Genomic DNA, 72,089 nt, shown 5'->3' with positions numbered 1-72,089 from the left:
CGACATCTTCTTTGACGAGAAGGTTCTCCCTCAGTTTGCCCAGTCCCTGAGCAAGTTACAATCCCTCCGGCGTCTTATCATTGGAGACATGGGCTATGAGTACATGCTCGGCTCATTTCTCGACCAACTGGACCCGCCACCAAGGTTCCTCCGCTTCCTGATGATCGCCGGTGGCATCAACCACTTGCCTCCCTGGATTGGCAAACTCACATACCTTGTTAAGATTAACATATCGTGGGCAAGACTCGACGGGGACATTCTGTTCGACGAACTGTGCAAGTGCTCCAGCATCAAGATCATCACCATTCTTCATAAGTGCTACGCTGGCCGTGAGCTGGTTGCACGCACTAGGCACAAGTTCCCAGCGCTCGCCAACCTCAGAGTGTCATCTGACACTAAGCAGCCTGATATTATTCGGTTTGAGGAAGGGTCCATGGAAAATCTCCAGATGCTTCTCGTTAACATGACTGACAACGAGGACATGACACTACCGGACAGAGCATCTTTGCCGAGGGCCTGTCCCTTTGCCGAGGGCAAATAATCGAGCACTCGGCAAAGAGTCTTTGCCGAGGGCCTGACCCTCGGCAAAGAACAGCCCTTGGCAAAGACTTTTTGCCGAGGGCCAGACCCTCGGCAAAGACAAGCACACGGCAACAATAATTATTTGCAAGGGCCGGCCCTCGGTAACACCGCCTGACACGATGTCCATCTTCTACCGTCAATCTTTGCCGAGGGCATCACCGTTTGGCCCTCGGCAAAGACTTTTTAACCGTTTTTGCAATTTTTTTTAAAAAATTCTTTGCCGAGCGCCCTGTGACCTGGCGCTCGGCAAAGACAGTCTTTGCCGAGTGTCAAGGTTGGCACTCGGCAAATTAATTTTTTTTTTGTTTTTTTCTCCCCATTTTTTCCTGGGCCTTGCTACAGTAATTGAAACCCCATTTCAAAATTTGGGACAATTTTGAGTTTTTTTTACTATATTTCCTTAATTATTTTTGTTTCGTTGAATTTTTTCGACTATTTCAAATTTGAACTGCATGTACATGAAATAATGGAATTTGGTCATTCAAAAATGGTATTCATGATGTTTGGCGTATGTTGAGGCCGTATCCAGGAACTCGCATGAAATTACGAGCATCTTGTTGTCGTAACATGGCGATGTACTTGCGGTAAAAGTGTATTTAAATTATATAAAATCCAAACGAAGTCCAAAAATCACAAAACTTATCGAGGTGTCTTGTTATCGCATGTGGAGGCCGTGATAAAAAATTGAGAAAGTTTAAAGCAAGTTGTGACGTCGGATGCCTAAAAGCCAAACATCTTAAGCAACTGCTAACGATAGCCAATGGCATCCATGTGGAGATGTTTGGCTTTTAGGCATCCGACGTCACAACTTGCTTCAAACTTTCTCAATTTTTTACCACGGCCTCCACATGCGATAACAAGACACCTCGACAAGTTTCGTGATTTTCGGACTTCGTTTGGATTTTATATAATTTAAATACACTTTTACTGCAAGTACATCGCCATGTTACGACAACAAGATGCTCGTAATTTCATGCGAGTTCCTGGGTACGGCCTCAACATACGCCAAACATCATGAATACCATTTTTTGAATGACCAAATTCCATTATTTCATGTACATGTAGTTCAAATTTGAAATAGTCGAAAAAATTCAATGAAACAAAAATAATTAAGGAAATATAGTAAAAAAAACTCAAAATTGTCCCAAATTTTGAAATGGAGTTTCAATTACTGTAGCAAGGCCCAGGAAAAAATGGGGAGAAAAAAACAATTTTTTTTAATTTGCCGAGTGCCAACCTTGACACTCGGCAAAGACTGTCTTTGCCGAGCGCCAGGTCACAGGGCGCTCGGCAAAGGATTTTTAAAAAAATTGTAAAAACTTTGCCGAGTGCCGCTAGGCCCGGCACTCGGCAAAGCTTCTAACCTAAAGGCCCACAACGGGCCAGCCCAATCGACCCCCTCCTCTCTCCCACCCGCGCCCCCGCGTCCCTGCCGCGCCGCCGCCGCCCCCGGCCGCCCGCGCCGCCCCCGCCGTCGTCCCCCTTCGGCCGGCGAGCTCCTACCGGGCCCGCCCCGGTGCCCCCGTCTAGCCCCGGTGGCCCCGCGCCCGCGCCCCAAGCTCGCCGGCCCTCAGCCGGCGCTCTCGCCCGGCCCCGGCGTCCCAGCGGCCCCGCGTCCGCGCCCCAGCGGCCGGCCAGCAGAGGGAGAAGGAGAGGAGCAAGAGGAAGAAAGAGAAGAGGAGGAGGAAGAAAGAGAAGGGGGAGGAGGAAGAGGAAGAAAGAGAAAGGGGAGGAGGAAGAAGAGGAAGGTGCCGACCCGACCGCCCGTCGATCCTCGCTTCGTTCCGACCGCACGTTGATCCTCGCGCTGCTGCGGTCATCCCCGCTGTCGTCATCGGCCCTCGCTCTTGTCGTTCTTGCCACCAAGGTAAGCCCTACCCTTGTAGGTTTAGTAGTAGTAATTAGTAGTTAGTAGTAGTTAGTTGTAGTGTTAGTAGTAGTAGTTAGTAGTGTTAGTTGTAGGGTTAGTAGTAGTAGTTAGTAAATAGTAGTAGTTAGTAAGTAGTAGTGGTTAGTAGTATTAGTTAGTAGTGTTAGTTGTAGGGTTAGTAGTAGTAGTAGTTAGTAAATAGTAGTAGTTAGTAAGTAGTAGTGGTTAGTAGTAGTAGTTGTTAATAGTTAAGTAGTTCTTAATATTAGTACTGTTAGTAGTTAAGTAGTTGTTAGTAGTAGTTTTAGTAGTAGTTGTAGGGTTAGTAGTAATTGTTGTTGCACTACTTCAATACTTTCATCTGAATGGAAAGAGAACTAAAATACATGGCTCCTCTTGATATATTGGTGGTTGTTGGCCTTCGTGCCCATGTTTGGTATATATGTGGTTGTTGGCCTTTGTGCCATGTTTTTTTGTAGGTTTTGGGAACCTCCCCGTGCAGGGGATGTGCTGCCAAAATTTTGAGTCGACACTAACCATTTTTGCCCTTTTTTGCAGGAGGACCCGTGGGAGGGACTCGGTGACCCCGATCGTCTTCGTCGGTGCTGCGGGTCTTCCTACACCGCGTCGACTCGCCACTGCACCGACTCTCCACCGCCCCGCTACCCTGACCTCACTGGCACCCTAGGTATAACCCCTCTATCCGTATGTGGTCTTTGGTCGCGTAACCTAGTTAGGTGTCTCCCGTCCGAAAGAGATACGGTTGGAGGTATACAGATCTTTGTATATCTACCACCGTATCTGTTTCGAATTGTCCACATTTTTTGGACAGCTCGTGGATGCGTAGATAAGTTAGTTTCCATGGTCCGCTCCGGTCCGAGATGGTGTTTCGGCATCACCCCTGTTGTTCTCCAGATACACACTCTCCCTTGCAAGACGTGCATCGGGAGAACAGCGGGGAGGTGCTGCTGAAATTCTGTCTCGGATAGGGAGCGGAGCATGGAAACTAACCTTATCTACGCATCCGCAGGTGGGATTAGGACCTATCCTCACCTATTAGAGAGTAGGAGCACCACATAGATGCAATTGATGGTTACATTACTATGTTCTGTATATGTGGAAGGATGGAAGACCGTCAGTGGATGTACATGGGCCGGAGAAGCAGGAGTGACTTTGACATTGAGTGGGTGAATGGGACAGATGCTTTCTTGGAACATGCATGGAGCTCGGGTGTAGCTAAAGGACATTCTAAACTTTGGTGTCCCTGTAGCAAATGTGACAACAACAAAAGGGTAGACAAGGTGACCATGGGTAAACATCTTGTGTACAATGGTTATACGGCTGGCTACCACCAGTGGATCCACCATGGTGAAGCAGATTGTATAAGAGCGGAGGTGGTGAGACCACGCCTCGAGGCTTTTGATGATGATGCCAGAGTAGCAGACATGCTAGATGACACTCACCAAGCTCGCTTCGCAGAAGGACGTGAGAAGGAGGAGATGGAGGAAGCCGCTAAGGCCTTCTACGAAATGTTGGACTCGGCACAGAAACCCCTTCATGAGAGTACAACAGTTTCTCAGCTGGATGCCATTGGACATGTTATGGGGTTGAAGGCCGAGTTAAATCTGAGTCACGAAGGCTTTGATAAGATGTTGGCCGTGTTTGGCAGCATGCTACCGGAGAAGCACATTCTGCCGAAGAATTTGCACGAGTCACAGAAACTACTTCGTATGCTTAAGATGCCATATGACAAGATACATGTTTGTCCGAAGGGGTGCGTCTTATTTAGGAAAGATCACAAGGATGCAAAGTACTATCCAAAGTGTAAATCCTCAAGGTACCTGGAGCTAGACTCTGGAGATGGCCAGAAGAGGCAGCTTACGATCCCCGCGAAAGTCCTACGGCACCTTCCGTTTGTGCCGAGGATCCAACGGCTTTTCATGACCAAGGAATCCACGAAACAGATGACATGGCATAAAGAAGGTGTACGGTACAAGCCATGGACGATGGTGCATCCGTCTGATGCCGAAGCATGGACGTACTTTAATGACAAACATCCTGACAAAGCTGTTGAGGCTCGTAATGTACGTGTCGCGCTAGCAACAGATGGGTTCAATCCTTATGGACAGTTGTCTGCCCCATACACATGTTGGCCCGTGTTTGTTATCCCCCTGAATCTCCCCTCGGCATCTCCTTTCAACGGCATAATGTCTTCTTGTCGTTGATAATTCCTGGACACCCGGGGAGTAATATGGGTGTGTACATGGAGCCTATGATTGATGAATTGATTGATGCTTGGGAGAAGTGGGTATGGACATACGACCGAGCTACAAAATCATCCTTCAAGATGCATGTTTGGTACCACTACTCCCTGCATGACTTCCTGGCGTATGGGATATTCGCCGCCTGGTGTGTCCACGGGAAATTCCCGTGCCCAATATGCAAGGAAGCTGTGAGGTTCATTTGGTTGAAGAAGGGTGGCAAGTATTCATCGTTCGACAGGCATCGTCAATTTCTCCCTTCTAACCATCCATTCAGACAAGACATCAAGAACTTTACAAAAGGTGTTGCAGTGATAGACCCTAAACCGTGCATGAAGAGTGGTGCTGAGGTGCGTGCTCAGATAGATGCTCTCGTGCCCAATGAAGGAGGTGGTTTTGTGGGATATGGTGAGGAACATATGTGGACTCATAAGTCCGGCTTGACGAGGCTCCCCTATTTCGATGACCTTCTTCTGCCACATAACATTGATGTAATGCACACCGAAAAGAATATCGCCGAGGCACTTTGGGGAACTCTCATGAACACTGCCAAGTCTAAGGACAATGTTAAGGCTAGAGTGGACCTAGCGACGTTGTGTGATAGACCAAAGCAAGAGATGCGGCCTCCTAGTGGCCGAAACAAACAATGGAAAAGACCTAAGGTTGATTTCGTCTTGGAACCCGATCAAAGGAGGGAAGTACTAAAATGGATCAAGACGTTAATGTTCCCAGATGGATATGCAGCGAATCTGAGCAGGGGAATGAACTTAGGCACTTTACGAGTGAACGGGATGAAGAGTCATGACTACCACATATGGATTGAGCGGCTTCTTCTGGCGATGGTCTGAGGCTATGTCCCTGACCATGTCTGGCAAGTGCTGGCAGAGTTGAGCTTTTTCTTCCGTTAGCTTTGTGCCAAGGAGATATCTTGGACCGTCACTCAGGACTTGGAAAAAGCGGCACCTTTGTTGCTCTGTAAGCTAGAGAAGATCTTTCCACCCGGCTTCTTCTTGCCCATGCAGCATCTGATTGTGCACCTCCCGTCCGAGGCACGTTTGGGGGGGCCCGTGCAAGCCCAGTGGTGCTATCCAATCGATAGATGTCTAAAGACTCTTCACAAGAAATGTACAAATAAAGCTAGAATTGAGGCTTTCATTGCAGAGGCAAGTCTAAGGGAGGAGGTGGCAAACTTCACAACACTATACTACAAGCCAAAACTTCCTAGCAATCATAATCCACTCCCTCATTACAATGTTGGCGAAAATGAATGGACCCACAGCCTATTCCAAGGCCAACTCGGCAGCGCAAGTGGATCGACCAATAAGATATTGGGAAATGAAGAGTGGCGAAGTGTCATGCTATATGTGTTGACCAACCTTCCCGAGGTGCAGCCGTTCGTCGAGTAAGTTCTCAACGAACTTGTTTCAATATGCCCTGAATATTCTTCATGCAACCCCACTGATTCTCGTTCGGACAGGGAATTTGTTCGTGAGTCCTGGCATCAATCAAGGGATCCTACCTCACAGAAACATGACACCCTTCTTTCTCGGGGTGCAGGTGCGGGGAGGCCTGATTTCATTTCTTGGTTCAAACAAAAGGTAATATCCAATTTAGCTCCCACGTTCCATATTCCAAGTTTCTCGTTCGTTCGATTAATATAACGACCTATCATGCTTGAGCTTGCAGGCCCAGACTGACTCGTCCATGAGTGAGGAGTTGAGACAGGTTGCATGCGACTATGACGTTAGGGTGCAATCATTTACCGGTTATGACGTGAACGGATATCGCTTCCACACAACAAATAGCAGAGTTTGCACGCCCGGCACTGATGGCCTCGACTATCATGGTAGAGTTGAGGAAATATATGAACTCTCATTTCATGGTCACAAACATAAACCTGTCATGTTCAAATGCCACTAGTTTAATCCTCGAGAAACGAGACGGACCCCTCATCTTGGGCTAGTCGAGATTCGAGAAGATTATGTCTATCCAGGAAAAGATGTCTACATTATGGCTCAACAGGCCATGCAGGTGTATTATACGCGATATGCCAACCAAGACAAAGCGGATCTTAAGGGTTGGGCTATTATGCACCAGGTGTCTCCACACGGTAAACTACCTGCCCCAAACGATGACGATTATAACTTCAACGCAAACACATATGATGGACAGTTCTTTCAAGAAGATGGGCTACCAGGCACGTTTGAGATAGTCTTACCCGAAGCGATCGAAATGGAAGTAGACAACAAAATGGAGGATGACGAGGTTGATGGAGATGTGGTGCAAAATGCCAAGGACATAGAAATGCTTGACCGATTAAGGCTAGGCAATGACAACAAAGACAGCATAGAACCTTCAGATAGTGTTGCCCATTTGGACAATTTTGACAGTGATGACGACACCTATGATCCTAATCATGAAGATTATTCCTAATACATGTAATACTACGTTTGTTTTAGTTTGTGTTTTCTTTATTTATTTTGAATCTATTTCTAATATATATACTGTCGACGAAATATGGTCGGCAGTCTACCTAGGGGTATGCCCAAGGTAGTAGATTATCGGCAGACAGATGCGCAAGCCCCAAACAAGACGGTGACGCAAGACAGACACGAGGTTTTATCCAGGTTCGGCCGCCAAGAAGGCGTAATACCTACGTCCTGCGTCTGATTTGGATTGCTGTATGTCAATGAGAGATGTTTCTTAGAGGGGTCCCCTGCCCGCCTTATATAGTCCGGGGGGCAGGGTTACAGATCTGGAAACTAATCCTAGTCAGTTACAATTGCCATATGTGGCCGGATAAGGATTCCTATTCTAACCGACCAGGATCCTGCTTGGTCGCCAAATCCATTTTGATTCCTTGTGCGGGACTCCGATCAGGTTAACTGGGCCGCACGTCGCCTTTCGGGTGGACTGAACCCATCGATCCGGGCCAGCCCAAGCTTAGCCGTAAGGGTATAGGGGTTAATACCCCCACAGCTAGTCCCCAAGCATCATGTATTATGCTGCGACACGCCATTTTAACCTTCTCCGACAAACGAGGCTTGAATCCTTGATGCCTTCGACCACCGTCATCACCGGAGAAGTAGGTTGTCCGAAGAATGTATGGTGCTCTTTAGGAAAAAAGAAAAAGATTTCTATCCTGAGAAGTGTGCCCACTTGTATTTCTGATAAGAAATGTAAGTGGTCTTGAAGCATAACGTCCTTGAACATCAGAAGCGTAGGGGTCGAAAAACAAACACATTCACCGCAAGGTGAAGTGTGCCCACTTAGTCCCTGAGCCTGGTAGTAGGTGACTTAGGCACATGGTGCCAGGGTCTAAAAAGAATTCCCAGTTAAATTGAGAACCCAATCGTCGTACAGGCGATACGAAATGCACCGACAGGTGCATCGTACCGATGTAGTCCCCGAGCTTGCTGGAAGGCGAGGTATGAGCCTTGTAGCAAGGTCTAAAGAAATGTCTCTTAACTGTATGTGAGTATAAATCACATGTAGCCAAGGAGAACCATTATTCAAGCAGTGGTCGGGGCAGTCCCCGAGCATATTAATAATCCTTATAACAATTCAGAGCACAGGGGTCGATTTAAACAAACACATTCACCGCAAGGTGAAGTGTGCCCACTTAGTCCCTGAGCTTACTGGAAGGCGAAGTATAAGCCTTGTAGCAAGGTCTAAATAAATATCTCTCAACTGTATGTGAGTACAAATCACATGTAGCTGAGGAGAGCAAAACTATAAGAAGTGGTCGGGAGAGTCCCCGAGCACGGCGGTGGTCATAGTAGTTCCTGGGCACGGCCATGGTCGGAGCAGTCCCCGAGCACAAAAGTGGTCTGGGAAGTATCCAAGCATAGTAGTGGTCTGGGCAAATCCACGATCACTTGCGCTGCTTGTACTATTATTTGGTGTACTTATTTTTCTATTCTTTGCCAAGTCCAGTCTGACATGTTTGGTCAAAAAAGTAAATAGGTATAGTATGTCATTCTGTCTTTTTTTTTGCAAACAGTCGGTTGACACCTGTATTGAGGTGTGTCAGTGTGGGCCCTCTTACACCATCAACGAAGAGGCGCGTACACTGTTAACGAAGGAGCGCGTTTATTGGCGCAGATTTCAAGGTTGTGTGAACAACCGTCTGCGGCGCGTGTGCACGACTCCCAATATTCTCAGGCGAACGAAACGATGGTGCTCTTTGTTTTATATAATGTAGATCTGGTAAGTTACTCACTCCGTTCCCCATTGCCATCCGCCGCCACAACCTTCTTCTTCCTCCTGCCGAAACCCTATTCCCCCAAAAATCATCGCCAATCCCCTCGGTCTCCCGCATCCACCCACCTAGTAAGGACGAACTAATGGCGAAGAGAGATGCCCAGAAGAAAGGCGGGGTCATGGCGAAGGAATGGTGGAAGTCGCGGAGCAACGAGCAGACCATCGAGGACCTCGTCGCCATGGGAGTGCTCCACAACAAGGCACTTGTGGGATGGCGTGCGCCGGAAGGAGAAAGCTTCCCCGATCCACAACCAGGTGAGATTGTGGTCTTTGAAGACTTCTTCAAACGGGGTATTGGGATTCCAGTGCACCCTTTCCTTCAGGGTCTCTGCTTGTACTACGAGATTGGGATTTGCAATCTGCATCCCAACTCGATTCTTCTTGTCTCTACCTTCATCCATCTCTGCGAGGCTTATGGTGGCTTCCAGCCCCATTTCGACCTCTTTCGCCACCTGTTCTGTCTTCGAAAGAAAGGAAGCGGTGGCTCGAAGATCGCCGGAGGCGTCTACCTGAACCTGCGTGACGGCATGAAGGCTCAATACCTGCACTGCCCCTAGAACACCTCATTGGATGAGTGGTACAAGAAATGGTTCTACATCCGTGAAGAGCCGAACACCATCACTCTGTGCGATGTGGGGCTGATTCTAGAGAAGAAAAGTAGCTGGTCGGAGAAGCCCAAAAACTTGGAGCAGATCGCCGAACTGCTCGGGATGATCCCGTGGGGAAGGCTTGATGGCCCGAGCGTGGTCGGCAACTTCATCAGCCGAAGAATTCAACCCTGCCAGAAAAGGATTCATCCTGGCTTTGAGTACCAAGGAGGCGCTGATCCAACGAGGACCAGGAAGGAGCCGCTCGACAAGATGGAGATCAAGGCCAGGATTGGAGAGCTGTTCAACCTGGCCGATCCCAATTATGTTGCACTGAACGCCATCGAGCACGCCTTCAAGCTAGCTCGTCCTCCCCCAAAGGTAAATGACACCTCCTTTTAACTGTAGAGTCATGTTGTATCAAGAAAATAACTGTCTTTTCCTTCATTTTGTGTCTCAGTGTAATGGCCGTGACCGAGCAGAAGTGTTCGTGTCGCCTCCCCCCGGTGTAGAATGGCCGCAAGCTACCGGCCCAGCCGCCCAGACCAGCGCTAGGACCGACGACGTTCACTGGGCGGTTCTCGAGACCGTAGAGGACGCCTCGACCAGAGCCGCTGGCAAGCGTCCGGCTGCCAGCAAACGACGTCAAGCCATCTTCCCCCTGTCGGATGACAAAGCAGAGGATGCGGACATCTTCTGGCTCATCCCCTGAAAGAGGAGAAGGCAGGTGGGACCGTCGGAGCAGGGTGGCTCCTCTGGGCCAGTAGTGGTCACAGCACCGACCACTGCGACACAGAGGACAGATGAAGGAAACATGCCACATCATACTCCGACACCCGTACCGGAGGTTGAACAAGTCCCGGTGGAAACTGCCGAGCAAGCGGAGCAGGGGCGGTCGAGGAGACGTTCCTTCGCTACATCCTTCCGCAAGTCGAAACTGTGAGTATCTATATTTTTTATGTAAGATTTGCATTTTGCATTGGATGCTATTGTCTTCTGAATTTGTCTCTGAATTCATCAGATCGGCTTCCACCGAAAGCCCCGACCAGCTAACTGGGTGCGGAACGTCCTCACCAACAACAGCAGGACAAACTGCTCAGCAACTAGCCGTGGAGGAGCCCATGGCAGGGACTCCACCTGAGCCTCAGCAGGCGGACGACCAGACGCCAGTCCCCGAGTAGCTGGTCGGGAAGACAACCGAGCAGAATACAAGTGCTCCAAGCACCAAACCTGCTGAGGCGGATACCACGGCACCAAGGAAGCTGGATCTAGCCGAGGGGCAGCAGCCAGAAGTTGCCCAGAACATGGTTGCCGACGCGACGGCCCGTGGGAAAGCCCTGGTGGTCGTGGAGTCTGAGAACTCCAGACCAGTGCCGCCTCCCGAACAGGAGGCTGAAGAGGAAGAAGTGGAAGAAGTCCTGGGCCGTCCCCAAGATAGGCGACAACATATATATATGTGTCGCGCTATCGGAACGACGAATGGGTCATGCACGAGGAAATCCCAGAGGTCGAAGAGACCTTAAGAGTCGAACGGGCGGCCAAGCGTCTGGTGACGGAAGTCCAGGTATATTTGGCTTGAGTCCTTTGACCCTGTTGTGTAGTCGAACTGTCTGACGTAGCTTGTCTGAATGCAGGACTTGATGAAAACTGCCAGATATCGAAAAAGGTGCTTCGACCAGATAGAAGGAATCACGACGACCAATAAGGAGCTGACGGCTGAAGTGGAACGCCTATGGCACCAACTTGAAGCCGCCGACCAGGAGAGGACAGTCCGAGAAGCACAGAACCAAAACCTGGTCGGCCAGCTCAAAAACAAAGAGCAGGAGAAAACAGGTAAGTGTTCACCGTATCATAACAAGTGCGGGACTTTGTGTTATTTTGTTCTTGATAGTAATAGCTGTAATGTAGGTTTAGAAGCTAAAGTGACCCGCCTCCAGGGGGAGAACAGCCGTGCGCTTGCAGAATGTGGTCGCCTGAAGGAGGACAACGAGAAACTGGCACGCCGCCAGTCGGAACTCCAAGACCACAATAACAGAATGAAGGACGACCTGAAAAGTAAGCACTCCAGACCACCTTTCTCATTCAATTGCCCACAATGCCTTGTCGTTTCATCACGTTTGATGTCTTGTACTGTTTTCAGTTTTGAAAGTCAATGCCAAGAGGCACCTTGAGGCCGTGATCAAGGAGCGTGACGACTGGAAAGCACAATGCCTTAAGCCCCCCGAGGAGCGGGACACATGGAGCAAGCGGTGCCAAGAAATGGCAACTGGCATTGTGCCCGTCCTCGACCTTATCGACCCAGCGCTCACAGAGGAAGAGCTAAGGACGCCTCAGCTCGGACTGGTCGAGAGATGCAAGCAAGCATGGGGATGGTTCCAAGACTTCATAAAGGAGGCGGGTGAGTACACGGGTGCCCATGTGCTAAGCATGGTGCGTGCTCACTACCCCCTGATCGATCTCAAATGCTTGGAGGCTGGGTACCCGAAGGAGATAGACCCAGACAAGGCCGAAGAGCTTCGGACGGCCTAGCTGGACTTGTCGTCAAAGATAATTGGCGATATTAACCTGTGCGGAGGTGGGACAGCACCTGTGCAGGGTATGCCATCGACAAGCCAGCTGGAAATGCCACCAGCTGCAAGCCAACCAACAAAGCCTGCGGTCTTGACCAGCCAGGCACCGGCGGGGCCATCCCCTTCAGCTTGACTAGCTCTAGAGTCCCCGAGACTCGAGTAGGGTATCAGAGGCGGCGAGCAGTAAATGCCATGCGCCCCGACCAGCCAATGTAATAGGCTTAGAGCTGTAGAAGGAGGACATAGTTATGTTATTGTAAACTTGAGCCTTTTCAGGCAAGCTTGTAATAACGTAACTGTATATCATTATAAGCTTGTTTGTTTTATACAAAACGCACTTTAAGCTTGAATTTTTTTGTTGGTGTAACTAAGTGGGAACATGTTAACGTTCTGTTTAGTTGTACCATTTTGCTCGACACGTCATCTTGAAAAGTTTGTGCGGCCCTAGTCTAGCATGTGGTCGGAGTATGAGGTACTATGACCTGTGCACACGTGGACGCAGACAAGTCAAACCAGGGGGGACCTGCCGATCACCCGCAATGTAGAGAGCGGATCCCGTGCACGTGTTGGGAGGAACCGGAGACAGGGCCTGCTCCGAAAACCGTAGAAGGAGTGGTGGTCGGCTTGTACTGGCTTAAGTTAGAATAACCATAAAATTCGGAGTGACACATTAGAGTGGTCGGAGAAATCATAGTTGCTTTAGTAAAGTAAATCGAAAATACAAGTGGAGTACATATCTCAGTAGTTAAGCGTAGAAGCGTCTAAGCTTGTCGATGTGCCATGAGTTCAGTACGTCCGTGCCGTCTAGGTGAGCTAACCTGTAAGACGTTGGACGTGTGACTTCCTTGATCATGAAGGGTCCCTCCCATGGGGTTGCGAGTTTGTGGACACCGGCCTGGTTCGTCTTCCACTTCAGGACTAAGTCCCCGACCATGAAGAAACGCTCTTTAACGTTCTTGTTGTAGTACCTGCGCAAAACAGCAAGGTATTTGGCCGTGCGTACGCAAGAATCAAGCCTTTTCTCTTCTGCGCTGTTAACTTCTAGCTCCCGTACTTCGTTGACCTTGCCTTCGTCGAAGTTCTCTACCCGTGCTGATCTGAAAGCTATATCTGGTGGGAGGACTGCCTCAGCGCCGTAAACCATAAAGTATGGTGAGACGCCGGTGTTACGACTAGGCTGAGTTCGGAGGCCCCAGACAACGGCTGGTAACTCCTTGAGCCATCTTCCAGGAGCTTTATCGTTTTCTCTATACATCCTCTTCTTCAATGCGTCCAAGATCATGCCATTTGCCCGCTCGACTTGTCCGTTAGCTCTAGGATGCGCCACCGAGACGTATTTTACAACTATGCTCCTTTCATCGCAGAAGTCCCAAAAAGCGTTCCCGGTGAACTGAGTTCCCAGATCAGTAATGATGCTGTTGGGCACGCCAAAACGGTGGATGACCTGGTCGAGGAATGTGACAGCTTTCTCTAAAGATGCCTGTACCAGAGGCATGTATTCTATCCACTTAGAAAACTTATCAATTAACACGAAGACGCATGTAAATTTCCTAGGAGCTGGTTTGAAAGGCCCGATCATGTCTAGTCCCCAGCATGCAAAGGGCCAAGAGACTGGAATCGTCTGGATCTCATGTGCTGGTACATGGATTCTCTTGGAGAAGAACTGACAACCCTCGCAGCGGCGGACTAGCTTCTCTGCGTCGGCCACTGCTGACGACCAATAGAAACCTGCTCGGAAAGCCTTACCGACCAGTGTTCTTGAGGCCGCGTGGTTGCCACAGGAGCCAGAGTGGATTTGGTCTAGGAGATGCTCGCCCTCCTCCTGGGTTATACACTTCATCAAGATTTCCTCCTTAGCGTTTTTGCGCCATAACTTGCCATCGACGAGCAGATACTGCTTACTACGACGCATCAGGCGCTCATTTTCTGTTCGATCGACATAACTGCTACCATCTGTCAAGTACTTGATGAAAGGCGTTCTCCAGTCCGGCTCATGAGTGGTCGGAAGCGGCTCGGTTGTGGTCGGCGCCGGAACCGTAGCCACTAATTGCTGGTCTGAAACTTTGTCGGTTGTTGAATCTTCGTCTTCAATGGAAGGCGTGAGCAGGTCTTGGACGAATACGCCATGTGGGATTTTGGCTCGGGATGATCCTAACTTTGACAACGCATCCGCTGCCTGGTTCTTGTCCCGGACCACATGTATGTACTCGATGCCATAGAACCTGCCTTCCAGCTTTTTTATCGATTTGCAATATGCGTCCATCTTTTCACTGGTCGTGTCCCAGTCTTTGTTGAGTTGGTTGATGACCAGAGCCGAATCTCCGTAGACATAGAGACGTTTAACTCCAAGCTCAACCGCAATGCGTAGACCATGCAAGCATGCTTCATACTCAGCGGCATTATTAGATGCTGGGAAATAAATCCTGAGGACGTACCGGAGCTGCTCCTTGGATGGTGATACGAAAAGAACTCCTGCTCCCACACCGTCAATGTTGAGAGAACCGTCGAAGTACATCGTCCAATATTCATCGGATCCCGGAGAGGCAGGCGTGCTTAAGTCTGTCCACTCGACGATGAAATCGACGAGTGCCTGAGACTTGATTGTAGTACGGCTTGCAAATTCCAAGGAAAAGGGGCATAGCTCCATTGCCCATTTGACGATGCGCCCGTTCGCATCCTTATTGCGAATGATGTCCCCCAAAGGATACTCGGTCATGACCACCACATGATATCCGTCGAAGTAATGTCTCAACTTTCGGGATGTTATCAGTATGGCGTAGAGCAGTTTCTAAATCTGTGGGTACCTGGTCTTGGATTCGTTGAGTACCTCACTAATGAAATAAATTGGCCGCTGTACCTTGTAGGCGTGGCCCGGCTCGTCGCGCTCGACCACCATTGTAGTGGAAACCACCCGATCGGTTGCCGCAATGTAAAGTAGGAGAGTTTCATCTTCTCTGGGAGCAGTAAGTACCGGAGGTGACGTGAGGTATTGTTTCAGCTGCGTGAAGGCAGCGTCTGCTTCCTCCGACCACTCAAACTTCTCGGACGATTTGAGCAGTTTGAAGAACGGTAGTCCTTTTTCTCCTAATCTTGATATGAAACAGCTTAGAGCAGCCATGCAGCCGGTGAGCTTCTGGACATCCTTCACCTTTTTTGGGGGCTTCATGTCTAAGACAGCTTTGACTTTCTCTGGGTTAGGGCGTATGCCGTCGTAACTGACGACGTTGCCGAGCAATATGCCAGAAGGGACACCAAAGATGCACTTCTTTGGGTTTAATTTCCATTGGAACGTATTAAGGGCTGCGAAGGTGCGTTCCAGATTGTCAACAAGGGTATGTGCTTCCTTGGTTTTGACAACTACATCGTCGACGTAAGCCTCGACGAGGCCGTCTTTTATCTCATCGTTGAGGCAGGCCTGTATAGCGCGTTGGTAGGTAGCACCGGCGTTTTTGAGCCCGAATGACATGGTCGTGTAGCAGTAGGCGCCAAAAGGCGTGATGAAAGATGTCTTGATCTGGTCGTCCTTTTTGAGAGCGATCTGGTGATAACCAGAGTAGCAATCGAGAAAGGAAAGCAGCTCGCAACCGGTGGTTGAATCTACGACCTCGTCTATGCGAGGTAAGCCAAAGGGGTCCTTAGGGCAGTGTTTGTTGAGATCAGTGTAATCAACGCACATTCTCCATTCATTATTCTTTTTGCGTACAAGAACCGGGTTGGCTAACCATTTTGGATGATACACTTCTTTGATAAATCCGGCTGCCAAAAGCCGTGTAACTTCTACCCTAATCGCCTCCTTTTTGTCGCGAGCGAACCGTCGTAGCTTCTGCTTGATTGGTTTGGCTTTGCTGTTGACATTTAAGGAGTGCTCAATCAAGTCCCGAGGTACACCGGGCATGTCGGAAGGTTTCCATGCAAACACATCCACATTGCCCCTCAAGAACCTGACGAGCGCGTCTTCCTATTTGGGATCTAGGTCGGCCCTGATGAGGGCCGTTTTGCTGGGATCGCCCTCGACCAGCTGGATCGTCTTGTGCTCCTTGGATCTGATGTTCTTGCGTGGAGCCTTGAGCTCTGGGATCTCCAAGTGGTCGGCCGGGGTCTTCTTAGCGTCGAGCATGGTCTCGGCCATGCGAATAAAGAGGTCGTGGGCCTCTGCTATTTTGAAGCTATCGTCCTCGCAGGTATAAGCTGCGTATACGTTGTCTCTGAGGGTTAAAACTCCTTTCTCAGTAGGCATCTTGAGCACCAGATACCTGTAATGAGGTATGGCCATGAACTTGGTGAGCGATGGTCGACCAAGAATAGCATGGTAGGTGCCATCGAAATCAGCGACCACAAAGTTGATGTAGTCGGTGCGGAAGTGGTCCGGAGTCCCAAACTGCACAGGTAGCGTGATCTGCCCGAGAGGTGTGGAGCTCTGTCCGGGGAGAACGCCCCAGAACTGTGCCTCGTACGGCTTCAGGTCCGCCTGGGCTATTTTCAGAGCGGGCAGGCTGTTCTTGAACAGTATATCAATGGAGCTGCCGCCGTCGATCAGTACCCTGTCGAATTGAACCTTGTTGATACAAGGATCGAGGACTAGGGGAAAATGCCCTGGCTCGGGTATGGCGGCCCATTGGTCCTTCCTGCTGAAGCAGATTTCACGGTGAGACCACGGAGGAAGCCGCGGATTGGTGAGAAGGTTGTCGGTCTTTGCCACGTTCAAGCAAGCGCGGGCGAGCAGCTTGCGTTCTCGTTTGGTCTCAATGGACACCTTGCCGCCGATGATGGTGTGCACACGATCAGTCGGCTTGACGTATTTATGACGAGGATCTGCATCGTCGTCGTCGTTGTCCTCGTTGCGCTGTTCCCCCGCGTCGTTAGGCTTGTCAGACGTATCCGGAGCCTGTTGACGCGTGTAGATAGTCTTGAGGACGCGGCAATTCTCCATGGTGTGGTTCGACTTGGGATGGAGCTGGCAGGGTCCGGTCAATGCTTTGGCGTAGTCGTCCTCGTAGTTTCGACGTCCACTGCCCTTTTTCACGGTATTGACCTCGCCGTCGTCTTCCCGAGCGCGCTTGCTTCTGTAATCGTCACGGCGGTTGCGCCGCTGATTACGTTGATCACGGTGGTCGCGGGAGTCGTTGCGCTGGTTGCAGCGGTCAAAATTGTCGCTCCGACCACGATTGCTGCGGTAATCGTCGCGGTGTGGAGGGTGGTCGGAGCGTGGAACCCTTGCTGCTTCTTCAACGATTATCTTTTTAGCGTCGTCAGCGTCCACGTATTTCTTAGCGGTGGCCAAAAGCGCTGTGACTGATTTGGGTCTCTTCCGGAGGAGCTTGTCTCTTAGGGCGTCGTGGAAGCGGAGGCCGGTGACGAAAGCCTCGATTGCTTCGTTGTCAGAGATTGATGGGACCTTGATGCGCATCTCTGAGAAACGCCGAACGTACTCGCACAGTGGTTCATCCTTCCGATCTCGGATCCGCTGCAGATCGTACTTGTTGCCGGGTTGTTCACAAGTAACGATGAAATTGTCGATGAAGGCCTGCCTGAGCTCCTGCCAAGAGTCAAAATAGTTCGCTGGCAAGCTAACCAGCCATTGGTGACCTGCATGACCAACAACGACTGGGAAGTAGTTAGACATGACGTGCTCGTCGGCCATGGCTGAGCGGCACGCAGTTTCGTAGAGCATAACCCATAATTCGGGGTTTTCCTTGCCGTCGTACTTCTGAAGCTTCTCGAGCTTGAAATTCTTGGGCCATATGACTTGGCGCAGGTGTGGAGTGAACTGCTTCAGACCCGACGGACCATGGGCGGTGTCATACTCCATACGGCGATAGCTTTCATGGGATGCACGATCGTCGGCTCTCTGGTTGATGCGAGCACATAGATCACGTCCGCCGAGGTAATGGCGGAGATCGTTATTGCCATCGCGGCGATCTCGATTGCCATCTAGATTAGCCCTGCGACCGTGGTTATCACGGCGATTGTCGCGGTTATCTCGGCGGTTGTCGCCTCGAACGTCGTGGCGGTTATCCTCCCGACGGCGGTTGTCGTCCCGACCACCATCATGACCACCGTTTCTGCCTTGACGGTTGTCTGATGGGTCGTTATTGCGCGAGCCACGTTGGTTGAGTGGCTGTGAGTGACTCGAGTATTGGCGGCTGTGGCTTGATTCGACAGAAACGGATGGAGCCCGGGCTTGATTCATCTCTGCGGTCTGAGCCATAGCAGCTGTCAGATAAGCTTGTATGTCATCACGGACTGCTTGGGTCTCAGGAGTGTTGGGCAACCGCTGCATTGTCGCCATGGCGACGGCTACGTTGGCGCTTGGGGTCTTGAAGACTTGTTTGTCCCCCACCCTGTCGAAAGCATTGTTGAGGTCACGAGGTCGGAGCCTTATGCGTCGTGCCTCCTGGTCTGCTTCAGCTTCGATTTGCCGGCGATTAAACCGGTCAATATTGCGTGCTTCGCGTGCAGTCTTTTCTTGTTCTGTTTCGCCAACTGCTGGTGGCTCGTCGTTGCTGACAACATGGATCAAATCCCCTCGTCTTGGCGGGAAAGACGGAAATTGGGGGAAACCCGGGGCGTGGTCTGGTAGATCCAGATCGTATTTGACGCCTTCATCTTCGTGACGCTGAAGCTCGGTGTGGACAGATGCGTTGGATGCGACGCCGGATGAGGAGCTGGAGTCACCCTCTCGGACTGTGTGGACGGATCCTTCTTGATAATCTTCAATCCGGACCATGTTGACGATGTTGCATGGCTTTGGCCGAGATCGGTGGATAGGACATAGGTCCGAGCGGCGTCGTAGGTTGTATGCGTAGCTGGAGGCAGCGTTTCGCAGGCCGTAGGGCTGGACCTGGTGGTTCTCCATCGGGACTTCGTACTCGTAGAGTCGGAGACCCGTCACGAAGGCTGGCTGGCGACGAGCGGAGCGCCCCTCAGGAGTAGATACGACCGCAAGATCTGTTCCAAACCGTGCAGGACGACTGGCCCGAGCTGGTCGGATAGATCTGTTGTGGGGAGCTGTTACCTGCTCATTAGGTTGGCTTTGAATCGTACTTACCAGAGCTAGGGTTTCAGCGAGTTTGATGCTGACCCGATCGATGGAGTCGTGCAGGTTGGTGTCGTCGATCTGCTTTCCTCTGTAGCAGGGAAGCGGATGACGGGGTTGTCGGCGTGGCTGTGGGCGTGGTCGGAGCTAGATGTACCGTGGTCGGAGCCAGATCCATCGTGGTCGGAGCCGTGTTCGTCGTGGTCGGAGCCGTGTTCACCGTGGTCGGAGCCGTAGCCGATGCAGGTGAAGTAGTCGTCTGCGCGGGTTGAATCCACGCCTCCTCCGCGGTCATGGCGATGGAGACGCCAGGGCCGGTGGTCCAAGTGATCTGGCCGACGGTGAACGTGAGGCCGTTGGGCGTAGCCATGGAGCCGGAGATGATGACCATCTTGTTTGCTTGGAGAGCAGTACGCACACCCCCTACCTGGCGCGCCACTGTCGACAAAATATGGTCGGCAGTCTACCTAGGGGTATGCCCAAGGTAGTAGATTATCGGCAGACAGATGCGCAAGCCCCAAACAAGACGGTGACGCAAGACATACACAAGGTTTTATCCAGGTTCGGCCACCAAGAAGGCGTAATACCTACGTCCTGCGTCTGATTTGTATTGTTGTATGTCAATGAGAGATGTTTCTTAGAGGGGTCCCCTACCCACCTTATATAGTCCGGGGGGCAGGGTTATAGATCTGGAAACTAATCCTAGTCAGTTACAATTGCCATATGTGGCCGGATAAGGATTCCTATTCTAACCGACCAGGATCCTGCTTGGTCGCCAAATCCGTCTTGATTCCTTGTGCGGGACTCCGATCAGGTTAACTGGGCCGCACGTCGCCTTTCGGGTGGACTGAACCCATCGATCCGGGCCAGCCCAAGCTTAGCCGTAAGGGTATAGGGGTTAATACCCCCACATATACTAATAAGTCTTGTTCATTCTTTGTGATTGCAGGTGATGGCGAGCAGCCGTCCACGATGTGAGACGGCCTCCCTTTACGGGAGACCACACCCTCCCGTTTCAGACGAGGGGTCGGGGTTAGGGGTAGCGTCCACAGGAGGTTAGAGGAGGAGGATTAGGGTCAGCAGGAGGCAGTGGACTCCTTCCCCGCCACCTTCAGACGAGGTGATGGAGGAGGAGCACGTGACGGTCACGCCCGAGGATGAGGTCGAGTACGAGGACGTCCGACAGACCCAGGACGAGGCAGCCGAGGACGTGGCCGCCAAGGGCAAGGCCGCCGAGGGCGATAGTTCCGCTACCCCGACTGTCTACCAGCGAGGTCCCACAAGCCTCCCTCAGCCTCCGCTTCCTCACAACCGGGCACTGATTCGCCCTATGGCGAAGAGGTAAGTAACTATAGATGTTATCACAACTACTTCATATGGTAATGTTGGAAATCAAAAGAGGAACTAATAAATTTTCTTAATCACTTGTGCAGGGCCTGGTTGGTTTTGTCGGGTACTTCTGCATGCTCCCCCGCGAGCATCCTTGGTGTTTTTTGCAGGAAATGGTACCCCGGCCTTGTGAACATGTCTGAGGACGTGCGGGAGCCAGCCTACACGTGTGACAGGTACCAGTTGGCCCCTGACGACATGTACCGCAACAAGCAGGAGCGGGTACTGGCGGAGTTTTGGGTAAGTCTCTCTCGCACAACATTTTCATTGGGCAAGTCTTTTATTGAAATAATAAATGGATACATTGGTTTTGTATGCAGATGTATTTCAAGCCGGAAGAAGGACTTGAGGCCCGGGCGGATCAGGTGGCTGCCGCCGCCTGTAGAAAGTACGTCACCGACATGCACCACGAGGCGCGCGTGCAGGCCCATAGAGACTACTACGCCGTGGTGTTGAAGCAGTCCATCAGCAAGCCTGATGCAAGATAGGTGGAGCTGTCCCGGGCCCAGTACCTTGAGGTAGACGAAAAACATTAATAATGATTCGTTTTGAGATTAAGTCGGTTTAATTTTATCTTTTTCTATGTCAAATAATCGATGACTTGTAGGTGGTTCCCTGGTGGTGCCGATCCCACTCCTTGTGCTGGGAGATGATCGTGGACAGGTGGTTGTCCAACGACTTTGCTGAGAACCATGCGAGGCAGCGGGACCAGCGTCTGCTGAGGCGAGGTGCTACTCACCATCAAGGCAGCCGTAGCCTCCCGGCCTGCAAACAAGCATATGTAAGTGATTTCTTTTATCTTATTTGACGCTGAGTTCTGCCTTATTTCTCACCATCTTGCCGTCTTACTCGCAGGAGGCTGCACACCCGGGCGTGGAGGTCTCGGAGTTCTCTGCGTGGGCTATGTCCCACATGGGCAGGGCGTCTTCCTTTGTCTCCTTCGACCCGTCTGCCCCGTGCGAGGTGTACTCCGACCCGACCGTGCACACTAAGGTCCAAGAGTACACCTCAAAGGTGAGGGAGGTCCATAGGGAAGATTACGATGTGCGTACTGAGCCCATTGATGCAGAGACCATCATGAGGCTAGGAGGAGGCAAGAAGCATGGGCGGCTGTGGATTGCAGATGGTGCCATCGACTCCACCACTGTTCCCTCTCTCGACGTGCTCCGAGCACGGAGCACGAGCTCCAGCCAGCCCATACGCCCACGGCCTAGTCCGTCACTGCAGCGGGTCGACGCTCTCGAGGTACGTCCTGTTTTACTCGTCGTACGTTCATCTTTGCACACCTAAGTTACATTCGCATTACTGAAACATTGAAGTTTGTATTGCAGGCCAAGCTGCAGGCCCAGAAGCTCGTGGTCGAGGCTCAGAGCGCGCAACTACAGGCCCAGAGGGAAGCGTTCGCGGCCCAGGAGAGGAGGATGCAAGAAATCGAGGCCTTCATGCGGAGTGTCCAGCAAGGGAGTGTACCTTTGCCGTTGGCAGCACCTCCACTGCCTACTCCTACAGCCACTCCTGTAAGTATGAAAATTCACTCTTACTAGATGCTTCCTTGACATACAACTATGGTTGACATACAAACTTACTAGATGCTTGACATAGAAACTTACTAGATGCTTGACATAGAAACTCACTACATGCTTGCACTAGCTATGACATACACCAATGCTTCACATAGAAACTTACTAGATGAATCTCACACATGCAACCTCTTATCCTTTTTGCAGCTTCCGTCGGCGGGTTCGAATAACCCCGCTAATGCGTCACCGAATGAACCATCGTGTCATAGGCCGTTTTTTTGAGTTGTGCTTCGTCATGTGCTTGGACTTGAGCTTCACTTGTGGTTGTGACTTGTGCTTTGACTTGATGGACTGTGTTTGTGAATTTATGACTTGTGGTTGTGATATTTGACTTGTGGTTGCGATATGTTGTTATTTGAGTTGTGGTTGTGATATAATGTGTGAAAATGGTTTCGTTGTGATATATATGTGATTATTGTGATGTTTGTGATATATATGTGACATGTGATATATATTTGAACTGTTTGTGTCAGTGGAATGCAAAAAACAAAAAATTTTTTTGCAGTTTCGGTTGATTTGCCGAGTGCAATGGTCATGACACTTAGCAAAGCTGGGAAACTTTGCCGAGTGCCAGGACATTGCACTCGGCAAAGATTTTTTTTTTTTAAAAAGCAAAAAATCTTTGCGGAGTGCCAAGCTGGGGAGGCACTCGGCAAAGAGTTTTTTAAAAAAAATAAAAAATGTCTTTGCCGAGTGCCTTGCCGCCGTGGCACTCGGGCAAAGAGTTTTTGAAAAAAAAATAAAAAATATCTTTGCCGAGTGCCCAAACTGTTGGCACTCGGCAAAGACGCCGTCAACGGAGCAGCGCCGTTGACGACTGCTTTTCTTTGCCAAGCGCTGCCGTTGGCCCTCGGAAAATGCTTTGCCGAGTGCCCGACAACTGGCCCTCGGCAAAGAGCCTCTTTGCCGTTAAATTTTTTTCCGAGAGCTCTTTGTCGAGGGCGGCGCTCGGCAAAGCCTTTGCCGAGGGCTTTTAGGCCTTTGCCGAGTGCCCTGGGCCCTCGGCAAAGATGCTCTGTCCGGTAGTGTGAGGATCGAGGGTATCCCGCACCTCGCCAACATCAAAGAGGTACAACTCTGGGGTAACAAGAACAACGAAGCGATAGGCCGTGCACTGGAGGAGCTGAAGGAGAACCTCATGCGCGACGCCAATAAACAGTTTCAGATTGTCGTCAAATATGAGTGATGAGTTCAATTTGTCGATTTATTTCGTTCTCCTGGGCATTATGAGACTTCGCATTTGATTTTTCTGTGTTTGGGTGTGCCCTTTTCCCTTTGTTATTTATCAGTGTTCGGGCTGAAAATTCTATAATAATTGGCTTTGTGCCCTTTTCCCTTCGTTCCCGGCAGCGATAATTGGCTTATGTGATTATGCAATAATCAATGTACTTAGGCTCAGACAGATACGCCATAAATATCATTTTCCTGTGAGCAACTGGTGTTCGGCCACTGTTTGTTTTCATCACATTCTGATAGTCAAAGTTGTTTGCTACGGTGGGTTCAGAGAGGGGTACTATTTCTTATTTGACAATTGCGTGAGTTTGAACAAATTGTTGCTGAGAGTTTCACCTATACACACACACACACACACACACACACACACACACACACACACACACACACACACACACACACACATTCAACAAAATATTCAGGTGAATCTTGAGGCTGACACTGAGTTAATAAATTGTTTCAGCTATCTATTCATACAAATTCAGGAAAATTCATACTCTGATTGGTTTCGCGTCGTGAAGATCGGGAAATTTATCTGGCCATCATAGGCGTGTCCTCGTCACATGTGTGCCTATCACACAATAGTAGTGCGCAGCTGTTCCCACTGCTCTAGGTGTGACAGAAACCTTCCTTGAGTTGCAGCACCAAATGGTTGGGATAGAATCGCAGCTCATTCAGATGCAGAGGGAGCAGACCAAGAGGTTTGAGACCCAGCAATGCCGAGCAGAGAGGCACGAGGGTTCTCTAGCTGCACTGATGATCAGAGGGCATAATACAATCCTTGAGCAGATCAGAGAGGACATGGCGCAAAATGTCGGGGTTGCTTGCTTCCCCTCAGCTCAAGTCATCTGTTACGTGCCCGCTTGCTGCTCAGCCATTTCCCTAGATTGGCCATGGACAAAGTACACAGGCTCAAATCCCCCTAGTTCCCACCTTCTCATAGGGGACGCAGACACCACGAGCCACTGTACCAGCCAATGCCCTTGGAGGCATCTCTCTCTTGATCATTAGTGGTCTGCAGTTCAACTCCCTTAGTGCATTCTTTGCTACTCAACACCGTCGGTCCCTCAGACGCAGAGTTCCACTTGTTAGTGAGACACTTAAGATCCCCGTGACTCAGGGCATGGACATCAGCACAACTAAGACTTTTGAGTATTATTGGCGAGTCCACCAAAGTCACCACACAGCCAGCCAATCAGGAGAAGGCCGACACTCCTATCGACAATGCACTTGAACAAATCAGCTCAGAATAGGACAGTTAGATGCCTCTACGTTCATCATCACCCCAGAGTCGACACGCCGGCTTCTCCACCTTCTCAAACCTCTGACGTTTAGACTTAGATGGAGAGGAGTGAGATTTAGGGGAGCTTCAGACGAAGAGTAGCTTAATAAAACTTGGTTTTAATTGCATTACACTTTGTTTGGTAATTTTGTGCATTTTTTTAACTATTTTTGTGTAATTGGTTGCGCTACTCTTTAAGTTTAAGCTCACCTTTGTGTTTTTTTACGTTATACATAGTACAACACAAGTACACCCCCCCCTATAAACGACGCACGCAAATACAATCCCTAATAGCATCTTCGAAGACTAACAAGTGTTGTTTCTTATTGCTCTTCTGTATCTCTTGTCACTAGCACTTGTTTCAAGGGCTATCTCTAAAATCTTAAGTGAAAGTGATTTATTATCGGGTCAGGCGGCCAAACTGCGCAGGCTCCTTTGACACCCTCCGGTCTTTAGGACGCTTAAATCAAATTTTCAAAAATGTGATTGTTTTGGAAGCTATCAGTAATTGGGTTTTAAAATACCACGGTTACTTGTGAAGATATGCCTCAAGTCCTTGGTTTAGAACATTGCTTTGGAGTTTTTGGTCTGCTTAAATTGTAACGGGTTTGAGCTGCCGTGCAGAACAGCTGACACGAGGGAAAAACTGCTGCATGACGGAAAAACAAGCCACCCTTGAAAATCAATACCAATTCAGCCCATTTTGGCCCGAAGGCTGGAGAGTGTTTGGGCCGAACCCACATTTGTACCACGTCGAGTGTTTCATGTGGACCACCATGGCTCTTGAATTATCCTTTTTCTTTTTTTTTTCTGTTTATTTTTGTCTCCCTGTTTTAAAATTTTATTTTATATTTTACTCATTTTATGTTTCTCTTCATTACTACTATTCCAAGTGTCCCCTCATGCTCTAATTTCAAGTGAGTTCCCTAGGGTTTTGTGATTGTTTTGCACAGCATTTACCACTTATTCAGTGTGTCGCCGTACATCATTTTTTTCACTGTGGAACACTAGCCTTGTGCAGGCCGAACTTTTTTATTTTTAATGTAGAACACTTTTAGCATGAATTCGGAATGCTAGCAAAAAAAGTTCCTAATTCCCATGAGTCTTTCTTTATCATTTTTTAAATATTTAGCATTTTGTCAAGGAAGTGGAGCATATTTTATCTTAACTGATGAGGACATGACACCGATAGATATATGCCTACGAAAGTTCAAGATAAGGTGAGCTCATTTCTATCTTTGCACAACGGCATAAATAAGAATATGTTGCTATCTAATATTGTTGTTTTCAATGTGCTTAGGAACAATGATGATGATGAAGTTGACTTTGGAAAGACATTTCCTATGGCCTCTACAATAGATGAGACATGGATATAACATGCACAAGACCGATCTTGGATTGTAAGTTCATCGAAGGCCAACTTTCAATTCGTCGCACTAGTACAGAAACAAGCTTTAGTCCCGGTTCTCAACCCCTTTAATCCCGGTTTTGGAACCGGGACTATGCAATCAGGACTAAAGGTCTTGATTTTTAGTCCCGGTGCCTCCAACCGGGAGTAGAGGTGTTTATTGGGTGAAAAAAAGTTGCAGCTGTGGAGATTCGAACCTACAACCTCCCACTTCAGCTCTTGCACGTGTTACCATCTCACCTACCACCACACATCTAACTTAAATAAGATACACTTTCCTTTTAAATTCAGTTTGGAGACACCTTTAGTCTGGGTTTGAGACATAAACCGGGACTAAAGGTACCTTTAGTCCAGGTTCGTGTCTCAAACCGGGACTAAAAGTCACACTTTTAGTCCGGGTTCATGTCTCAAACCAGGACTAAAGATTCTCGCACTAACGTGCCTCTAACACGCCTCGGTAGCCGTTGGGCAGGGACCTTTAGTCCCAGTTGGAGCTACCAACCGGGACTAAAGGTTTCTCTAGTCCCGGATGCGAAAAATACCAGGACTAAAGCCAAATTTCGAAGTGGATCAAAAGTCATTTCTCTACTAGTGTCGGCAGCCCGAAAGCTCTTCGTTGGGAAGGCGATTACTCATCCACCCCGAGTGCAATAAGATCAATGAGCACTTTGCTACAAAGCTTGTTTGATAATCTTACAAATGGATCTATTCCCACATCAATATCACATTGGCAAGGTCTTCAAATCATCATGTTGCTATTTCTGCCGGGTACTACGATGTCATCGTGGGCTTGTTATTCACCTTTGGTACCTTGCCAAAAAAATTCACCTTCGGACCTTGGCCCAAGTTTAGACATGCCTAAAGGAGATGAAGAACACACTAAGGAAGCCTTGGACTTCTTCCTCTTGGCCACCTCCTTTTAGGAGGCCAACAAGGGTGGCGTCCAAGCTAAGTTGGAGGTACAATCCATGTCAAGTTCGAGTCCATCTCGGACTCTAGCAGCAGTCTATAGAAAAACGGACGTCATATGGACTATGTTTTCGACGATCCACGTATGAATGGAAAAATAATTTGATAAGCTAAACAATAACACCGGTAGTAGCTTGCTCATAGAATGCCGGGCTGGAGTCATGTACTATCTGAGAAGAATTGATAAAGCTAATGTAATTATAATAGCTACTCCCTTTGTTTAAATTATAAATCATTTTGTCTTACTTTGCCTGGTCCTGTTCGCTTAAACTTATCAGCCTGGCTTATCAGCCATGGTACAATATTTTTCTCTCACAACAAATCAGCGAACAATACTTTTTAGCCTAACTTTTCAGCGAAGCGAACAGGCGCTGGAAAAGCCAATAAGACCCATTATTGGGATTTGAGTTGCTTATGAGATGAAAAGAAACCTAAGAGCATCTCCGACGGTCTTTCTAAATCTCGCTACATAAATCATGATTTAGAGAGAGTTATTTGCATAAAAATTATTTTCTATATCTTTTGACTCTCCAATAATTTTTCTATATCTCATGCGTACTCTAAAGAGACATTCTCATCTTTTATTTTTGGCTAGCTAAAAATCCAGAATAGAAGTTGGCTATATTTGGATAACCATTTAGAGAAACTGTTGGAGAGTAATTTTTTATCAAAATCTATATTCCTAACATTTATGAAAGATATAGAGAATTTCTTGGAGTTGTTCTTGAGATACTGCGTATATCGGCGGTCTGTCCTCCCTGGATAATTTGTCCACCTTAGACAATCATGACCTTTCACATTTAAGCTAGCCTACTACCAGATCGAGTAGTACTACGGTTCGTCTACAAGTACGTCAACTATGGGTGACGTTCATTATCACTAGAGCTAGACTTTTGCCAGTCCAGCACGGCGACCAGTGCCCCCAAACTACTACTGAGGTGTCAAACAATTACCAGGAAAAGAGAGTATAAAGAAGGAAAAGAAAAAGAGAAGGGACCGGAGGCCTAGGAGGGACCAAAGCGAATGTGTTTTGATTAATCAGTACAAGTACTCTACTTCCTCTGTACCTAAATATCTGTCGCCACGCTTCACTGGACTGTCGTCCAGAGATTGGACTGGGCATTAGGTTTTAACCGACACTTCAGTTCGATTTTTCGCTTTCTGAAAAGTTCGGTTTGTCAAAAAAAAAAACTATCTCAAAATTGAAAACCAATAGATTCAGTTTCGGTTTAAACCGAGAAAACACAAATATGTTCCACGAGAGAAGAACAGGCGCTCCGCTCGGCCTTGGTGACCCTGCGTGCGCAGCTGCGCGCTGCCATCGCAGCCTGCTTGTGTTGCCACCGCTGCTCGCGCACTACCGCTGTTGGTGTGGCCTGCTTGCGCCGCCGCTCGTGCAGCAGTCACGCGCCGCCGCCTCCCGCCTCGCGCTGCAGCCACGCGCTGCCGCTGCCCGCTGCTGCGCATGCATGGCTCCTCGCACCGCCGCCACACCCTACAGCTAGGGTTAGGGATTGGGGAGCCGCGCACGCGATGTAGCAAACAGTCGTGAGGACTGAGGGGCCAGGGCAGGGGCAGGGATGGGGATGCGGAGCCGAGGTAGCCAACAGGCTAGGTGGGATCTAGTTTGGGGCATTGGGGGACGGGGACGTGGGCTGCCTGGTATTTGTTCGTAACTTGTCTTGGGTTCTGCGGTCGCTCGGTTTTCTACCTCCTCAAACCGAAGCCGAAATCAAGCACCGAAATTCTGAGACATAAAAATCAAAGCCGAAACCAAAAACTAAAAACCGACATTTTGGTTCGGTTCGGGGTTTACAGTTAAAAAGTGCCTAGCCTGAGTATGAGGGAACATGATAGAGCACATAAAACTATAGTTTTGAACATATGCAAGTTTCAAAATAAATTTAAATTGGAGATGATGCTCATGATGATGATGACAAAGCTTGTCACGACCGGTCGTGACACATCCCATCAAAAAGTAGTTTGCCCCTTGTTGCTGTGGATTTTGTGATGTTACTTGTTGTCTAATTGTTTTCTTGGGTTTCTACCAAATCTATCTTGTTGCGAGGTTCTAACTATAGGGCATTAGTGAAAAATGAAACTCATCCAGGAAGCTTGGTGCTTCACTAGCTTGGTCTAAGTTTAATTTACTGTTTGTCAATTGGAGCTATAGTAATTTTTAGCTAGATCACGCAGAAGTGGAGCAGGAATTTCAGGAACCTCCGCAATCTGCCAGTCCGTTGCATCGAGTTTAAGTTTTTATAGGCCTGTTCACACCCTTCCTCTATCCCTTTCCAGATCCTTTCAAATCCTTAAGCCAAGCCTCGAAGCCTTTCTAATTAAGAGAAGTCAATCAAAACCTCGTAAGAATATAGGATTTGTCCTATCCATCAAGCCTCATGCGCAAGGGACGCACAAACATACCACACAATCAAGTCATAATTGGCCCTAAACATGAAAGGATCCAAATGGATCAGGTAAATAGATTTTAAATAAAAAACGGATGTTCTGGTGGTCAACAATATAATTTGTAAAGATAGCTTTATATAAAAGGCTACATTAAAAGTTCCACTCAGTACATCATCAAAATGAGAGTTGGCCTGGCTTCTTTGGGTGATCTCATATAAAAGCTAAAAATACATACCGCATTTGCATTTTATTATCTTCTCAATCAACTTCGCCCTGAGAAACTGTAACAAAGTCGCTCATTCATGCAATTGGTTCATGTGTTAGTATGCGGATTCCTTTTCGAGAAAAGAAAAAAACAAATTGTATAAAGTCATCTCAAAGTAAGAATATACCAAGCATCATTGCATCCAGCGACTATGAAGCAATAATAATCGACAATATTTTAGGTTGCACAAATCTTTTGTTACGTATACATATTGGTCATATGGAAACTATATATCCCTCTGTTCCAAATTATAATTCGTTTGACTTTTTTTATCTCAAGTTTGACTGCTCGTCTTATTCAAAAAATTTGTACAAACATAGTCAAATTTAAGTCATCCTTGAAGAACTTCTGTTAATAAAGCAAGCCACAGCAAAAGAAGTGATATTTAGCACAAATTTTCAAATAAGACGAGTGGTCAAACTTGGAATAAAAAAGCCAAATGAACTATAATTTGGAACGAATTTAGTAATAGATTAGCCACAAAAATCAACCTCAAAGTTCTATAATACTATTAAAATGACTGTTCATTTCAAGAGGGTTCGATAGATATATTCTGAATATGGTTGATATATACTAGCTCTGTAAATAAGGTACTCAACAACCCAAGATGGAGACAAGTTTGTCATGAGAAGAGAACAGTTTGCTACATGGCTTCATATGGATCATTGTTAGCCCCGATTTCTCCGTCAAAATTCATCCCAATTCCCAACAACGAAATAGCTGTCTTCCAACGTGGAGTTTGACTGAAATTCACCCTGTGCCATCATTTCTTCCATGGAGTATGGCTGTTCCGGAAATTCACCTTGTGCCATCATTTCTGGAGCTAGCCCTGCATGGTTGGCTGCACTGCTAACTGCTGGCTCCATTACTGGGGTGTTCGATGTACATGGCCATGTGTTTTCTGGCTCTGCATTGATCCCTAGCAATTTGAGTGTGTTTTTCAGGGTTGATGCTGCATTCTGACCATAGAAGCGGAATGTATATGATGTTAGTGCTTATTCCTTGTCTAATATATTTATATATATACATACATACATATTTCCTTCGATCTATAGTGAGAAATCTATCAAAGGACGTGATATATTATATTAGCAATAATCTTATTTATTTTGGTTACATCTTAATAAGGTGTTTGTAGCCTGATGTGTTCTTCAATTACCCTATCTAGATAGTATTGATCACCTACTGCATAACTGACCTGTACTGCTGAAGCAATCCAACGCGCCTCTTCTTTTCTGTGAATGGCAACTTGTTTGAATGATTCCTTCATTCTATATAAGAATGAAACTTCCTCCTGAATTAATGTTTGGGAAAAGAGAGAATATATAAGCTACCCAGTTCTCCAATGGGTAAAAGACTTTCTCACTTATCTATTAAATTTATTAATTACTGTTCCACTATATACTACTACATTCCAGCTAAAAGTCTTGTTATTTTTAGTACCATAGAGTTTTTGACTAATACAAATGTCATGTACGACAATCTTGTATTCATGCTAATAGTATAGACCAAACTTCAAGTTCCCCTACATATGGTCATGCAATCGCAAAAACTTATATATATATGTCGCTTATGCACAAGATTTGAAATGGTTAGCTAGCTAGCTTGCACATCGTATATATATTTTGAAAACCAAATAAAGGGAAGGTGTATAAAAGAGGTTTCAATTAATCAATTTATTTTCCAACATAACTTACCAAATCTATATATGTAATCGTTGGAATCTTGTATAAATTAAAATTAAAGAAGCTAATTAATTGTGTACCATCGGTGAGAGTTGCGAAGAGAGCTGAGAGAGAATTATAGGTGTATATGCACACTATCATATATGCACTATACTACAGTATAATCATTTGGTGAAAACTCTACTCACCTGATAGGTAGAATCAGCGTCACTGGAACTAGTAATGCAACCTGGAAGATTCCAAATTAGTTTTGAATCCCTTGTGGACTAATAATATTAATAAGTCTAATAATGCATGTGGTGACCATGTGTGTGTGTGTGTGTAGTTATTTTGTTGGCACGTGTCAACATTCAAAATTACACACATCATGGTGCATTAATACATACACTATTAATTGCAGGTCCCTTGTACTCTGTAAGCTGAATTTACTAACACATATATCATACATCAGTTTTAGTTTAAAGTTTCAATATTTTGCTTTTTCTTTTGATTACAAACATACCACTATACGTTCTGGCACTTGTTTTATTGTATGTGCTAACTTCACGAACATCGTATGCCTATATTTCTTAATTTACTGTGTAATAGGAGTATGAGTTAACTTGAGTACGTGAATCGTGGAAAAATCAATATATAGAATGATATTATGTTGTAACAAGATTACGCTGGAAAGATAGAGAATTGTCCAAACCCAGGCCTCGTTTAGATTGCAAAAAAAATGAATCCGATAAATAGTACCACTTTCGTCTTATTTGGTAAATATTGTCCAATCGTGGACCAACTAGGCTCAAAAGATTCATCTCGTGATTTCCAACTAAACTGTGTAAGTAGTTATTTTTTTTACCTACATTTAATACTCCATGCAAGCGGCTAAAAATTGATGTGATGGAGAGAGTGAAAAAACTTGGAATTTGGATGGCATCTAAACAAGGTGCCATTCTTCTTGTTTACGCACAATAACTAATCTGTGCACTGCATTTATTACTAGATGCTACTATTTAGTTGAATTGAAGGAGGCTGATATGAATAAAAAAAACTGTGGAACATATGATACTAGGCTTCATTACAATATACCATGCTTAACTAGTACTCCCGCTATTTTTGAATATACAATGTTAAGGACAAACTAATTAGTCATATGACACATTTAAAAATCAAGGGAGTACTACATAAATCATATTCCATAAATAGTTATTTATTTGTTAACTCACCACCAGGGTTTAGCACACCTTTCGCCCATGATATATAGAACTTCTATATAGATAACACAATGGAATGGCCAATGTTTATTATCCTTCTAATAACACAGATTAAACCTTGTATATGGACAGCATATTCACACGTAATTGGTTTACTGTATGCTATTATATATATTCACACAACCACAAACACTTGTATGCTATTATATTCACACTGTCGCATGACTATTGTTTTGTGTGCATAGATTAAATAGTTGTGTCGTCTATTGACATAGAAATAACACATGCACGTGCAATGCATGTCTTGAAGAGTGATTGAAAAAAGAAGTTAATACTGACCGGTCACTATATTGCTGCCGCCAATAATTGGTAATTCGTGATCATCTGGCATGTATTGTTGTGGAGCTATAGCTTCCATTTGTCCTGTAACGAGGTAATGGAAGTTAATACATCATAAGTACCATGCATGTCTGATTTTGCATATGCATGCATGCAAATGAAAACACCTTGAAATTGGTCAATTTGCATCTCCGTTGGTTGGTCATGAACAAGAAAATGATCTTCAAACACCTTCATTCCATCCAAGTAGTGGTTAGAGTCTTTATTGTATCAGCTGAAAGAGAAGGGCATTGTGGTGTTATATGTTTATCAATACCCGCAGAGACGATGTTGATGCTCCAGGACTGAAGACGCTGGGTTTTGGAGTTTGCGGAGATGCTGCTGCTGAGTTACCCTTCCTCCAGATTTTACAAAGAGCGATAATAGGCTGTTCACAAATGGAGGATTGGAGATAAATAAAGTTGTGTATATATAAAGTATGTAATTGGATGTGAATACTCTTAGAATGGAAGTAATTAAAGGCTAAATTAAAATTCATATAGCAACTGAGAACATAGGTTATTATATATATACTATAAGTCATTGTAGGAATTGAATAAATTTAGTTTCGAGTTGAAATTCTATTTAAAATCTGGAACAGAACCAACTAGGAACATGTGAGATATATAATTAACTGTTGGACTAATACACTGTGGAACAAAGTTAATAAAATCCTAAAGTACAAAAGTAACTGACAAATTAACTGTTCAGACTAAATAGTTTTTTTCCTCGAAGCAAAAGATTTGCGTATCATTGTATTAAGGAGAAGAGTTTAAAGAAACAAACAACGCACTTCTATCGAGCGCCGAAGGAGGTCGACCTAACACAGCCAAAGCTAGACCATCCTAGCGAAAGACCTCATGTTTCGATATTACATAAAAGGAAAACAACCAATATCGACGCAGCTTTGTGGCCTAGGTGGCCTTGCGTCTTCGCGGCTGCCTGGACGGTGCCTTTCCAACAGCCGGGAAGAGCTCGTCCAGCGCTTCAGCTTCGGACGCAGTTAGGTTGCCGTCGAAGAGCATGTCAAAGGCCTCTAACTTTGAAGTGGATGGCGCAAATGGATCCTTGGTGTAGCTCATACGCTGCATGATCAGTATCTCACCTCGCTTGGAAGCTGGCACTCGGGAGAGGCTCTGAGCCGCCAACCGCTAGCTTCGCCACGGCAGTACCGGCTTAGCAGGAGGCTGTTTGGGAGGCTCGCGTATCAGCAGAGAGTCCCTCTTACACGTGACATTGTTGATGAAGCTGTCGAGGCGTCGTTTGGCGGAGTCGTCGTTGTCCACAGCCTGGTGGGTAACCCCTGGTGGTGGACTGGAAGGGGCATCCACCGTGAGGTCGACCGCGTGTTTCTTCGGCAAGTCCACTGCCCACTGAATGGGGCGTGGGGGTGGTGTCCGCAGGACAGGAGGCTACCGCATCCTCCAGCTGAGGGCCCGCCACCGCCGGTGCCTCATCCGAAAGCTGTGGGGTCGCCGAAGTTGATGGGAGTTGCTCAAGGGAAGGCCACGCGACGATCTAACTGCCGACGAGCGAGGCTATGAACTCCTCAACCATCGGGTCCTCCGAGATGTCGTGATCCTGCTTGGCGCCCGGGTACAACGTGAGCATCAATGGGTCGGGTTCAACCATGCCCATCGCGTTGGTCAACCCACCGTGCCTTGCCTCAGTTCCAGCAGCGACCGAGGTGAAGTCTGATGCCGTTTGGGCGGCCCCTGTCGACCGCCCGTGACTGTCGGTGGCGACACTCGTTGCCGCAGCGGTGTCGCCCCCCTTTAGTCGGCGTCGACGTCTCCGATGCATCCGCCGTCTGCGCCCACCGCTGCCGAGCGTGGTCGCACCTGGCACAGCAGCAGCTGCACCCGACATAGCCCCAGCCGCACTCGACGTGTCGCCCTAAGTACGCGGCCGGTTGCCCAAGATACGCTCCCGGACAGGGCGTCGTTGCCGGCCTTCTGGGGCACCAACTGTGCCGAAGCCGGAAGGAGGCACCTTCCGCCTCTGCTTATAGTCCCGCGCGAGGTGTCGAAACCCCTTGCATCGGAGGCAGCGTGGAGGTAGCTTGTAGGTTGCCACCCTATGCGCGGTGGAGAGACAGTTGAAGCACTTCCCGCGTAGATCCGCCGGATAGCGGGTAGGGGGCCGCTGGTTCGCCGATGCAGTGTGGGCGGGGCGTGCCCCTCCGGCACCGCTTAACGACCCCTGCGACAAGACCTCACGCCAGCCGTCGGCGTCCGGAGCGGAGATGCGCTGGCGGGCGGAGTCCCCTCCGCGACGTCCGAGGCGTTGTCGGGTGGGGACATGGCCATCCACAGGCCGAGCAGGTAGGCTGTGCACCAGCTGGGGGCACGGCCGTGGCCGGCGAGTCCTGCGGTTGCGCCGCCCGCGCACAATGCCAGCACTAGCAACATTGTTGTGCGCACCTCCTGTGACGTTGGCTGGTCAGGCCCTCTCAGCCAGGGGCGCTTGCCCCGCTCAGCAGCAGCGTTGCCGCGAGTGAGGCGCGGCTTGGCACGCTCCAGGAAAGGCGACGTCTGGAGATGCGACCCCTGGCGGACTGCGTCAAGGTAGGAGGTTGGGGAGGTGACCGGCGACCTCTCTGCGTCAGAGTCGTTAAGGTCCTCATCCGCGCAACGACGAGCCTTGGAACGCCCCATCGATCCGCCCCCAGGGTGGAAGGGGGAGGCGAGGGGGGGGGGGGGGGGGTGACAGAGAGGACGACGGGCTGGGCGCGGAGGGGTGCACGAGGAAGATGTCAAGCCCCTACGCCGGATCAGGCAGCTGTGGGGAACTGGGCGCCGAGGCATCCTCGTCATCCGAGACATCCTCGACGAGAACTAGCGACTCGTCCTCCACCCGCCGCGATTCGGGCTCGGCGGCGGCTGCGCCTGGCGGCGGTGGGGGAGCCGCGCCAGAGACGGATCCCCCGAAGGGCTGCGGAGAGCTCATGTTGACGGTGTGATAGAACAGGTTTAAGAAATAATCTGTAAATACCACCTTAGCGAAATAATTCTAATTAAAAATAAGACAAAAATCGATGATTAAACCAAAGGAAGATCGAACGTAGAACATCGGTGTAGGGATCAATATACCATCCTAGTCTAGCTAGATAATTAAGGCAGCAGTATACATGTAGTGATGAAAACGTCAATATAATATAATTATATATACAGTGCATATATACCTTTTCCTGGTTCAACGTGAGTTCAATCATATGAAAGTCCTTTCTTGTGATGACCAGCTTGTCCACCCGAATCTGATCGGGGAAGCCATTCTTGGGAGCCCGCCCGCTCTTGCTCATCCAGGTCTGTCCGTCCTCTGTCTTCCGGCTGACATTTTCGCCGCTGCGCTGGAGCTCTGTAAAGCACCAAAGGGATCCCACTCCGCCGAAGGACAGATCGCTGGCCTCCCAGTGCTCCATGTCCATGGTAGGGTGAGCTGCTGATGAAGCAACAAATCATAAGCTATATATATAGAATGAGTAATTAAAGCTCGAATGAGAAGAATCAGATGAGTATGATCGCCTAGACCTAGACGCTTCATAGTTCTTACTGGCGCTTTCTGCTACCGCCACTTGCTTGTAGACTCGGCGCCATGGTATGAACTCGAAGCTCTGAGGGAAGCTCTCAAGCACAGAGCTTCGTTTATGCGCATCTGGGCCACGGAGGTAGCTGTCCATGGTGGCGAAGATCATTATGGCATCTCGGATTAGCACCATGGTCGCTGCTCTAGCTCCGACGAGCTGCTGGATTAATTCACTTCCTCTGGGTAGAGACTAGAGAGCGTGCCCTTCACGGAGAGTCGAGACGATTGGTTTTGATTGATCGAGCCGCAACCCAAGGAATCGGGGTGATGATGACGTACATGGCCACTGGACCGACCACGCCCCCTCAGCCCTCGGGAAGAGAGGAAGAAAGACGCATCGGTGACCTAGAGAAGGGTGTGTTTGATCAGATAGGGCTAGTTACTAGTTAGCGCTAAAAATTTGGGTAAATTAACTAAAGTTGGCTAGTTAACTGGCTAACAACTAGTAGGAGCTTTGCTAAAAAAATTAGTCTGCCTATTAGATCTCTATTTAAATAGGCTAGAACTAAAAATTAACTGAATAACAATTAACCATATGAATCCAAACAGGCCCTATAAAGCTATGCTAAACAAACCATTTTTCACAAACTTGTGTTATACTAGAAATACACGTTTACATGGTTATGTTCTATGTTCTTCATTCCTCCGTTCCTTTCTACAGTCACGTAACATTAGTTTTGTCCTAAATCAAATATTACTATTTTTGATCATCTATTTAAAAAAAGTCTTAAAGCTTTAAGACCTATGAATTATATATATTATGAAAGTATTTTTCATATTCATAAATCTTATGTCACGAATCTATACAATTTTTTAAAAATTGATGGTAAAAAATACAAATATTTGACTTAGGACGAATCTAATACGACATGTAGATAAGAACCGAGAGAGTACAAGCACGTATATATGCTAGCTATTTATTAGGCTTGTGCAGATGGTCCATAAAATCTTTTAGAGAATAACACGCACGCCAATGGTTTTTTTTCTTTTGGATCTACCGCCCTGTTGACTTTGCTTATAAGCTGTACTTTTTCAGTATACGAACAATATTTTTCTCTCACAATAAATCAGCCAATAGTACTTTCAGCCATGGCTTATCAGCCAAGCGAACAGGGCAACCATCAGTCAGTAGTACTACTCCATCCGTTCCAGATTATAATAAGTTGCTTTAATATTTGTGGTACATTGAACTTGCTATGTATCTAAACTTACGTTATGTCTACATACCCAGAAATTTAATATGCTATAAAAGTCAAAGCAACTTATAATTTAAAACATAAAGTAATTAATATGGTGATGTCAGTATTACACAGTTCCACACATATATGCTGAAAACAAATAGGTTCAGGTCAAGCCTGAAATACCCATAGCCTTACGAGTAATAATTTTCTCTTAGTTTTTATTATTTAGCTTCTGTCTATATGTATAGTTTTTATTTGCGCCATATACGTGCCTTCTAATTATGTCATAAAGGAAAAATGTCTCGATCTAAGATAAACACAAGGATAAAAATAGCTGAGCCTCCTATTTCCATGTCATGCATTCATGTGGGACTTACAAAGTATGTTTTTTAAACGCGATGTAATCCTAATAAAAAAAAGCTATATCAGCACTTTCGTCCTGAACTGCCCAAGATTATGTTAAGCAACAAGCTTCGCCTTTTTTTCCAACAAGAAACTAAGAATGGCCCTGTTCGCTTCGCTGAAAAAAACAAGCCGAAACACTGTTTCCGGCTGATTTGTTATGAGAGAAAAATATTGTTCCGGCTAAAAAAAACAAACTGAAAAAGACGGATTATAAGAGAAGCGAACATGGCAATATAACACAGTACAGATGGTAAAACCAGAAGAAATATAATAATAATAATAAAGGAATAAAATAAAGTTTCCACTATAACTGAGATAAAAGCGACACATGGGGCTGAGATATCTAGAGGGCTTACATTTCAGTATACTCTTCGCGCATTGGTAGCTTGTTTAACGTAACCGAGAAGAATCCGGAAGTGTGCTTATTAAAAAGTAGTATTGATGTTAGCATCGGCAGCTGACACACAAGCCGGCTATAAGTAAATAAAAATACAGTAAAACAGAAATACAGCAAAGTCATTCTTTTGCTCCATTTGTCAACAAGCAATAGGCGTAAGCAATGTGTTATAGGGTGTTCAGAGATACATTGCTTACGCACAGATGATAACACTTTCCACAAAAGCTTGGAATTAATCATATCCAAAACTTTTTGTACCGGTCAAAAGCAGCACGTTGGTTCTGACGGCCGTGCTTCCGATTCCTGCCACGTGGACGCCTAAAGATATCCAACGACCGCTGCTTGTTGTCTGCGAGCCGAGTGAGCTGTGCGGGCCTGCAAGACATCACGCATCGTGGGAGAGAACTTGTGCGAGCCATCACGCGCCGCGTCAGATTTTTTTGAACATCGACGTGGCAGGAATCGGGTCCTGTATGCATGTACATGCAGTAGATACCGGATCCACCGAATTTTTTTTCCCCATCCTGGGACCTGGGCAGCACCTCAGTATGCGCTACGTCAGAGCTGCTATATGGGGAATTTTTCATGTTTTTGTATTTTTCGTGTGAAAGATCGATAAACTGGTTTTCAAAAAAATTCTGATACAATTTCTGTAAAATTCCTGTGTACCAAAGGAGCACATAAACAATTTCAGGAGACAACAGATTTTACTTTTAGGACGAATTGTTTTTTCACCGCCTCCATAAATCATCAAAGCTCCAATGTCCATTCACCTCTGAAAATCGAATTTTTGAAGATGTTTTTTTAAGAAGGTTGCCTATGTAAATTACCATATCTATAGCTGACTTTTAGAACGAATTGTTTTTCAACGTCTCTATAAAATCATCAAGGCTTCAATGTCTAATCACCTCTGAAAACAGGGAATTTTTCAAGATGGGTCTTTTAAGAAGGTTGTCTATGTAAATTACCCTATCTATAGATGCGGCAGTGCCTACCCTAAGGCCCTCTTTAGATTGTAGGATTTTTTCCTGTTTTCTGTGTTTTTCCTATAAAAATGAACTGTTCCTGTGAAATTCCTGTATAATTTCGATAAAATTTGTGCGTTCCAAGGGGTCTAAAACTATTTTTGAAGATGGATCCCCTATATAGCCCCCTTCATTAGGAATTAAGGCTTCCATATAAAGTCCGTCCAAAATCATAACCCACAGTGCCTCACTACTACAAAAAAGCATTTGATGATAAAAAAAGCATTTGTACATACATCTGTTTTTTTTTCAATAGAAGAGGCGTCTCAATTTAAAACCATATCTAAAACTAGTTCTTGAAGCAAGTTGCCTCTAGAAAAGCATTTTGTAGAGGCAGCTGGTATTTTTAGCCGCATCTACAAATTCCCCTACCTTTAGAGGCAGCTCTAGGTTTGAGACACCTCTAAAAATAGGTGTAGCACAGTAAAATCATAACTTTTCAAAACGAATTTAGAGAAATGACAAAAACCAAAGCTGTAGTACTTGATGATATCTACAACTTTGTAGTTAAATTTTTTTTCATTTGAATTCGTTTAGGGTCCTAAATATAAATTTCAAAATCAGGTGAAGTGGAGGGGAATGTTTGTGCCCTTTAGTGACGTGACTTTGGGGTGTAATGGCCAGGTCAGCTACCCACGAGCCCTTAAGTTGCGCAAACAATTGCGTGACTTGTGACGGTGTGCATGTGGCTTCCTAGTGGGGGCATCCCCAAATTAACTTTTTTTGGGCCTGATTTATGATTTTTGAAAAACGATTTGTAGAGACGGCTCAAATTTCCAACTGTCCCTAGCAAAAATTCTTTCTGTAGTAGTGTTTACCTCTCCCAACCGCCACCTAAAGATGGCAATGAGGACCCGCGACCCGATACCCAACGGGTATTTACTCCATTAGGGTCTAAATATGGACTAAACACACTATCCACGGGTACGTAAATGGACCAAATCCTTCACCCATCGGGTACGCGGGTATGGGTATGTTCCAGCAATCCCCGTACCCGTTTACCCATTGGTGAAAAATACCCGGCCCAAAACTAAATAAGCCCACCAGCCCATGTAAAATCCTAGGTTCACCCACCGGTCCCGCCTGGCGACTTGGCCGCTGGAGCCCTCGACTGCTCAAGGGAGGCTCGACGCATGGCCTCCCGTCGCCGAAAAAATAGGCGCGTGAGTAAAGCGCGTCGTTACCTCATCTCGGCGCTGGCAGCCTGGCACCGCAATCACCACTCGCTAAAAAAAACGCCGCCGCCGCCGAAAAAAAAACTACGCCGCCCGCCCGCCCCTCGTGACCTCGTCTCGCGTATTAGCATCGCATCGAAGCGTCGGGAACTCGCCACGCCATGCCGGCGACTGGAGCAACTCGAGCAAGAACGGTGATATGCTATTATTTGTCTAATTTTATGTGCTCTGGTTAGTGGTGGTTGTTGTTGAATTGTTGATTTTCATGTGTGTGAATAAATTATTCACGGGTACGGGTGACCCGTCGGGTATGGGTCTGGGGAAAATTCCCCACCTATGGTGGGTATGGGTATTCTGGCGGTACCAAAATTTTATGGCGGGGATGGGTCTGGGGTGGCCATACCCGATGGGGATTTACCCATTGCCATCTTTACTGCCACCACCTACCTCTCAATCTCATCTTCTCCTCTCTGCACCCCCACCCCTCAATCTCTTCCACTCAGATCCACACCACAGTCATGTCAAGCCCTTAAGATAACCCACCTGCCTCAAAGAGTCGTGATCCCCAGCTATGTTTTTTTTCAACTTCTAGGTAGTAGAAGCCAGCAAAAAGCTAAAACAAATAGGCCTTGAGTCAGTCATATGTTGCTCATGTATAGTGGACATTCACTATCGGACTCCTGTAGTTTGCCGAGTGTCCGAAACACTCGGCAAAATATATAAAACACTCGGCAAATAGGTTCGCCGAGTGTAACACTCGACGAACAGCACTTGCCAAAAACAGTGACGGCAAAGCCAACTTTGCCGAGTGTCTTTTATCGGGCACTCGGCAAAGTTGAAACCGAAAAAAACCCAAAAAAAATGGGATTTTTACCCAAAAAAATAGAATTTTTTTTATCGATGGAGGCCCCCACCGGCTGGCGCCCACCCATCTCCGACATTTTTCGCATGAATTTTATGGCTACGCGGCCGACGCGATTCGAACCCGAGACCTCCCGCTGTGCACGTAACTCCTCTACCACTACACCACACTCTCACTTGTGTCTGGATTCCGTTTTAGTTCCCAATATATTATACTAAACCGAGTGTAAATTGCATGTTTGAGGCCCTAAACGAATTCAAATAAAAAAGTTGTAAACTACAAAGCTTCATAACTTTTCGAGATCTACACTTTTAGTTTAGGAAGTTTTTCCATCCGAGGTCGTTTACAAAATTTGAATTTTAAAATTTTCAAATTCAAACACAGTTTTGCATGACAAGATGTTTTCAAATCAAAAAGTTGTAAACTACAAAGTTTCATAACTTTTCGAGATCTACACTTTTAGTTTAGGAAGTTTTTTCCATCCGAGATTGTTTACAAAATTTGAATTTTAAAATTTTGAAATTCAAACACAGTTTTGCATGACAAAATGTTTTCAAATCAAAAAGTTGTCAACTACAATGTTTCATAACTTTTCGAGATCTACACTTTTAGTTTAGGAAGTTTTTCCATCCGAGGTCGTTCACAAAATTTGAATTTTAAAATTTTGAAATTCAAACACAGTTTTGCATGACAAAATGTTTTCAAATCAAAAAGTTGTCAACTACAATGTTTCATAACTTTTCGAGACCTACAGAGTTTATTTTGGTTGTTTTTTCATCCAAGGTCGTTTGGAAAGTTCGAATTTTAAAATTTTGAAATTCAAACGCAGTTTTGCATGACAAAATGTTTTCAGATCAAAAAGTTGCCAATTATAAAGTTTCATAACTTTTAGAGATCTACAAAGTTTATTTTGGTTGTTTGGTCATCTAGTTCATCCGACATGGTCAGTTCTAACATTGTTCACAAATCTTATATATCTCTCTTGTAGTTTCATAAACTACGAGAGAGATATATTAGATTTGTGAACAAATTTATTTTCACTTTAGTCGTATGAAGAAAAGACCAAAACAAACATTGTACATCTTGATGAGTTATACAACTTTGTAGTTGAAAACTTTTTGATTTGAATTAATTTACTGCTTCAAAAATGTGCTTTGAAATTTTCTTTGCCGAGTGTCAAAAAAAACACTCGGCAAAGAAGCTCTTTGCCGAGTGTCAAAAAAAAACACTCGGCAAAGGCGTCTTTGCCGAGTGCCCGAAAAAAACACTCGGCAAACCACGTGGCACTCGGCAAAGAGCCGGTCTCCGGTAGTGATTGTACTAACAGCTCGTCTACACCATTCTAGAGGAAGAGAAAAATAAGTTAAATCACTTTATTTTTTTCATTAGAGGCACCTATAGTTTTGTACATATGAATAGGTTGATCATTCTTTATATCAAGTTTTGTCTTTTAATTTTTCAACATTTATTTTGACACTCTTATGTTGAGCTATGTTATTTTCCTATTATACATCATTTTGAATTTAAATTATAATTCTCATTATGCTTGAAGGAGAAGACAGGGATTCGATCACTTAGTCAACATCAATAAGCTACTTTTTCAACATATGAATATGTTTGTACTGAACTAGGTTTTATCTACTCAACTAATTTTAATCTCTTGTACTGAACTAGGTTTTATTCTTTTACTTTATTTGACATCAAAATATATTTTGAATCGCAAAACAATGAATATTTTGTAAGTCAACTTCAAACTTAAATACATTATTAGGGTGTAATGAAGATAATTGACATTATTTTCTTTTATAATAGCATGGATAGATAATAGAGAATTGGTATATGGGTATTTCTTTGGAGTAATAGCATTAGTGATTAATTTATTGGATATGGAGAGGGATACTTTTATTTTATTTTTTATGATTAACACGGTAAATTTCTTGGCCGTTGAGAATTAATTTGAATACTTTACTTTGCCAAATAGTATAATAATATATACTCTCTGTCCCAGAATGATAAGCATATTTAATCATGAAAAAGACAAACAAAATATATTTGAATCAATAGAACCTCCGAGGCACTTTGAATACAAATCCATTGATACAAGCTCCATGTTCTAAACTTGTATATAATTTGAATAGTTATTGGTCAAAATTTGTATAAGTTGATTTTTTCCCTTGGTTGAAATATGAATGTCATTCTAGACAGAGGGAAATGATAGAAAAAGGTGGACAATAGTTTCTCATTTGTTTTAACATGCCGGCTTGGATTGGACTCTCCTTTTTTTAACTAGCAATTGTTACCAAGTTACCATTACCTTCTCTAGTTACGTTACAAACTATAAATCACTTTTGATGATAAAAAGAATTGCTATTCCATTTTGAAACAATCATTGCCAAAGTTCAAGATAACATACATGAAGGTGTCCATGGAAAAAAAAAACTGATTTCATGGTAGGGTGCTCTGATAGTCTTACTCAGGTCTAGGTGAAGGTTTGCGGATTCCCTCACTGGGCTACAAAGGAGAAAGCTGTGGAGGAAGTGGCTTTATTTGGTTGGAGAAATTGTGGAGGTGGACAAGTCTTCTCCATACCTGGGGTAGGACCTATAAGACTGAAAGTCTCATGTAAAGACCCTAAAGCGATGAAAGGGTATATCGATCTATTGTGTATTTTAACGGGAAAAAGGTTTCAAGATCTATTGCGGCTATTAGCTATTAGCTAGCTAATTTTTAGTGCTAATGGATCCAACATGCTCTTATCTTGCGCCTTCAGTCATGGAATTTGGGGACAGATGCTTGCGCCTTAGGGCTATACTCCTTGCTCGCCTCACCGGATGGCTTTTCTGTCGTGGTAGCTGCGCTCACGGAAGAGGATACCAAAAACGATACGGCGTGGCTTTGCTCGTTGTCTCTTCTGGTCGATCGGCTGGCAACTCTAGAAGGAGAGAAACACAAGAACTTTCAGGAACGAAGTTGCAAGTCGGAGTCGTCCAGGCTATCGTTGATGAGGCTAATCTCTGGGGTCTTATGGGCTTCTGGCTGCTTTGTAGGTTGCTTCCACTGCCATCGTCTGGTTCCTCGTTACAGACTGTGTGTTTGTAAACTAAGCTCACCTGCCGTTAACTAATTTTCGAGTGTTTTAAGGTCTTTGTATCATCTCAATGTAATGATCTTGAAATTAATAAAGCTTTTCTTATCGAAAAAACTAATTTTCGAGGGTGTTCTGGTTGCTGCTAATCCTTGAATTACTGGGATTTGTTGTAAGCTGATCATTTCTACACCATCTGAATGAAATATATGTTACAAAGACATGTTCGCGAAGAAACGTCGTTACCGCCAAATCGTACGTCAAGCCAGCGGTGATAAAGTTTATTCCCACTAATTTCAAGCCTGCGGTGAACAGGGATTACGAAGCAATGGTTATGTTGATTCTGCAGTAGTGCTCAGTCGTTTATGATACAGGATGAGTTGGGTGTAGGTGTTTTCCACGCTTGTTTTTTTAAGCCTGTAACCCAGCAAATCCTTTATATGCTTTCAATATACTCGCTCTGTCCAGGAAAACATGCAACTATGGATTGTGTGCCAAAAAAAAGTTGTTTATGTTTGACCAAGTTTTTAGTGAATAATATTCATATTTATGACTCTAAATTAATTTATTATGAAAATATATTTCATATTTTATCTAATGATATTTATTTGATGTTATAAATATTTATGTATCTATAATAATTGGTCAAACATGATATAATAAAACATAACACTATGCTAGAATTGCTCGACGGATGGAGTAATAAACAGGGCCAAACGTTTGGTGTAAAAAAACATACCTCTTGTCCTTGAGACAGTTGTTGAGTTCTGCGGCCAGGTCCGTGTCATTCAAATCATGTCCACTTAGGTCCCCCTCTTCCCTTGATGCCTCTCTCATTGTTCGTTTTGTCCTTGGCCATCTACTGAAGCACGCCCTTGAGCAACACCTTGATATCCCGCTGGCCTCGAAGGCCTCAGACAGCGACACCATCGCTTGAGAGGCTGAGACAGCGACACCATCAGCCACCGATACCCGCGCTTGGGCAGACAAAGCGCCTCGCGGTTGATGACTTGATGCCGTACCTCGCGTGGAGCTCGGTGACGATGGTGATGGCGCGGGCGCCCAGGGCGTTGATGTCGCAGGCGAGGCTGTCAGGTGACCAAATCCGATGGCCTGGGCGTGCATGCCGTCGCTAGGCCTGGACTTGATGCGGAGCCACGTAGCGGCGGTAGCGCCGCGTCGTAGGCGAGCTCGCACAGCTGCTTCATCCACTCCCGGACGAAGTAGTCCACGGCGCCGTCCTCGGCCTCGGATTGCATGAGGAGGAGAGGTCTTGTCGTCACGCACCTCGGCGACTTCGCCTCCGACGCCGCTGAGCAGACGGTACTCCTCACTCAGGAGCAGCCCATCATTCCTCAAGATGGTCTGGGCTGCCACCTCCATGATCAGGGCAGATCTCTGTATATCTCTCACACGAACGCCCCATGGTAAGGTCTCCGGTTCCGGAAGGCAATGTTGCGCTGGAGCGAGAGAGGAGCCGATAGAGAACGTATATGGGAATATTGCCCAATATACCGATGGGTGCTAGACGAGGAAGTTTAGCTAGGGTCGACCGAATTGTTGATTTTATATGTAGCAGCCCTTTTCTCTATGAACAGCAAAGATGACTAGACTAATCTATCATCCACAAATTAAATCCCGGGTAGTTCGTAGGCCTCGAGAGTCGTCTTAGTAAATTTTATAAGCTTTCGTGCACCATGCATATACTGGTTAACGCTAACAGACATACAAGCAGTCAATCATATAACATACTCCTAGCTTAATAATACAGTAATATATACATGGCCGGCTCGCTCGAGTAGATTTTTTCTTGTTTTAATTTGGGCCCACAACGACCTGCTCCATGAATGAATTAAACCCATTTGCAGCCGTGACAATCCAACATATATACAGCTGTTCTGGCCGGATTCCCGCGCCAAAACACGCGATGCCATATATATGGGCTTGTTAGGCGCTCTGATCTATATGTATATACGTTAGCAAATGGTTTTATACTACATCTTGCTTGGAGAAGATCTATATATGATGAAGGACGATTTTAATATGTATGCACGCTTGACGCCTCTAAGGACGACAAATTTATTTTTCTTTAATTTACCTAAAGCAGGTCAGATGGAGCTTTCATTCACTAAATTAAGTTTCCATTTGAACAACTACTAGACACGCTACAACCAAACCGAGGATAACTATTCAAATTATAGTCTTTACTTTATGCATATGATGTCAGGATTGGTAAGAAAAATTTTCAGAGATGGTTCAACTCCGTGCTGCATGCAAACAAGCTATTTAGAACATGAGAAGCGTTGGATCCATGTTCGAATGAAAGGAGTTAACTAGTAGGGATTGAATGGGCAACACTTGCAACCAAATCAACAAACTTACCTGCCTGGCCGGTTTCAGGCAGTTCGGGTCGCTTCTGTCGGTCCTCTGAGCAGCTAGGACAGCAGCTTGATGCTTTGCACGTAGCAAATTGCATCTTTGTAAATCACAGTCTCGTGTGCTGTTTGGGTCGCTGGTGTCGGTAATCGTGGGATTACCGTGAGCAGCTAAGGGTGTAACAAACTATGCTTTTGCTTAATGAAAAACATGCCAAGGCACGGTCGTGAAAGAAAAACAACACTTTACACCCAACCACCTCAGACAGTTTCTTAACCACCTCTAGGAGCTGATGTGAGGAGTCCAATGAAAGGCTCTGTGTATTCAAGGGCCTTCAGTGTTCCATCGTCACAGCATCACCCATAAATAACTTTAAATTAAAAAAATTATTATCAGAAAAAATGTGGATCAGGTCGGTCACTACAACTTTGGTATTGACTATATGAACATTCGAGGTCGTTTAGAAATTCTAAAATTTGAATTTCAAAATATATAAACTTACGATACATATTTGGTACTTTAAACGACTTTAAATAGAAAAAATTTTAACTATAAAGTTGCAGATTGTATTGAGAACTACAACTTTAGTATAAACCATGTCAACTCTGAGTTGGTTTGAAAATTTTAAATTTCAAAATTCGTGAACTTAAAAAAATATTTTGGGACTATAAATAGTTTGAAATATAAAAACTTTTCAACTACAAAGTGTTAGATCGCTCGAGAACTACAATTTTGATATAAAGTTCGTCTGCATCCTATTTTATATGGAAAAGTTATGTGGAAGCAACTATTTATACATACAGGTATCTTAAGATGTCCTCCTCTAGAAATCGATTCTAGAAGACGAACGCTTAGAATGGTCATCTCCGTTTATAGCATTTTCAGAGATGGACATGTTAAGGTGCCCGTCTCTGAAATCGATTAGAGACGGGTGTTCTAAGGCGGCCGCCTCTGTTAATCATGATTTGTAGAGGCGGTCGCCTTGGAATGCCCGCCTCTATAAATGATTTTTGGAGATAGGTATTTTCCTCAAGGTCCCCTAATCATTTGCGGACGGAGGTGATCGCTTGGTGTGCCTCCCTCTCTTAATCAAAGAGGTTGTTCCCTAAAATCATTTTTCTAGTAGTGGAGTTGTCGAGCTCCCCTATCCTCTCCCTCTTGGCCTTCCTTGTTCTATGCCTTGCGAAGGAGATGATCACCTAGTGCAGTGGCGGTTGTTTCCCTCAATTGCCTGCGACTTGTGTCGCCGCCATGGATTTGAGCTGCTTTTGTCACCTCGAGGAGGGCCCCTGGCCGAGATTGCCATGGCTGCCTCCACCTTCCACGGTTCCACCATCTCCCTCACGAGCTTCGCTTGAGAAGGGCGAGTTAACAAGCACCGTACAAGCTTTGGCCTCAGGCAGAGCCGTTCCACGTGGCCATGAGGAGCTGAGTTGTTCCTTTATACTATGATGGGCTAATAAATAATTTTCCATAATTTGGAAAACAGTCATAAAAAGTGCAAAAAAAAAAAACCGGGAGAAGCTAGGTATTGAGATTATTTGCGTGCCGCCCCGCGGCCTCCACCGGTCGACGACCTCACGCGCTGTGTACCAGTCGCGCTGCCTGGAGACCGCCCTCGCCTCCACGGCTCCTCTGCTCTTCGCCCAGGTGAATGCCGCCAGATGCATGCTACATATGTGGCTTGCTGGCATCGCTGGATGTGTCGTACGATGGGTTCTTGGCAAACTTGCTGGCCGCTGGGTCGATGCTTTCTTTAACGCGTTGGCTCGGCTTGACCCGGGTTCCCGGTTCATGCGCCTTGGTTTCTCCGCTCTCCTTTCTTCCTCCGATCCCTCATGCTGCATTCCACGTCTTTTGGTGCCTTAGTTTATTTTAAATTTTGCCGCCGCCGACTTGGGTGGAGAATTGGAGATAGAGCCAACACGGTCTCTCATGAATCACTAGCTTCAAGGTGAAAGCGGGCGATGGTAGAGGTGCGTACGGACCTCGGTGCGCTTCCATTTCTGCATGTCCACCCCTGCACCATCGATGGCCCCTCCCTCCATGCTCTGCTCAGGCCCATCGTGATACCCTCTGCATCCAGCACCATCCAACCAAGGTATAGTCTCCCGGACTCTCTCTACGTACGTGTGTGTGAGATATAGATAGATTTCCCCATGCTGATTTGGTTGATTGGATGTAATGAACTGGATTGGAGAAAGTTATACAAACAAGAACAATGGTGTGTTTCTGTTTGCTTCATCGTGGAAATCAAGGGGAGGATGTCTAGTGGGGGCGCTGGGTGCTGCTTGCTCTGATTTGGGAGATTCAGAGTACATCAGTACTTTGGCAGATGGGATGGGGAATTAGGAGCAGCTGCTTCGAATGAGAGGATGCAGACAGGTTTGCTTTCCTTGAGGACGAAGGGGCTGCTGGTGTGCTTGGTGGCAAAGAAGAACGAAGCAACTACAGGTGTCTTCCATGCCGTGCTGTGGTCCGTAGGTCTGGCAGATTTTGAGGCCTGTCCTCGGTGTTGGGTGCTTGACCCGAACCAAGACTGGGGCAGCCACGGGGGCACTTGCTCGGCCGGAACTTTTCAGGTCGGGAACTCCCTGTGCCTTGACCGAGCCCGCCAGAGCCCCCGGGCGAGGGCGAATGCGGCCTGAACAGGGGACCTAGCCCCCCCTTAGCTCAGTTCTTTGTGTTGAGTTATGATCCAAATTCAGTTATATACCAGATAAAGGCTAACTTCTGTCGGAGCGAAGCGAGGCCCGTCGCCATTTCAACATGCATGATGCAAAGTCTGTGAGTACTCCTATTGCTCCTCATTTTTAATTATCAGCTTTATAATATGCTAGTACGGATGAGGATTTTGGGTACATGTCAAGAGTTTCATATTCTAGTGCGGTTGGTTCTTTGATGTATGCCATGATTTGCTCTCTTCCTGATTTATCATATGCTATGAGTTTGGTTAGTAGATACATGGCTAATCCTGATAAAGAACATTGGAAGGCTGTTCAGTGGATTTTCAGGTACCTTCATGGCACAACTAATGCTTATTTGAAGTTTGGCAAGACTGGTAAGGGACTCACTGGCTACGTGGATTCAGATTTTGTTGCCGATTTGGATAAGAGGAGATCTCTCACAGGTTATGTATTCACTATTGGTGGTTGTGCTATGAGTTGGAGGACAACATTGCAGCCCGTTGTTTCCCTGTCTACCACTGAAGCAGAATACATGGATGTTGCTGAAGCTTGTAAAGAATCAGTTTGGTTGAAAGGTTTGTTTGCTGAGATTTATGGAGATGATTCTTGCATTAATTTTTTTTGTGATAGTCAAAGTGTTATGTCTCACTAAAGATCGGATGTTCCATAAGAGAACGAAGCACATTGTTGTCGCGCAAGGTAAGCTAAAGGTATGCAAGATAAGCACACATGATAATCCTGCTGATATGTTGACAAAGCCAGTTCTTGTTGTTAAGTTTGAGCTTTGCTCAAGCTTAGTTGGTATAACTGTTTAGCTCAAGAGGCTATTTAGCACCAGAAGTATTTCTTTGTTGTTTCAGGGTGAAGGTTCGTTTTATGCTACAAGAAGGAATTTGTCTCAAGGTGGAGTTTTGTTGAGTTGTGATCCAAATTCAGTTATGTACAAGATAAAGGCTAACTTCTGTCGGAGCGAAGCGAGGCCCGTCGCCGGAAGGCTACCTCCTGTAAGCCATTGTCTTGGGATAAGAAAAGTTGTAAATCCCCGACGTTTGTAACCTCACCCAATATAGTGAAGATTTGTTGGCTGGTGTCCGTGGTTTTTTTCTTCTTCCTTGGGAGGGTTTTCCACGTTAAAATCTCGTGTCCCCTGTGTTTGATCTACTGTTCTTCGTCGTTTATATTGCCTATCATTTCTAACACCTTGACACCAGGATTTCCACATGATCAAGTGGGCCATCTGCGGCCTACCGAGCCATCCCTTGTTTGCCAGAGGGTGCGCTCGGTGGGTGTACCCCGAGCCTCCGGTTGATTTGTAGAATCAATCGCTGGGTTAACCGAACTGTCATGCCCGTTTGAGGGTTTAACATACCTCTATGTTAGCCTCTTGTCAGCTATCGTGTGAGCAAAAGAAAACTTTCACCCGCTTATCAACTTTTGGCTACATACATATGTGTCATTTTTTTTATTTTTTTAACCTTCTTTGTTTCGTGAACCATGTACTCCATTTTTACTTTTCTTTTAATATATTCCAGTAGGGGTCAAACCCCCCCCCCCCTCCCCACCCCGTCTTTTTCTTAAAAAAAAGGGTTCAGCCATTGTAGTACCCGTTATATGCTGAGGTGACAATGGCGACCAAACACAAATGTTATTATGCACAATATTCTCATGTTTTCTTTTGTCAATGTTTAGCTACTTATTGATAACTCTAAATTTTTTTAGCTACTTGAATGTGGCATGTATTGTTCCTCATGAATATAATTTGTCTATGCCAACAATACATGAGGGTACATTTGACTAGGAAGAAGGACAAATGCAAAGACAATGACTTCAATGGTGTAGCTTAATTTGGAATTGTCAATTTTTTCCTTGGCAAAAATTGAGAAGGGATTTTTCTCAAAGGGTGCCTACAAAATATTAGAGTTCGAAGCTCACTATCTACAAATAAAATTATGTTCAGTGAATGATGCTTTGGATCTTAAATACCACTTTTTATTGATTAGTAAGCTCGTAGCTCCAGGAGTACATAAACTCTTATAACAAAGGAAAACAAAAATCAGTCCACCATGTATCTGTTCCTGTTCTATACATCAGGATTTGCAGGGTTCATCAGGGCAGTCCCAATGGTGCATTGATGATGGTTTCTATCCTCATTAAATGACTTGCCACGTAGGTAAAACGCTGACATGGCAACGTAATTAATGAAGAAAGAGAGCAAAAATCTTAGAAATGGTTTTCTCAGGGCAGTCCCAATGGTGCATTGATGATGGTTTCTATCCTCATTAAATGACTTGCCACGTAGGCAAAACGCTGATGTGGCAACGTAATTAATGAAGAAAGAGAGCAAAAATCATAGAAATGGTTTCTTCATAAAGAAACCAGGTCTACTCTTGACCCAATGCACTAAGAAACCATGAAATCGCTATTGGGGAGAAACCACCAGTTTCTAGGGAGCTCGTGTCGCACTCCCATTGCAGAAAAAGATAGAGTTGGGAGAGAGAAAGAGAAAATAGTTATTACTCATAGAAACCATGGGTTGAAAAGTAGTACTTTTTTGATACGGTATCCTATGTTATAGAAACTACTAATTTCTTTCATTGGGACTGCCCTCATGAAGAAATCAGGTCTTCTCTTGACCCAATGCACCAAGAAACCATGAAATCGCCATTGGGGAGAAACCACCAGTTTCTAGGGGGCTCGTGCCGCACTCCCATTGGAGGAAGAAGATAGAGTTGGGAGAGAGAAAGAGAAAATAATTATTACTCATAGAAACCATGGGTTGGAAAACAGTACTTTTTTGGTGCGGTATCCTATGTTATAGAAACTACTAGTTTCTTTCATTGGGACTGCCCTCATATACGTGTTTATCTATTGGGTCCCTGGTTTCACGGTTGAATGGTTACCATAAGGGCAGTCCCAATGAAAGAAACTAGTAGTTTCTATAATATAGGATACCGCACCAAAAAAGTACTGCTTTCCAACCCATGGTTTCTATGAGTAATAACTATTTTCTCTTTCTCTCTCCCAACTCTATCTTTTCCTCCAATGAAAGTGCGACACGAGCTCCCTAGAAACTGGTGGTTTCTCCCCAATGGCGATTTCATGGTTTCTTAATGCATTGGGTCAAGAGTAGACCTAGTTTCTTCATGAAGAAACCATTTCTATGATTTTTGCTCTCTTTCTTCATTCATTACGTTGCCATGTCAGCATTTTGCCTACGTGACAAGTCATTTAATGAGGATAGAAACCATCATTAATGCACCATTGGGACTGCCCTAATAACCTGAATTCCCAGAGATGCTTAATAAAGACAATTGCTCTCATCAATATTTGCCTATTTCGATGGTTAGATTAACAAATAGTCACATAAGTATTTTGTGTGAATATCTACATTTTCTGAATCGAGGTACAACTGGAGGATAACAGCATGATGGTGCGGCATTTCCTACTTTTAACATGGTTCACCAGTTGAAGTTAGAATACCCCTCAGCTGACATGTGGAACAGGTATGAACATGCTGCACCAACCATAGATTTTGAACTCAAGGTCAACCATACCATTGCGTTGTAGACACCATTGTTGTTCTTTCCGGCATGGGATTGATGATTCTATATGATAGCATCAACTGGATAAATCACCCCTCTATACATGATTTGTGCACAGAATGGCTAAAGGTTGTGAAGGAACTTTTTAATCCAACTATTGACTTATGATAGAAATTTCAGGAGTTTTTTAATTTCTACAGTACTACAACTATCTTAAGTGTATCATAGACAAGATGTGATAGAATAGAAAGTCGTAATGAACATGGTTATTATGGTATGAAATTGGTTGTTTTATTGTCACATCAAAACTTGAAATATGTGCTAATTGTTCAGGCATCATGAAGACTCGTGAACGGAATGCTGTGAACATCACGCTCAAAGCATCATTTTTTTTGTGGTTGTACAACATACATTCAAACATAAATTGTCACTGTAATTTTTTTTTTTTTGTTACCGATACAACACAAGGGCATAATCTATAGAGAGAAGATTAAACAAGGATTGTACAGTATCCTCCTAAACGCGGGCCACGGGCTCTTCGTGTGCCATGTCCTGCACGACTATCCATATCCTACGATGCCACGTGCTCCGACATGCGCCCGAGCTCCTGCTCGCATGGCCAAATCAACAGAAGGCCGACTCAAACGGAAATAAAACAAAGATACATGCACAGAAATCAATTACATGCAATCGATCACATGTATTTCACTACAACTTGGAACTGACTGGACTTGGAGCTTTGTCCAGTGCTCGGTTTAGTGATGAGTTGTTCATATTACCCGTGAGCTCTACCTCTTTGAGATTTGGCAAGTGCTCAAACCCGGCAATGCTCCTCTCCACCTCAGTGAAATTCACTTTTAATGTCTCGAGCTTTGTCATGGATCCTTCCTCAAACAGGAAAATTTTCGACAGTGAGGTCTCATCACAGGTCACCCTCAGGCTGCTGAGCACAGGGAAGGTGTAGGTACTGCGTGCAACTATCTCATCGGAGTTGTAGCACCTCCGTTCCATCCAAATGCTCTTCAGGTTGGGCAACTTATACAGGACACTAAAAAGTTGGTCTCCAACAAGCCTTGCACGCATGATCTGAAACTCGACAAGGTATGTCAGTAATTCAACCCAAGGGAGCAACCTTTGGAGAACACCTTCGATCCTAAGGGACCGGAGGAGCCGTGGCGGTGTGTGGAGTTTATCTAGGAATGACATCTTTCCATTATATATGAATCTCTAAATTTGATATGTCAAGACTTCGGAAGGAGTAGAGCTTACTCAAGGAGTCAGCAATCTCTTGGAAAACCTCGCTATTATCATCACGGCAGTCGATGTACATGCTTAAACTTTGAAGTTGTTGTAATTCGCCTAGCTCTCGGGCAATCTGGACTTCATTTTTGAGAACTGCTACATTCACCTCACATAGCGCCTTCATCTTCTCAAGACCCCGTGGCAGACTCCACATAATATACCATTCAGTCCTGTGTCTGAACTCTATGCGCTCAAGTTTTTCCAGATTGGTCACCGCTTCTGGTAGGTCGGGCAGGAACGTCCCACGTGTATCAAGTGTCTGCAAGTGCTCTAGCTTCGCAATCTGAGGTGGCACCTCGCTGATACCTGTACCCTTCAAGCTCAAGAACTTGAGAAGGTACAACCTGCAGATATATCTCATATGCTCATTCGTTAGGCCCTCGCAATCTTCCAGGTCAAGTACCCTCAGCAAGGTTAACCTATGTAGGTGATCCAGCAGCTTGTGCCCAATTAGCTGAAACAAGCTCAATGATCGAATATGCTCCACATCCATCCCCTCAATTCCATGCCCCACCTTCTTCTTCTTGGGCTGCTTTGTACCGAGGGCCTTCCTGTCATCCCCATGGATCGAGAGGCGCCGAATCCTGTCATATGACATCCCTGCATACTGCCCTCCTAGCAGGTTGACAGAGTTACACTCGAGGGACTTGCACACCATGACCTCAAGGAGCATGTCATGCACTCGACATGACTCCACCTTCCCATCAAAGCCAAAGCGTGGTTCAACCATGTTCCTGCTCACCAGTTCGTAGGATTCTGCAACCTCCATTAGGGTCAAGCCCCGCTTCTCTGGGACCGATCCTTCGGCGATCCATCTACCTAGGAGCCGGTCCTTGTTGATCTCATAATCCTCAGGAAAAATGCTAAGGTACATCATGCAACTCTTGAGCTCATAAGGCAAGTGATTGTAGCTGAGGGTGACTATATGCCTCATACCCTCAAGGGTAGGGTTGCTCTCCATCTGTGAACCAATGGATCTGCAAATTGTTTCCCACTTTTCTTTGCTTCCCGATGACTTATAGCCTGCCAGAACGTTGGCGATGCTAACAATGGCCAATGGCAGCCCACAACATTTTTTCAAAATATTGTCCATCACATCTTCAAGCTCCTGGGGGAACTCGGCATCCTCGGAGCCAATGGCATCTTTATCCTCAGCAGGCAAGTCTTCATATGGCACCATAAGAATGTCCTTGTTGTTATGAACCGCCATGACGATTGTGGTCCCACCAGACGTGCCAACAAATGTGTTGACACAAAAATGTGACGATGTGATCAACACACTGTAAGCCGGAACATCTGAGTGGAACGAGACCAGAGATCTGCTTGGCTTCAACACAGAACCAGCCAATTCTGAAAACCCAACGACGTGGTAGTTAATTTGACCTGCAATTGACAAGGAGAGAAAATCTTATCAGTAATTTAAGGTGGAACATATCGATGTTGCACCAAACAGTTCCAAATATACAGCTAGATAGCCGATTAAATGAGGCTATCGACTAAATAGTCGATATCGTCCATGAAGTAAAGAACTTTAAATAAAGAATTATCGGCTAATATTAAACGATAATGATATGAATCAAAATAACTGATACTCATGTAACATCAAAAAGCATTATTGGCTAAATAGAATATGACCAATATAAAGCGTCGAGCCGATAAGTTTGATGAAAAAAGAATGACATGCGAACAAATCGACTGTCTAATATAAATGAATCTACAAACAGTTGGAATCTAATCTATTATTATCAACAGTGAGGTTCGATCGAATCGATGCAGCTATGATAATGATAACAAACTAAAGTCAAAGGATCTATAAAACCATCTATATGTTGACAGATTTATGAAAACATGCTATATGTGTGAGAGTATAGGCAAGTCGGCTAAAATAGCCGATGCAGTCATAGCAAACAAACAGAGCACGTATCTTGATCATGAATAAGACCACTAATCAATAATTTCTAATCTAAAGTCTTACCAGTGAGATTCGACCGGATCGATGCAGCTATGATAGTGTCATTAGATTAGATCTCATTAACTAGTGAGTTTCTTCAAGATTGAAATATGTCTTTGGATGCATACTATGTTTGACTGGAATAGAGATAAAACAACCGATCTAGCGGAATTAAGCCATCAATTATAAGATTTGAAGCATGACCAGATCAAAGGACGACCAATTAAGATGATATGATGCCGATGTATCTCTATCTCAATCGGGTGATTTTGTTATAATTAATAAAATATTAATTATAGCAAGATCGATAATTAGTGAATCAACAAAAAATAACAAGGAAAATCTTACTAATCTTAGCATATTCGATAACCGGTGATATTGTATTAAACAACAAGTTATTTAACACAAGATCTATAACATTGATCTATATTATGATTCGTAAGAGATCAATCAACTGATGCAACCTTACAAACTATAATACAGATCGGTAACTAACTTATATTATGGCTCATAAAAGATCAATCAGCTGATACAGCTTTACAAACACAATACAAGTCGTGACGGTACTCACAAGCAAGCTGAAGGTCGATGCAGCACTAGTTTGCTGAAGAACTCGTCGAGATCTACAGTACTCCTATTCCTAATGTGATGGCGAAAGCCGAAAAGATTATATTGATTGAATGTTCATCTTTTTTACAATATCTAGGGTCTAATATTTATACCCGGAACCTAAACATGAATCCTACTCAAATACGACTTATTATAATTCTTGGAATAAAAGAAAACTTTGTAACTTAATAATAACTTGGACCCCAATTTTTCTTATTTGTAGAGTCCAACACATCTTCCTGGCGCCACTCAAGTATAGCCCTATTGACGTCAGTCTACTTACATTATCCATAAAATAGCCGATTCTGACATCACATCGAAATCAGCTGATACCAATTCACATCTAATCGATTCCATGATAACATAATCCTAGAAGCTTCGAGTTCCCGTGTTCTTCTTTCCAAATTTTGGTGTAACCAGAATCAAACTAGAATATTGCATCTTTTTTATTTGGGATGAAATTTGGAGGAGAATTCAGCATAAAGGCGACTTTGATCTTCCACGACCGAGGCCGTCGGAAGTGCATGAAATAACATAATCTTTATTTCAGATGTTTCACACGTAATTTGAAAATATATACTGTACATGCCAATTTTTAATATAACCCCCTCTCTTTAAAAAAGATAATTAGATTTGGAGATTGCATTTGTTGTTTCGGTGTGTCGTGGGTGCTGCGCTAGAACCGAACGGCCGATAATGCCAAGGTCACGAATAGTGATTGGTAGCGAAAGCTAAGCTCCTCGAGTCCCTCCGGTCTTTTGGACAAGTTTAAATGAAATAAAATTAAAACTGTGATGGTTTTAGAAATGCTTTCAATAATGGAGTCTTAATACTTTTTTTTTCTGTTGTGGACGGTTAGTTTTGTGAAGATATCCCTCGAGTCCTTGGTTTTGACTTTTGAACAGCATGTTTTGGAGTTTTTGGTCTGCTTGCATTGTAACGGGTTTGAGCTGCGGTGCCGGAACTAACAGCTGGCACAATGGAAAACCTACAGTGATCCAATTGCACCATTTCCATTCGGAAAAACTACGTGCTTCCCCAACTTGTATTTTGGCCCGAAGGCTGGATGTGTGTGTTTGGGCCAAGCCCACCTTTGTACCACGTCGGGTGTTTTATGTGGGCCGCCATGACCCTTGAAGAGTACTACGTATTTTTTGGAATGAATTTAGGATGCTAGTAAAAAAGTTCCTGATTCTCAAAAAAAAAGTAAAAGAGTTCCTAATTCATATGAATATTTTTATAAATTTTTAAATATTTTCCATTTTCTTGTGGAACTGAGAACATATTTTACATTAACCTACAATATTTTCTCGCAAAGATGGAACATTATTCTCCTAAATCTAGAACAAATTACATCATAAACCTGCGTTCTAGGTGTGTAAGCCTTCTTTCTTCTTATGTGTTTCAGGCATTATTTTCTTCCCTACTCCTCCCTCTATTCCAAAAAGTAAGGTGCCTCAGTTTTGTCTTAAATTAAATTTCACTAGTATGAACCGAAATCAGAGGGAAAAAATATTAACGTCTATGATCATGCACTCTAAACTTTCACAATTGCTGAAAATTGCTTTGTTGACCCATCCTGAACACAATACACTCCACCACTTCATTAGAGTGTCACCCTCCATACACCCAGGTCGTGGTACCATCATTATACATCCACAATAGGGTCTATTTGGATGTTGCCTGCCAGGCAGCTAACCAGGCAATAATCTAGACTGAAGGATGAGAAAATCATACGTCTGGGAGCACCCGCCATCTGGGCTGTTTGGTTCGCTGCCTCCTCTGGGAGCCGCGGCCAGGCAAGCGCATCCGACCTCAGGCGTTCGAACCTCGAGTCGCTGCCTGGGCTAGGCACGGTTTGCAGGGTACGAACCAAACACACCTAGCTGTGGCTGACAGGTTTTCTAGGGTCTCAAGCAAACATACCCATAGTATGAGCACTTATCAATAATCTTAGACTCTAGGATTGCGCTATCAAAATTTAGAAATTGACAGCTGATGCAAAGGTGAATTTGCATTAGCATGAGACTCGGTGAGGAACTTGGTGAAGACTGATGACAAATGCCCTGGCCTGGCATGCGGATTTTGTAGTGTTCCTTCCATCATCACCATACATTATGGAACCTCGTCTTCGACGGTGGAGTGCCCCCACCTCTTCCGATCCTCCTCCTGAAACCGATCGATGGACAAGTTCGCCACTGCCTTGCTTGCCTACTGGCTAGTGGCTTCATATGCATATTAATTATTGCGTGGATAGGCCACCGTCATGTGTGTTGTCGCATCGTACTGATGTTGCCAAGCTCACAATGCAATAAAATGGAGAGTTTGTCATCGTTCTTCTTTTGTACTGCCGCCGCCCCACCATCGCCTCCAAAATCAGCTGAACTGAGATTGAACTGATGCATGGCTTCTGATGGACTTCCACACGTGATGAGCTACAGTGATCTGATGCTATGTAAGGTAGCTGATGATCTATGGATCGAGATGGTACATTAACGTAGCTTGCTGCGTGGTGCAAGCAGCTACACGTCGTACGTTATATATTTATTTACTCTTAAAAGTCTTTTTTTTGGAAAGCTACCGTCGACAAACACTGGCTTTCCAAAAAAAAAAGGCGATATTTCGGAAAAATTTTTGGAAAGCTACAGTCGAACAATATCGGCGAAATTTCCGAAACATCACCTTTTTAGCTGAAGGCCCGAAAAATTTTATATCGGTCAAAAATTTTTCATCTTCTACTCTAAAATTACCCCAAACCACACTAAAATAACCCTCCATATCCTCTCGTCTTATCAATAGTTTTCTCACTCACACATTCGACGATGGCACTAGCATATGCACACAGCTCGCCCACCATCAGACCATTGTATTACCACTGGTGATATATTGTGTTATTTCGTCGATAGTTATATAAATTTACGATGTATGATGGTTGAGAGAGTTTTCTAGTGAAATGATGCTAAAATTTTTAAAAAATCAATTTCAATTTATTTAAATTTGACCTGATATTTCTGAAATTTTATATTTATCACCGGGACCGATTTTTTTTTTCCTACCGATAAAAAGGGCGGCATGCAGTCGCTGTAACTGTAACCACGGCGGCCACTCACCACTTGTGAGTTGTGAGTGAGATGGAAGAGTTAATTCGACAAGATGGATCGGAGTAGAAACTAGCAACATGTATATGTATACATACATGTAAGCTGAAATACTGTTTCGGCTGATTTGTTGTAAAAGAAAAACACGATTCCGACTGAAAAAACAAGCTAAAAAGATGGATTATAAGAGAAACGAACAGGGTCTATATATATACAATAATCAATGCACTTAATTAGATTCCGAGAGACACGCCATAATCTTCCCTGAGTATTTTATGGGAGCCGTTGTAGGAAACTGTAAATAAACAGTGTATACATTAATACTAGCAAATTAAATCGCTACTATAAATGACATGATGCAATGTGGAAAACAAAATCTAAATGTGAACTGCGGCCTCAATTATTGGGTTACTACTATATGTACTGGATGATAAGTCACTGATCACCAGCAAACGATCCAATTACCATTTACCACTTTTTCTCCCCCCCCCCCCCCCCCCCTCCCCCCCCCCCCCCCCTCCCCCCCCCCCCCCCCCCCCCCCTATCTCTAGATATCTCTCGCAAATCTTTACACACTACGTGCTATAATTTTTTTAAGAAAAATAATAAATCAAATTACTTTGATGACGATGATTATAGTCTGCTAAATTTCTATTTTTGCGAGTGTCTATACAATTTATCACTTTTTCTATAACATCTGAAGAGTCTCTACATGGTGCCCTCAAAATGGGCCTATATTTAGTGATACCAACATTTGATCAATTCTCTGTTTGGACTGGAGCAGCAGCGCAATTCTCTGCTTTCGTCATGATCTATGTAGCCTCTCTAGGTAATATCGAAAAGGTCAAAGCCTTTATGCTTTCATCCTAGAAAATATAGCTATGTTTAGCGTTTCTAAGGCATATTCAGGAGTATGGTAAAATAGCAAATACGTATGCCCATCATTGAACATGTCCCTACATGCGCCGCCCACGGTCAATGTATAGCAGCAATGCCTGCCTTGCATGTCTTAGTACAAATTCGATGCAAATGTGCATCCTGCAATTAATTAATTTCCACTAATCACACACACAAATCAAGCAGGGGGGTAATTTAGTCTAGTTCGCGGTTTCAAGCTTCCCTAGGAACCATACATACTCTCTCCGTCCCTTAAGAAATTAAATTTTAAAGTTATCTTAAATCAAACTTTTTAAAGTTTAACCGAATTTAGTTAAATGAGCTCTAAGATTTGTGACACCAAATTAGTGTCATTAGATACACCATATACTATATTTCATAATATGGTCATTTAGTGTCACAAATATATATACTTTTTTATATAACTTCGGTTAAACATTAAAAAGTTTGAGTTAATACAACTATAGAAATTGATTTATTCGAGAACGGAGGGTTTTATTCTGGGATAAAATTTGAGTGCTAATAAATGTAGTTATATTATGTATCGGAGGGAGTAGTTTATTTTACTGCGTAGATCCATTGAGAGAAAGGGTACTAGTAGAATACATGTCCTGTTGTTTTCTTATTGAATTAATCAAAGTTATATAGAATAAGTCTGACTTATGACAGAATCAATCTGGCCTATAATTTGAAGCAGAGGAAATAATATTATGCGTGCTTAAAAAAACAAACCAGGGGTCTCTGGTTTGATTGCACGGTAGCCAATCTCTTCGGCCCGTTCAGTATAAGCAGATCAAGTACTCAAACCGTCCGCCCAAAAGGAAAATGGCAATGTAAAAGCTAGCCTGTCCAATCCAGGTAAAGTATATATTGAGTTTGGGTCCAAAAAAAGATCCAACCCAAGCACTTGCACATGTTCAGAAATTAATTTAATACCACACTGCGTATCAACAACCAAAAAGAACCAGCAGCCAAAGAGTATATACATGCATGCAAAGGTTGTGTTTGGGTCGAGGAATTGGGTGGTCCATCATGTGGTATACGAGGAATAGAGTCGCTCCACCAAATTTGAGAAATAAACTTTGCATCATCTCATTTAGGGTGGAGTGGCTCGTACACCAAACACCCTAAACAGCTTATAATAAATAATAAAGAACGGATGGATTAGAACTAGTGTTCGAACAGAAAACCCTCGCCCCCGCGTCGCCCCCCTCTGACAGCTCGGGTGGAAACTCAACCCCGGCCGCCGGGCCCCTCTCCCTCCTTCCCTCCACCTCGCCGTCACCGGAGCATGCCTCCAGGAGCCGGTGGGTGCAAGGATGGAGGCGGCGAGGCTCCTTACCATCTCCCATCTCCTCATGACGACCCTCACAGAGCTTCATAGTGGTGGCGGCCAACTCCTCCAGAGGCTGCTTCGGTGGGGCTCCAGCTAGATCCGGCGGTATGGTGTCCGGATTCGGTTGCCCGATGGCTGGATCTGGCTAGCCGGTGCTTGGGCGACCGTGGGCTAGCGCGACACTGGCGATCGGACTCAACTCTGGTGGTCTTGTCGACGACTGGTCCAGGGCTGCGGCGTCCGTGCGGTTGGGCCCCGCGATGGCCTCGTGCATTGACCCTCCGGCTGCGTGCGTCATGTGGCAGAACCGCCTAAAATAATACGTTTTCGGAGGGGCTCGTCTTCCACTAGACACTAAGCACCTCAAAAGTGAGCTACATCGAACAATTCCGTCGAGCACACCCCTAGGGAGAACTTGAAACAATCCATGTTTTACATCTAGAATCCAATAATAAGTACGAGCTTACAATACTTAATCCATTTCATACAACAAGAGTTCTTAGAAATTATTTATTACAATACTAGAGTTTAGAGTGCATTAATTAAATAGCAGAATAAAAATAAACATCTAATGGAAACGATATAAGGATACATCTATGCCCACTAGAAGAATCCTTCACACAAGAGCTACTCCTCAAGCTGCACCTGCAACAGGGGTAAATAAACCCTGAGTACACCATGTGCTCGCAAGACTTACCCGACTAGTGGGAATAGTTTCCCGACTCTAAGGAGTATGATAGGCAATGTGGGTTTGTTTTTTGTCTTTTTATTTACGAAAATCATTACTAATAGTTCATCCTTATAAGCCGATTTTATTAGCAGTCATGATTACTTCATTAGTTAACCATTCTAGGTAAGCACTTGTTCTACTTCCAAGCAAGGGTTGAGCAATCAGAACCATTTCACCATCTTTCATCTTCCAGTTCTTACTACGGAGCTACACCATAGCCAAGTCGTACCGTCTCACGAAAACGGCGATTCACAAACCAATGTATCCCAGTTGGGTACCCAAAACACACGCCCCTGTTTGTACCCGAGGTACAAACAAGACCAACCCATCTCACTCCTGTCACAGGGTCTAGGTCTCCATCCAAACTTGGACTCCAAGCCCCCGCACTTAAGACCCGATCTCAGTATGGTGCTTAGACCTCCACCTTTCCTTGCCTCCAATCAGTCGGTCCGAAAAGAGCCAGAACCCACTACAAGAGCGTAATGAGCCTTCCTGCTCCCATAAGCAAGTATGTGCTCAGGATAATAAGTCTGTGACCTGACTACCATCCACAACAACGGACGATCCTTAATCGACTTGAATAGGGGAAAACAGTGTACCCAAGCTAAGCCCCATTGGCTACGGGACACAACATGTTACACCCACCAATACCCATACCATATCACTGTCCTGTCTCCATTTTTTCTTTCATCATTTTATTATGAGAGTAATTATAATCAACTTTTGTGAGTAACGGCGGGTTACTCACGCTACTGAAAACCTAAGCATAACAGCTACTCGAACTAGTACTAGTAGGACTCATAGGACAGTTATATCTATGCAGGTCGTTTTCATAAATTCCTGTAACGTAAATGCACATAACATATATAAACAGTTATTATAAAAAATAAGGGGTTATGCACTGGGGCTTGCCTTGGGCAAGTGCGGTGTAAGCTGAGTCAGTCAGTGGCGGCTCTGGGACCTCCTCCTACACGAGAATCTCCTCCTCATACTCCTCGACGATCTCCTCAAACTCATGATCGTCTGTGGTCACGATCTCCGCCAACTCGTTCTCTACATGCATACGATGAAGATGTAACTCTTAGCATTTAAGCAATAGCAACTCCTAACTAAGAATACACATACTAAGCTACTAAGCTAGCTCTAATGACTAAGATACTAAGCTAACTATCATTTTCATCAAGCAAGGCGTTGAATTCAACTAACAAACACCTAGCTTTACAAATGAAGGATATATATTTATTTCTACTAATGCTTTAATGTATATTTCAAACAAAGAGCATTTAACTACCCAAATGCTTAGTCTATTCTAAAGCTAAAAAATTACAGTGAGCACATAATAATACAATGAAGCTACTATAAAAATTTTAGGACTAAAGCTATTATCGATTTACCACAAAAATTCCTACAATAATTCTCCTAACAATATTAAACATTTTTAAATGACTTAATAGCTCCTGGTATCAACATGTACATATATGAACTAAATACACTAATAGATAGAGCACAATTTTAGGAATCTACCAAAATTTGTTTCACAATTTTTTGGACACCTACATGATTTCATATGATTTACCAAAGATCAGCTCAAAAATTAAATTAGAAAATTATTTCTAATTCCTTAGGAAAAGAAAAACAAAATCTCCCGCGCGGCCCACGCGACACAGCGCCCGCGCGGTGGCCCACAGGCGTGGGCCACATGAGACGGCCCGTGTCGGGGAATCCCGCGCGCGTTGATGACTTTGCAAAAGAGACATCGAACTTCTCCCAATTTATAATTAAGTACTAACACTATTTTCTCCTCTCAGAACTTCTCACTTAACCCCCTAGCCTTTCCCTAATTCACAAGCGTGCACCCTCGGCAACCCAGCGCACGGCGGCGTGGCGGCCGGTGACACAGCGTGGCAGCGCCGGGCACCAGGGACATGCGACCAACCACCTAACGGGTCGATCACCATCTCTAGCCCGAGCGGCTACGCTAAGCGGTGGTGCAGGGTGACACGACTAGCTGGGGAAGGCAGCAGCGGCGCGCGGCCATCCGTGATGGTGGCGCCACTGTTCCGGTGGGCTAGGGTAGCTATAGGCCTAATTGGTTAGCTCGCGAGCATTAGGAGGCTACCCTGGACTAGGCCAAGGTGACGGTTGAGGCGGAGGATGACAGAGGAAGGCTAGCCACGTGCGACCGAGTCGTGCAGCGGCGCACCATGGTGGCACGGTCACGTCAGCGATGACGGGGAGGTGGTAGCGGTTCCACTGACGTGTGCAAGGTGGAGAGGGAGGCAAGGCAAAGCTAGTGGTGCAAGTGAATTGGTTCGGCAGGGACGGTAGGAGGGTTGCCCTCGTCCACAGCCAGACACGGCCTTATCGGCACGGCGACGAGCAAAACTCCAAATTGGAGCTCGACCATGCATGGTTCAAGACTGGGTAGGGTCGGGCGGCGAGAGGACGTGATGTTGAAACCATGAATGCACTGAATTGAATGGAGGTGATCGTTCGCAGGGTAATTTGATGGCGTGGCTCGACGGCGGCAGTAGAGGGAGAAAGAGAGAAAAAGAGAGAGATGGGGCGTGGCAGGTGGGCTCGGCTCATCCTCGCCTTGGCGGCACGCGGTCGACGTTATCGTGGAGGCCCACGCATAGGCGCTAGCAGACAGACAGGCGCATTCGCGACCGGCGTGGCCCGACCACGTGCGCGCGGCAGAGGCGGCATCGCACTGGGCCGGCAGTGGTGCAGAGATGCAAAGTGAGGCACGGACATGACGGCGAGGCGATGGCACCAGCAGCGGCTATGGTGCGGCGCGGGATGAGTCACAGTGTGGCAACACGGCAGGGCCAGCGGCAGCACCGCCCGGCCGCGCAAGCATCAACGGCGGTTCCGCGCACTAGGAGCCAGCGGCTGCCAGGCCATAGCCAGGCCAGAGCAGCCACGGCCAGACACGCACGGTAGCGCGCATGCGCGCTGGACAGCCAACATGGCGACCCCTGGTGACAGCGCCCACGCGGCCGACCAGCCCGAAACCGTGTCGTGCACGAATTTTAAAGCGTCTATAAAAACTAAACGGTTGCTTCTGGACCTAAACCATCTTCACCATACTCAACATGGCATATGAGACTATCAAATCAAGCTATAGCACTACACCATCCCTTAAGCTAATCTCTCAAAATAATTTGCTAAATATAACAATGTCTAGCTATTGACAAACTTAGAAATTTTCTAAGTTTTGAGCTGAACTTGATTTCAATTTATAATTTCTATGCTAGTAGAAATATTAGTTAATAATATCATTTTTAATAGCAAGTATTGCACTATCATCTACAAAGTTCAAATTCCAAACTTTATTTAAGCGCCACATATATGTTCTATAGTATTTATGCTTAATCAAAATTGGTTTTAAACCCTACTTGATATACATGAGTTATTGAATCAATCTTTCATTTAACATTTTTATTAGTCATTTTAGGTTACAAGAAATTGATCGACACACTTTATCACATGCACTAACACATAAACATGATGCTCATGACATGTTGTAGTAAATGATTTAGGGTGTAACACCGAGGGTGTTACACGTCATGCTCCTAGCGGCCTACGCCCTCCCCTCTCGGATAAGGCCGGCTGCTGGGTGTCCGGGCTCACGCCGGCATGGGCTGGCAGCTAGATCTACATGGCTCATGACTGGGCTTTCTGCATCCTTCCTAGCTCAGCCAGGCTCTAGAAAGTCACAGTAGACTGTGGTTGAGGCTAGGGCAAAAGGTCGGACGACGACATTTGCGGATGCCGCTACCTCCTTGAAGGTGTCTTGTTCGTTCCTCTTCCCTCGCCCCTGCTAGTGCGGATGCTTGCCGGTGTGCGCCTCCCACCATCGCAGGCGAGTCCAAGTATGGCTCCACGTGGTGTGGCGGCAACTGGTACCCCCTCCGTCTAGACATGGACATTTGCCAGTGCGCACCTCCAACCGTCGTGGGCGGGTCCGGGAAGGCTCCGCGTGGTGTGGCGGCGGCCGGCAACGCCCCCCGCTGTTCGAGCGTGGACGCTTGCCGGTGCGCGCCTCCCACTGCCGCGGGCGAGTCCGAGAATGGCTCCATGCGGTGTGGCGGCAACCGACACACCCCTCCATCCAGGCGATGCGCGTCTCCCATCATCACGGATGAGTCCAGGAACGGCTCCGCGTGGTGTGGCGGTGGTAGCCACCTCCCCCCTCTCCCATGCGTTGACACTTGCCGGTGTGTGCCTCCCACCAACGTGGGCGAGTCTGGGAACAGCTCCACATGGTGTGGCGGCAGCCGACACCCTCCCTTTCTCCATCTTGGCGTGGACGCTTGCCGGTGCGCGCCTCCCATTGTCGCGGTCGAGTCCGGGAACGGACTCCGTGCGGTGTGGCGGCGGCCGGCATCACCCACCTCCCTCCATCCAGGCGTGGAAGCTTGCCGGTGCTCACCTCCCACCATCGTGGGCGAGTCCGGAAAACTGCTCCACGCAGTGTGGCGGCGGCCGGCACCACCTCCGTCGCGGTGCAGCTACACCTCGGCACAAGGCTCGGGTGAAAACCTCGCTAGGCTCCTGCTTGGCTAATAATGATTACTGTGCTGGTGTCATTCACCTCCATGGAGGCATCGTCGAAGAGCTCCAATGTCTTGTGGTAGTTTTTGCATTTTGCTAGTTTATTTTTGGTTTATGCCACTCCTCGCCCTGATGCTTGGAAGTTGTTGTTGTTGTTTTCCTCTTCCTCAACGTTGTAAAACATAAAACGAGCCGATTGGGGGCTATATTAATATACATTCAGGTGGGGAGTAATCCCCTCGGTGACATTCAAAAATAATAATAAAGAACAGGAAATACTCCACTATAGGTGACTGATAACAGGCTTATCCGTCAGTCACCTAGCCCAAGCTAACAGAGCGAGCTCCTTTCACGCTCCGTCCGCACACCCCAGCACCACGACTTATCTCCCCGCCTCTCTCTCTCTCTCTCTCTCTCTCTCTCTCTCTCTCTCTCTCTCTCTCTCTCTCTCTCTCTCTCCATCTTTCAAAACTCCGACGGGTATAGAAGGGTCTGGCCGGGGGGAGGCAGGCTGGCCATGCAGTGGGGAAGGAGCCCCGGCGGCTTAGGGGTCCTGGCGGCGGCGGCGGAAGGTTGCCGCTACCGGAGCTCGCCGTGGCTGGAGGGGAGCGCCATGGCCGGAGGAAGGTTGCCGCTGCCGGAGCTCACCGTGGATGGAGGGGAAGGGGAAGAAGGCGGCCCCGGGGCGGTGGGCGGCGGCGGGGGCGAGTACGAGGCGAAGGGCGTGGCCGCCGCCGAGGCAGGCGGGGTGGGTGCGAGGAGGAGGCTGGTGGAGTATGAGGTCGAAGATGACTGATTCATAGGCAAACTTTCAAGCACCCGGAGACACACCGAATAAAGAAACACTTTGCCTGTTGGCTTAAACTATTTCTCTGCATAGTCATCGATCACCGTCACCGGATATCAAGAAGATGATTTAGGAGCTCCGTGCTCTCACTGGACGGTCAGATGAGCATCGTGATCAGAATCAGATCCGACGGCTGGTATTCAACACCATGATCTGCTAGCATTGGTCCCCAAAGGGGATAAGGTCAAGATGCAATGTGGAATGATGGTGACACTGTGCTAATGTGTTATGGATGGTTGTCCCCTTTTATATTAGATTAGATCCCGTGAAGCTGGCTGCATGCATGCATGCATACATCATGCACGGCCCCGGATGGCGCGGCGTGCATCCATAGATCACGCCTGCATGCTCCAGTCTTTCGACTCTCCTAATGATAATGATGCGTGTACTAGAGAAGGCATCAATCATTTGCTTAGCACAGCACAGTTTATGAACTTTTATATATATGCCTGTTGAACATATAGGAGTCCTTACTAATATTATCCTATGATGCTTGATGCGGACCTCTTTGATCAAATTGTTCCTCCAATATAACAGATGACGTACTACTCAGTTTCATATGGATGCTATGTATATACTAAGTCACTAACAATATTGGATTGTTGTAGTTTGCACTTTCTACAAGTCTCCTAAGACTATGCAGGCCGGCCCCACTATGCAGCTGTTGTTGGATCTCATCCTATACACTTTTTAGGGCAACTTGCGTGCAGTGCGTATCCCCTTCGTCGTCCTCCCGACTTTTCCTTTCGTCGTCGTCTCCGCATCCTTTTTGACCGGAACCCACCGCCGTCATGGTCATGCACATGAGAGTGCAAGACCTTCACAAGGATGAGCTCAACCTGAAGAAGAAAACTACAAAATGGGCGTACGTGCAAAAAGGCGCATCGTCCTTGCAGGTTCAGACGTCGCTGCCAATGGGAACAGCGTCGTTCACTAGCTAGGAAGCTTAAAGTGTCCAGCCAATGCAAGCTGTGTCCATGGATGGATCGATGGAGGGGCCGGCGGCGGCTAGCTGATCTATCCAGTTATCCATGCCGGAAACATGGAAACTGTGGAGGAACATGACGAAATACAGTAATTGGGACGTCGATGTGCGATTCATTTTATTTTGGTGCTGTTTTTCTTCCTTGGAAATTTTAAAATATACATGAAACTGCTGCAAAGGCCAACACAGCTGCTTGTTGCGAGACTTACGTGTGGGTCTTGCTTCCACAGGCCAGTGATGAACTGATAATGGTATAACAACGACACCCAACAGCATCTACAACTGTTATCTATCTCCGTCATTATTAAAAAAATATCCCAAGTACTCTTGTATATATGTTTTTAATTAAATTAGCAAGTTCTGTTAAACTTAATTAGACTTAATATGATCTTAATTACCGCCTAGCTCAACAGTAGAATTCATTAAGTTTGACCTTTTTTCTGTGGGTGAATTGATGCCAACAACAAGATAATAGAACAACACTGTTATGGGCTATTAGGCCCCAGATGACTCGGTGAGTCATTGACTAACCCGAGATCATTCCAACAGCAAGTTCCCCCATTGTTAGTATTGCTGTAATTAATTTCCACTAAGTAACAAGATAAGTTAGACAACAAAGGACACTCTGTAAATTTGAATTGTTTTTCGTGTTTTCTTATATTGGTCTTCCTTCAGTGTACACAATTTTTATATTACTCAAATATATTCGCATAGTGTTGCAGTCAGCTAGCATCATAACTTAATTTAATAACACCCCCCCCCCCCCCCCCCCCCCCCCACCCACACCCACCCCCACACACACCACCACCACCACCGAGTACACTTTGCTAGCTAAAATATATAAAACATATATACATATATGTAGGCCACGCATGCATGCATGCTTCATGAGAAAGGGGCACACACTCGATAACAAGTGGTTAACGGTGCTTGTATATATGTAATGTAATCAACCTTTGTTCAACATGCCCATCGATCGCCGGCCTCCTCTGTCATCATCGGTATATACCGTTTCGCCACGCTACAAAGCGGAAAAGCCCTCTCTGCCCGCTGCCCGCTGGCCGGTCTCGACTCTCGAGTGGATGGCACGGATCCAGGATTTCACTAGCTTTTGGAAAAGTCGTGCCGCCGATGATTAGATCGGAGCGAGTGTAACCAACGCAATCAAGATTCAGGCTTTGGACGCCGCAGCATATCTCAGACGACTAACCCCCCTTCTAAAGACGAAAAGGGACTCACTATCTGACCCTGCTTAATAGTATAACCATCACGGGTTCCGATGCGCGGACGGTACGCGTGGACCAATGGCAATGCATGTTAGTGCAAGTTATATAATGTTAAGCAAACCATATATTAGTATTATTGAACTGATTAAACTAGTGAGAGTGGAGTACGTACTTGGGAGGCAGAGATTGAATTCATTCATTATCTTATTTGAAGAAGCAAGTGCATGCAATGCAAAGTCTCCCAAAGCAGAGCAAAGCAAAGCAGAGATCCTGAAGTGATGCGTCCATGGGACTAGTAAACAAGCAAGGGAGTGCCCGTTGGAAAACGGGGGGAGGGACAGTGCCCGTTGGAAAACGGGGGGAGGGACAGTGGCCGTTGGAAAACGGGGGATTTCCAGCAGACGGAACGTAATGGAGCCTTCGCCCGATCGAGTGCTCTGGACGAAGGCAGGAAGAGTGGAAGGTGGACTCAGACTCAGTTAGGGTTTTATAAATGCTTTCACCAACCAACCTCCTTCTATAGAATTTGGCTCCCCCTTTTATAGGGCGCTGATTGTTATCGCTCCTTATTACAACTTTACCCTTTGACAATTGTAGTACATTCCTGGAATATTCCTATGCTAGTACAAGTTGTCCGGGGCAGTTTGGGTATCTTCTTCTTCAACCGCCTCTGCTTGTTGGGCCGTTACCGCGATCCCGTCAGCGGGCCGCGGCCCAGCACCACCATCCCACGGGTGCTTCTTTAGTCCCCAGAGCCTCAACCCAGGGTACCTTCGCGCCATCGCCTGCACCGTGGCCTCCGCTCATGCCGCCAGAGCCTCCGCCTTCAACAGGGTTCGGGTGCCTTCGCCGTAGCCTCCGGACCTTCGCCCTGAGCGGCCCGACCGGGCGGAGGCTTCCATCTTATTTCCTTGCACGTCACTCATAAAATTCGTTAATCGTTAGTTCTCATTGCTATTGCGGTCCCTGGTGAAAGGTCCTTGTGTGGTTTTGGTAATTGAGTGACAACCCTAGGTGGACTAATTGTGTTTATGTGAGATACACAGGTGATTAGCCCACAAGTACATGTATGTGAGCAACATATGCCGTGAAGGTGAAAATGATTTGGAGATGTTGCAAAGCTCACACATGTGATGATGAAGGAGCTTATTGCACATGAGACATGACATTGAGTCATGTGATCAAGGTGGAGAAGATCAAGATAAGACTTGGCTTGATGGACCGGTTGCAAGCGTGAAGGGCAAGTCGGAGGCTTTGGAGCG

General features: G+C 45.8%; 2 protein-coding genes across 2 annotated transcripts; both read right to left on the bottom strand.

The window, feature by feature from the left end:
• Positions 1–30,240: 30,240 nt before the first annotated feature.
• On the bottom strand, positions 30,241–38,833 carry LOC136550966 (uncharacterized). The gene is made up of 9 exons (XM_066542549.1): positions 38,494–38,833; positions 36,519–36,896; positions 36,151–36,407; positions 33,244–33,354; positions 33,095–33,158; positions 32,928–33,011; positions 31,578–31,618; positions 30,903–30,998; positions 30,241–30,663 (listed from the first exon to the last, which is right to left on the bottom strand). The coding sequence occupies exons 2-9, from the start codon at positions 36,682–36,684 to the stop codon at positions 30,391–30,393; spliced, it is 1,092 nt and encodes a 363-aa protein (XP_066398646.1). The 5' UTR covers positions 36,685–36,896; positions 38,494–38,833; the 3' UTR covers positions 30,241–30,390.
• A 15,161-nt stretch (positions 38,834–53,994) lies between these two features.
• Positions 53,995–55,681, bottom strand: LOC136548064 (disease resistance protein Pik-2-like). The gene is made up of 2 exons (XM_066539710.1): positions 54,584–55,681; positions 53,995–54,372 (listed from the first exon to the last, which is right to left on the bottom strand). Exons 1-2 carry the CDS (start codon positions 55,679–55,681, stop codon positions 53,995–53,997), a joined length of 1,476 nt encoding a protein of 491 aa, XP_066395807.1.
• Between the last annotated feature and the right edge of the window lie 16,408 nt (positions 55,682–72,089).

The sequence above is a fragment of the Miscanthus floridulus genome, chromosome 4 (genome assembly GCF_019320115.1).
Source record: "Miscanthus floridulus cultivar M001 chromosome 4, ASM1932011v1, whole genome shotgun sequence".
NCBI classification, from domain to species: domain Eukaryota; kingdom Viridiplantae; phylum Streptophyta; class Magnoliopsida; order Poales; family Poaceae; genus Miscanthus; species Miscanthus floridulus.
The sequence above is the reverse complement of the archived record's forward strand: the minus strand, read 5'-3'. Positions and strand labels throughout refer to the sequence as shown.

Coding starts and splice junctions, on each gene's coding strand:
- LOC136550966 (XM_066542549.1), bottom strand. CDS start 36,684: ATGGTGCTAATCCGAGATGCCATAATGATCTTCGCCACCATGGACAGC. Junction 33,159..33,243: donor CATCAACATCGTCTCTGCGG/GTATTGATAAAC, acceptor GATGGAATGAAG/GTGTTTGAAGATCATTTTCT. Junction 30,664..30,902: donor GGATTGCTTCAGCAGTACAG/GTCAGTTATGCA, acceptor TTCTATGGTCAG/AATGCAGCATCAACCCTGAA.
- LOC136548064 (XM_066539710.1), bottom strand. CDS start 55,681: ATGGACAATATTTTGAAAAAATGTTGTGGGCTGCCATTGGCCATTGTT. Junction 54,373..54,583: donor GCCGTGATGATAATAGCGAG/GTTTTCCAAGAG, acceptor GTCGAGTTTCAG/ATCATGCGTGCAAGGCTTGT.